The 72089-nt window shown below is 34.3% G+C and overlaps 5 protein-coding genes, 3 long non-coding RNA genes and 1 pseudogene across 11 annotated transcripts; 3 read left to right on the top strand and 6 right to left on the bottom strand.

The window, feature by feature from the left end:
• The first annotated feature begins 5351 nt into the window (after window positions 1-5351).
• On the top strand, window positions 5352-12174 carry LOC106397401 (calmodulin-like protein 11). Its single transcript, XM_013837987.3, has 3 exons — window positions 5352-5844; window positions 5964-6044; window positions 11824-12174. Exons 1-3 carry the CDS (start codon window positions 5596-5598, stop codon window positions 11959-11961), a joined length of 468 nt encoding a protein of 155 aa, XP_013693441.2. The 5' UTR covers window positions 5352-5595; the 3' UTR covers window positions 11962-12174.
• A 6582-nt stretch (window positions 12175-18756) lies between these two features.
• On the bottom strand, window positions 18757-21707 carry LOC106397856. Of its 2 annotated transcripts, XR_007324014.1 has the most exons (8): window positions 20964-21707; window positions 20401-20485; window positions 20233-20278; window positions 19784-19917; window positions 19636-19690; window positions 19414-19493; window positions 18938-19296; window positions 18757-18864 (listed from the first exon to the last, which is right to left on the bottom strand). It is a non-coding gene; the product is annotated as an uncharacterized LOC106397856 (long non-coding RNA). The 2 variants fall into 2 exon arrangements; XR_002658912.2 differs by having other exon boundaries at window positions 19636-19917; window positions 20964-21704.
• Window positions 21708-27984: 6277 nt separating this feature from the next.
• LOC106357710 lies at window positions 27985-29303 on the top strand. The gene is made up of 2 exons (XR_001272342.3): window positions 27985-28775; window positions 28859-29303. It is a non-coding gene; the product is annotated as an uncharacterized LOC106357710 (long non-coding RNA).
• A 258-nt stretch (window positions 29304-29561) lies between these two features.
• LOC111211676 (putative nuclease HARBI1) lies at window positions 29562-31802 on the bottom strand. The gene has a single exon (XM_022712937.2). The coding sequence runs from the start codon at window positions 31638-31640 to the stop codon at window positions 30474-30476; it is 1167 nt and encodes a 388-aa protein (XP_022568658.1). The 5' UTR covers window positions 31641-31802; the 3' UTR covers window positions 29562-30473.
• A 43-nt stretch (window positions 31803-31845) lies between these two features.
• On the bottom strand, window positions 31846-33576 carry LOC125587689 (annotated as a pseudogene).
• A 9075-nt stretch (window positions 33577-42651) lies between these two features.
• LOC106357711 (putative calcium-transporting ATPase 13, plasma membrane-type) lies at window positions 42652-47178 on the top strand. Its single transcript, XM_013797399.3, has one exon. It carries the CDS (start codon window positions 43019-43021, stop codon window positions 46094-46096), a length of 3078 nt encoding a protein of 1025 aa, XP_013652853.1. The 5' UTR covers window positions 42652-43018; the 3' UTR covers window positions 46097-47178.
• LOC106357712 (ATP sulfurylase 1, chloroplastic-like) lies at window positions 46974-49444 on the bottom strand. Of its 2 annotated transcripts, XM_013797400.3 has the most exons (5): window positions 48822-49444; window positions 47952-48357; window positions 47614-47874; window positions 47440-47526; window positions 46974-47363 (listed from the first exon to the last, which is right to left on the bottom strand). In XM_013797400.3, the coding sequence occupies exons 1-5, from the start codon at window positions 49319-49321 to the stop codon at window positions 47238-47240; spliced, it is 1380 nt and encodes a 459-aa protein (XP_013652854.1). In that variant the 5' UTR covers window positions 49322-49444; the 3' UTR covers window positions 46974-47237. The 2 variants fall into 2 exon arrangements, with proteins under 2 accessions (XP_013652854.1, XP_022568660.1); XM_022712939.2 differs by having other exon boundaries at window positions 46974-47526; window positions 48822-49418.
• Window positions 49445-56235: 6791 nt separating this feature from the next.
• LOC106356154 lies at window positions 56236-57779 on the bottom strand. Of its 2 annotated transcripts, XR_001271994.3 has the most exons (3): window positions 57214-57597; window positions 56782-57063; window positions 56236-56646 (listed from the first exon to the last, which is right to left on the bottom strand). It is a non-coding gene; the product is annotated as an uncharacterized LOC106356154 (long non-coding RNA). The 2 variants fall into 2 exon arrangements; XR_007324193.1 differs by having other exon boundaries at window positions 56782-57779.
• Window positions 57780-64589: 6810 nt separating this feature from the next.
• LOC106354980 lies at window positions 64590-65721 on the bottom strand. Its single transcript, XM_013795012.1, has 2 exons — window positions 65268-65721; window positions 64590-65215 (listed from the first exon to the last, which is right to left on the bottom strand). Exons 1-2 carry the CDS (start codon window positions 65719-65721, stop codon window positions 64590-64592), a joined length of 1080 nt encoding a protein of 359 aa, XP_013650466.1.
• Window positions 65722-72089: the final 6368 nt, after the last annotated feature.

Raw genomic sequence — 72089 nt, forward strand, 5'->3', positions numbered from 1 at the left:
ATGGTGTGTGAAAATAGGTCGTTATACTTAAGTGGTGTGCAATTACGACGAAACTAAAAGATTGTGTATATTTGTTACTATATGATAGTTCTGGTGTGGAAATAGGTCATCTTCCCTACTTTTTGTATTGTCTTATCTTATCTTATCACAATATGTATGCTAGTGAAAATTTTGTATGAATTATTTTTATTGTGTTTCAAATCAGCTTGAACTTTGTAGAAAAGTGTGAGAACTTTGGAATCACTTTCTTTGTATTATCTTATCTTGTCGTAATATATTTGCTAGTGAAAAATTATTTGAATTATTCTTATTGTGTTATTAAATCAACTGAATTTGTTGAGAAGTGTAAGAACTATATAATTACTTTTTGTATTCTGATCTTGTCACATTATATATGTTAGTCAAAATTTTATTTAAATTATTTTTATTGTGTTTTCAAATCAGCTGAAACTTTGTAGAGAAGTGTGAAAAATTTGGAATCATTTTTCTTTGTATTGTTTTATCTTGTCAAAATATGTTTGCTAGTGAAAAATTATTTGAATTATTCTTATTGTGTTATCAAATCAGCTGAATTTGTAGAGAAGTGTAAGAACTTTATAATTACTTTTTGTATTCTTAAATTATTTGTATTGTGTTATCATATCTGCTGACAATTGGTAAAAAAATATAAAAAATTTGGAATCACTTTTCTTTGTATTGTCTAATCATGCAAAAAATGTTGTTCATTACACTGACATATTATTTTCATTCAAGGAATATAAATCTATAAATAGCATCACATGACCTATTGTTTTCATTCGCAACACTATAACATTTCATAAAATTTTATACCTATCTACAAAATGCCACTCCGTACATGCGGATATAACCAAGAAGAAGATAGACTTATATGTCAAGTTTATATGCAAATTTCTCAAGATCCAATCACATGTGCTTATCAAACATCTGATCAGTTCTGATCTCGTTTGGTAGAAACCTACGAGAATGAGAAAAATGAAAATTGGAGTGAACGTTCAAGAAGATCCATCCAAGGTTGTGTTCAGACTAATGAAAAAGCAACAAAAAAAGTACATGCATGCATCAGACAATGCGAAAATAGGCGTCCAAGTGGTGCTTCAAATAATGATATTGTAAGTTATAATATATTACTTGTAATTTTTCATGTTTTATTTGAATAAATAATCATTAGCTTAAAATATTGTGCAGTTTAATCAGGCCAAAGAGATGCTGATGGAAGATCCAAAATGCAAATCAGGTTGGAAGTTTGATCATGTTTGGAATATTATTAAAAAAATTAAGAAATTTCAAGATCAAGGCTCTCATGCTAGACAAGTGAGAAATCCGTGTGGTTTTGGATATACATCTTCTGAATCTAAAAATCATACTCATGATTCTGCTACACAAGCATCTCCAAGTTTGTCTTCATTTTCTCTAAATTTAGATGACAGGGAAGATGTTACTGGTGGGGTTTCATCTCAGAGACCAATTGGAGTGAAAAAGGCTAAGTTAAAAAAAAATGTGATGATCAAACATCTATCGTCATCAATACCTTAGAAGAAGGAAACAAACGACTTTTGGAGCAACTAGAAAGACAACTACACAAGGGGAACACCACTTGGAGATTCAGAGTCGGAATTATGCCTTAAAAGAACTAAAGGAAGAGAACAAAATTTTATTTCGAGATTTAGCTTCCATTCAAGATTCAAATATTCGTGCATATGTCCAAACTGAACAAACACAGATGTTACAGAAAATGGATACACAACACCAAGATCAAGGAACTCCTCATGCATCTACCACATTCAATCAATATTTTAGTGATCTTGGTGGATCTAGAAATAATCTACCTGATTATTAAGTTATTTTAATCAATATTATATTAAGTTTGTCTTATGTTTAGAATTGTTACATGTTGGATTAAGTTTGTTGTTTTCTTAACTTTGTATTGGTTAATGGTATTTTTTTCTATTTTCTTTTCTTTTAATTATATTTTATAATTTATAAAATTATAAATTATAAATTATATTTTAATAACTAATTATTGGTAATTATATTTTAAGAAATTTAATCAGTATATACATATTAGATATAATGTTATAAAAGTTATGTTTAATGTTAATGTTTTGTTTATGCATAAAATAAAGATTGTCAAAAAGTAAATGACCATTATGTAAATAAAAAAAATCTTGACATCAAAATGAGGTTGTGAATAGTGTTCTCTCAGATTTGAAAGAATAATATTTTTATTTTATTTTTCCCCTCAAAATGAAATATGGATTTTCATCATTTTTTTATGTTTTCCTTCGTTTTGATGCACCATCGGAGATGTCCTTAGATTCAGTTTTTTGTTTCTTAATGATTGATTAAGATCCTTATGATGATTCCGGCAAGGTCAATTCAGCTTAGTCAACAAGATTTAAGCATGCATCGTCACTATGTAATGTAATGGTATTTGATTGGTTGCTTCTGAGTCTGGTCTTTAATTGTTTTTTCCCTAAAGTGGTCTTTATCTTCTTCTTCTTTTTTGTAATAAAGTGGTCTTTATCTACTCTACGTATACAATGAATTTATATATTACCATTTTGTTCTAAAATATAGATTATCACATTACCTTTGTAACACCTTTGAACCACACAGCTAACATGTCATAGATCAAATCCAATTCGTACACATATTTTTCTTACATAATCAATAAAGCAATACGTATTTTGTATAGGTTCGCACAGTTTCAATTCAGTTTTAATATATACCTGCTCACCAGATATATATACAGCGATACAATTTATAAACTAATTAGACATTAATGAATAAGCATACTAAAATATTAGTCATATCATGTAAGTAGAGTATTCTTTAAATAACCAATTTGTATTTTTGTTTTCCAAAATATGAAATATGAACCTAAGTAGCACGGAATTTTCATCAAATATCTGCTTTCCCTTCCGAAAACGGATTTGGAATAAGAAGCTTATGAAAACTTCGAATTTTTTTTTTCCAAAACACTTCTAAAATAATCTCTTTAAAAACACGGTGGAAAATTACATTTTCATTTTGAAACCGCACTCCCATTTAAAAAACCAATGTCATAAATAATTAAGAAATATAACGTTATGTTTTTATTTTAAATAAAATATAAAAATTACTAGTATTAAAATAGAGAGAATAAAAATATAAAAGTATTAAAACTAAAATTTTAAATTAAATTTGTGCACAATAGTTTTTTTTATAGAAGCTCTTGCATATATATTCAAATAATATATTTTATCAATTATTTGTGAGATATTAGATTAATAAGACAACATTTTTTTATAGATTTAGTTTGTTAGTATTTTGTAATTATAATATGAACTGAATGATTATACAATTATTAAAAATGAATAAGTGATTTTTTACTTTTTATTTGAAATATAATTTTTAGTCATAAGTCTTACGAATATTTTTAATATATATACGTTGCTATATGCTTTCTAACACGTATCCACTTTCCTAATGTTTTTTTTACTTTGTTTATGTTCTTTCATATAATTCCCCTTCTATGTGTACCATTCCATGTAACATAGGTAAATATATATTTTTATTCTTTCTATTTTAGTACTAGTAATGTTTGGTGGATCTATGACGTAAAGGATCGGTAGTAATTTGATTGGGCTGGAATGTGTTTTCTTGTTCAATATGGACGACTATGCTAAAGACAAAAGAAAAACATATTAAACACAAAAAAGGTAAGAAATTGATTAAAATAATTTAAGTTGGTTATTTTTTTTTAAATACATTTAATTAAAAATATTATAATATATAAATTTAGGATTTAGTTATTATTGTTTAGAATTTAGTCTTTAGGGTGTGAGGTTGAATTTATAAACTTCTATAAAAAATTATAAATATTTTCATAAATTTATAAATGATTTAAAAGAGTTAACTTAGTTCCCCCCTTAGTTTTTATCCTAAATTTGAAGTACTAATAAAATGATTACCTTTAACTGTAATTTTTTTTTTAAATGTATAAAACTTATGGTAAAACTGATTTTTTCCAAAGGAACACGACCCAAGTGATTGATCTATAATTTCATATTTTTTAATAATTATATATAAATTAAATATCAACCAAAAAAATCGGGAATAAGAACAGTACAACCGTCTCCGGTATGTGAAACATCGGCAATAGGCTGTAGGGAATCAGGCTTAAAACAAAGATAAAGTAAAAAATAAGAGAGTTAAAGGAATTAAGTGAGGGAAATAAGTCAAGTGAAGTAGAGCTTCAGTTCAGATGAACACAGGAGGTCAACCAATCCAGTAGTCGTGATTTTGCGTCGGCCATGTGTCCAAACCAGCCACCGTTCTGTAACCGTCATCGAGACCCCGTCGGAGGAGACCCGCGGCCACAATGCCGGATCTAAGAAGACTTGAACCCCGAAACCCTAACCACCGTATCTACCTTGTATGGTCGCCGATTCACAGATCCGATGAAACCGCGTACAATTCCACCGTCACCTCTGAGTCGAGAAGAGACCGCATCAGAGGAAGACTCATCTCGAGGAACCCGCCATCCCCAAAGATTGCTCCTCCATCACGAGACCACTCGTAGATCCCGCCGTCCTCAAACTGAGCGCATAAGCCAAAGTCCCCGACGAGACACCGGGACCACCAAGCTCCCATGGAGGCCACCACAACAGAGCATAACCAAATCGCAGAGAAGAGAAAGGGAGAGGACCTCCGAGAAACCACCGTGAATCGAAACTATTCCGACTTGTCGTTGTTGTCATCTGTTACGATCCAGCGTGTAAACTATTTAGGCCGAATCCCAAACCCAAACTAGCAAAGTGATGATAATTTAGTTCATAGGAAGAATCGAACCCATAATTGATGTGGATACACAACAAGCACCAAGATAGTGTCACTAGGCTACCACCACTTGGTTATATTATAAGTATTTTACTACACATATATCCCTTTTTTGTTACGAACATACTGTATACATTACGAACATATTGTATACATTCCATTTAGTGTTACGAATTACATAATTCAGACAACCATCTACGCTTTATGTTAGTCATTGTATTCTATGATTTGTTTTAGGACTGGACATATAATCCCTTAAATTTGCTTTGATGTTTCGATGGTTTACTCGTTTCTGGGAACTAAAGCGATTAATATAGTATGAAAAAACATATAACTCCAGAGAAAATTGACGTGATGCTAATCTTCATGTCAATAAAATTATGCATAAAACTTATATTTTTCTAATATGTGTGATTTTTAAACGCTAAAACAGAGTTTTAAAAAAGGTTTCACAATCAGTTCATTGTAGTTAACCTAAAAATATCCCACCTGACTCATTCGTATTTAAAACTTTTTAAGGAAATAAAATCTTGAATCATGGATTGGAATTCAAATTCCAAATAAATTATTTGAAATTTAAATAAAGACAAAAAAAAAGTGGAAAAGTGAACGAGTCCAAAGCAGGAAAGTCTAAAACAAAGACTTGTACAAATAGGAAATCAGAAGTGCAGAACGAGAGTTGAAGCACTTTGAAGCATTACATTTGCTCTTCTCTCTCTGCCTCATTCTCACTCTCAAAAGAACAGTTTTATTATGGATGAGACAAAACAACAACTGGAACTGACGCAAGAACAGATAATGGAGTTTAAAGAGGCCTTTTGTCTGTTCGACAAAGATGGGGATGGTTGCATCACTGCTGATGAACTTGCTACTGTGATCCGCTCGTTGGATCAGAATCCAACCGAACAAGAGCTTCGAGACATGATCAATGAGATCGACTCCGATGGTAACGGCACCATCGAATTCTCTGAGTTCCTCAACCTCATGGGCGGCAAAATCCAGGTTTACATTAATTATATGAAATTAGATCAGTAATCTTTTTCTTTTTGCTAAACTTAGATAATAATCATATTGAGGTTTTGGTATTTGTTTATTGACTTTTTTTTTTGACATTTTGGTAGGAAACTGATGCAGATGAGGAGCTGAAAGAAGCATTCAAAGTGTTTGACAAAGACCAAAATGGTTACATCTCTGCTAGTAAGGTTAGCATATAACTTATCACGCTTTCCTCTCTTAATCGAATTAATGTTTCCTATTTTTGTTAAGCATATCTATCGATCCTTATATATTTAATCGTAGTTAGATTTTCGTTGATCAAGTATTATAGAGTAAAGATCAATTCGATGTACTCCGTTGCGCATTGCAGAAGACTCTGTACTTGCGGTCTCATTATGTTTTATTAAATTCAATGATTGAAGACATCGATGATCCATATACAATTACGACTGATTGTTTTGGTATCTAATAATTCAATGTCTAAAGTAGGTTTTACTCCTATATAGGAGAAATCCAGCTATAAATCATGGTTAGGAACATAGGATCTTTTTGTTGGGAAAATTACCCAATATCGATGAGATGAAGATGGGATTAGACAACTAAAAGATTTAAGAAGAAGACTCTTTATAATTTTGGAAAGGGTTTACAAAGATTTTGTTTTGAGAACTCTCTCTTACAAATATTTTCTCTCTTTGTTTTCTTGATGTGGGATGATTACAAATGGTGCCAAGCACCCCTATTTATACAAGTGGAGGAGCATACTCCAACAAGTTCTAGATTTCTCTAAATTATTATTTATTTCAAAATATCTAACTCCATAACTTTCTCTCTTCTTCTACACACTTCTTCATCCTTCTCCATTTTTTTCTACATATCTCTTCTTCTTGGGCTCTTGGGTTATAACTTGATTAGTTATTATTCTTGGGCTAATGAGGGAAAACCCAACAAATCTCCCCCTTCCCGATTTAGCCCGAAACCGTTGTCATCCCCGTGCCTTTGCAGCAATCTTCAAACTTCTTGATCGGTAATACCTTAGTCATAAAGTCTGACCAGTTTTCATCGGTGTGTACCTTGTTGAGATGTAGAAGCTTCTCTTCAAGAACTTCTCGAATCCAATGATGCCGAATGTCGATGTGCTTCGAGCGAGAGTGAAATGTTGGATTCTTTGCTAGGTGAATAGCACTTTGGTTGTCACATAGCATGTTGTACTTTTCTTGTTTTACTCCTAACTCAAGCAAGAAATTCTTCATCCATAGCATCTCCTTGCATGCTTCCGTTGCTGCGATGTATTCTGCTTCCGTGGTGGATAAGGCAACACACTTGTGTAGTTTCGATTGCCAGGAAACAGCTCCCCCTGCAAAGGTAGTAACAAAGCCTGATGTTGATTTCCTTGAATCTTTATCACCAGCCCAATCTGTATCGGTGTAACCGTTCAGCTCCAATTTTTCATTGCCAAAACATAGACACTTCTTCGTTGTGCCTCGTAGATAGCGTAGGATCCACTTAACTGCTTTCCAATGCTCCTTTCCTGGATTCGCTAGAAAGCGACTCACAACTCCTACAGCATAGGCAATGTCGGGTCTGGTGCACACCATAACATTCATGAGACTGCCCACTGCTGATGCATATGGGGTAGTCTTCATTTCCTCTTTCTCCTTCTCACTTGTTGGACTTTGCTTCGAACTTAGCTTGAAATGTCCACCAAGTGGAGTGCTCACCGGCTTTGCTTTGTGCATGTTGAATCTCTCCAACACCCTTTCAACATATCGTTCTTGGGACAACCATAAAAGCTTCTTTGGCCTATCCCGAGTGATCTTCATTCCAAGAATCTGTCTCGCTTGCCCCAGATCTTTCATCGCAAAACATCTTCCCAAATCTTTCTTTAATGCGGCTATCTTGTTGCGATCTTGACCCACAATTAACATATCATCAACATAGAGCAATAATATGAGAAAGTCGCCGCTTTCGTACCTCTTTATGAAAACGCAATGATCATTCTTGGTTTTCTTGAAGTTATGATCCACCATGAAGGAGTCAAACTTCTTGTACCCTTGTCTTGGAGCTTGCTTGAGACCGTAAAGACTCTTCTTTAATCGGCACACCAAGTCTTCTTTTCCTGGAACTTTGAATCCTTCAGGTTGCTCCATATAGATCTCTTCCTCGAGTTCACCATGTAGAAAGGCCGTCTTGACATCGAGTTGTTCAATCTCAAAGTCTAGAACCAATGCTAGACCAAGAACCACTCGGATAGAGGACATCTTCACCACCGGAGAGAATATTTCTTCGAAATCTATGCCTTTCTTCTGGTTGAATCCTTTCACAACCAATCGAGCTTTGTATCTTGGATTTGAGCTTCCCTCTTCATACTTCAACCTGTACACCCACTTGTTCTTCAAGGCTCTCTTTCCTTTTGGTAGCTTCATCAGCTCATAAGTGTGATTATCATGCAAGGATTGCATTTCATCTTGCATAGCTTCAACCCACTCATCTTTATGAGTGTCTCCGATGGCCTCTTCATAGCTTTGAGGCTCCCCCTCATCTGTAAGATTAACGTACTCATCTCGATAATATCTTACGGATGGTCTTGTCTCTCTTCCAGACCTTCTTGGCTCATGTTCTTCCTCTGGCTCCACTTGAACTTCTTCGCTTTCATCACCATTTGGATCCATGATAGGATCCCCTTCTTCTTGATTAACGCCATCATCTTCAATCACTTGTTCATGGTCTTGGGGATTAAGAGAATCTTAATTTCTTACAACTCTTAGCTTTGGTCTCTTTGAATTGTTGATGTCTTCGATTGTTTGATCTTCGAAGAAAACAACATCTCTGCTCCGGATAATTTTTCTGTTAACCGGATCCCAAAGCCGATAGCCGAATTCATCTTTTGGTGATCCAAGATAGATGCACTCTTTAGTCTTGGAGTCTAACTTGGCTCGTTCATCCTTAGGGATATGGACGAATGCTCTGCAACCGAACACCTTCAAATGGTTGTAAGAGACCTTCTTACCCGACCAAACTTCCTCCGGGACATCGCCTTCCAAAGGAACTGATGGTGTAAGATTTATGACGTCCACTGCAGTCTTTATGGCTTCTCCCCAAAATGGCTTGGGTAGTTTAGCGTGAGAGAGCATGCACCGAACTCTTTCTGTGATCGTTCGATTCATTCTTTCAGCTAGCCCGTTCAGTTGTGGCGTCTTTGGTGGTGTCTTCTCCATCCTGATTCCATGAGCTTTGCAAAACGCTTCAAAGGGACCTCGATACTCTCCACCATTGTCAGATCGAACACACTTGAGTTTTTGACCCGTACTTCGCTCTGCTTGGGCTACAAATTCCTTGAAAGCATCAAGAACTTGATCTTTTGACTTCAAAAGGTATACCCATACCTTCCTTGAATGGTCATCAATAAAGGTGACGAAATATGATGCCCCTCCATTGGATTTCTCGGACATGGAGCATACGTCAGTATGCACAAGATCAAGAATATGCTTTCTTCTCATAGACGTAGATGATCTTCGGAAAGCGACCCTATGTTGTTTTCCGGCTAAGCAATCATGACATGGTGTGAGAGAAATACCTTTCATATCAGGAAGAAGTTTCTTGCGAGAAAGTATATTTAAACCTTTCTCACTCATATGCTCGAGTCTTCGGTGCCATATATCGATGTCATCACTTGCGACATTTACTCTTCCTTGCAAAGCTTGGCTTGAGTAACGTATAACGAGCCTTCTTTTCTTCCTCGAGCCATGATCAAACTTCCTTTGGTTAACTTCCATTTGCCACCACCAAAATGACTGTCCAAGCCGACATCATCGAGCTTTCCGGTTGATATGAGATTGAGTCGCATGTCGGGAACATGTCTCACATCCTTGAGAACTATCTTACATCCAGTGTTTGATGTAAGAATAACATCCCCCTTTCCAATGATCTTGCTTCTTCCTTGATTTCCCATTTGAACGTTACCAAAGTCACCACTTTGATAGGGTGTGAAGAAGCTTCCATGAGGGGTGACGTGAAAAGAAGCACCAGAATCAACGATCCATGAGCTATCATCAGAGCTAAGATTACATTCTCCAACAAGATATAAATCTTGGCTCTGGTCTTCAACAATGGTTGTTGTCTTGTCCTCATGCTTCTTTGTAGGATTGAACCGGTCTGGTTTGATATTACCGGCTTGTTTATATTTCTTGAGAAACCGACATTCTGACTTCATGTGACCCGACTTACCACAATAATAGCATGTAACTCTTGGACGTGACTTGGATCTTCCTCGAGATTGGTCTCGTCCTCTGCTTCCATTGTGACCACGAGTCTCTTCTCTACCCCTTCTATCAACAATGTTAGCTTCTGAATAAGAACTCGAACCTCGCTCCTTCCTGCGAACTTCTTCGTTTAGAAGGCTATCAGTGACGGTGTCCATGGTAAGCTTTCCCTCCGGTGCTGAATTGCTTAGAGTGACAACTACTGTGTCCCAACTCCCCGGTAGTGAACTAAGGAGTAAAAGGGCTTGCATTTCGTCTTCAACCTTCATATCAACTTTGTTAAGCTGATTTACAATCCCCTTGAAATTGTTCAAGTGCTCCATCATGCTCTGGCCATCCTTGTACTCCAACTTTACCAACCGTCGAACAAGAAGAGCTTTGTTTCGTGGTGTTTTCTTTTGAATCATGGATTCAAGTTTTGTCCATAATTCAAAAGCATTTGTGTAGGTAGAAACATGTTCAAAGAGAGATCGGTCAATGTACTTACGGATTACAGCAACCGCCTTTCGGTTTAGTATTTCCCATGTTTTGTCATCCTTTCCTTCCGGCTTCTCCTTCATGATGATGGGTTCATGCAAATCCTTACAATAAAGGTGATCTTCCATCATCGGTTTCCAATAAGAGAAGTTGTCCGTCGTGAGCTTGAACATGTCACCTTCAAAGGTAATGGTGGCCTCCATCTTGAATCTCACGGGTCTTGATGTTATGTTTGAGCCTAGCTATGATACCACTTGTTGGGAATATTACCCAATATCGATGAGATGAAGATGGGATTAGACAACTAAAAGATTTAAGAAGAAGACTCTTTATAATTTTGGAAAGGGTTTACAAAGATTTTGTTTTGAGAACTCTCTCTTACAAATGTTTTTTCTCTTTGTTTTCTTGATGTGGGATGATTACAAATGGTGCCAAGCACCCCTATTTATACAAGTGGAGGAGCACACTCCAACAAGTTCTAGATTTCTCTAAATTATTATTTATTTCAAAATATCTAACTTCATAACTTTCTCTCTTCTTCTACACAATTCTTCTTTTACACACTTCTTCATCTTTCTCCATTTTTCTCTACATATCTCTTCTTCTTGGGCTCTTGGGTTATAACTTGATTAGTTATTATTCTTGGGCTAATGAGGGAAAACCCAACACTTTTCAATTAATGACAATATCAAACAAGGCTTAGATGATATTTAGGTGTACAAGAGATCCTTTAGGTGTCTTATTCGACCTTTTTTTTGTTCACCTAGTGTCTTATTCGACTATTTTCCTCTTTTCTCTAAAATTTTGGAGTATTTGAAATCTAGAGAAGTAAATAACAACAAGATATGTCTGTCTTGTGTCGTAGAAAGGTAAATTGTTTGAGGGTTCGAGCTAGCTGGCTCTGTGACTTTTCTGGAGGATAACGAGGCCAAAAGAAACATATAAAAATTCTAACAAACAATTAGTAAATGAACCTATGATTCTATTGGTTTATTGGGCAGGCCACATGTCTTTCGCCTTGTGCAAATAATATTTTTACATATTCTTTTCAGACCCATCAAAATATTTTCTTTAATAACCATTAAATGTTACTTTCTCCAGAAAAATATTTTGGCTGCAACACGAATATAACTTATATTATATAAGTCGACAAAGAAACTCATGAAATTTAAGGTTTTAAAAATGAAATTTGTGTATTGTTTTACTCAAAACATCATTTAATATCATAGTTGTTGATATATAATTGCAGTTGAGGCACGTGATGATCAATCTTGGGGAGAAGCTCACAGATGAGGAGGTTGATCAAATGATTAAGGAGGCAGATTTGGATGGTGATGGTCAAGTCAATTATGATGAATTTGTGAGGATGATGATGACCAGCGGTTAAATGATAATCAATTTTATACCAAATAATGTATTATCGTTTATAAATCTTTTGATCATTTTCTCTTCTTCAGAAAATCATAGTGTACTTTCCAATTATATTAGCTTTTGCATATTCATTGGAAGTAATACTCATTTTTATTTATTTGGATTCCTAATATATATGGTGTATAGTACAGTTATTTATCTTCTGGAAAGGTCAGTAAGATTGAGTACACATGTCTGGCAATAATCATTATTCATTTTTAACATATGAAAAAGTGATAGGCACAAATCACACATCTAACTGTTATGATACTTAATCAGTTAATCGATAGTTAAGGTGTTATTTGTTTCCTAATGTTACTTTTGTAAAAATCGAGATACGGCGAAAATACAAGGCACAAAATAATTTCAATAACTCCTATATCTTTTATTAGAAATTCTTTACACAATTTCTTACAGACTTGTTTGATCTGAATTACACAACTCAATACGGATCGATTTCTAACACACCCAACTTGCTTGACTCAACACTTGTTGACAAGTTTACCAATTCACTCAGCTATAAAATCTCAAAACCCTTTGTGTTTCTCTCTGAGAATTACAACGTGAAATCTCTAACCCCAAACTAGGTAAAAGCTAATATATATATTAAATAATATTTTCCATTTATCTAATATGTTATTTCTTATATTCTAGCATCGCCAAATATTCTAATTTGTAATATAGTAACATTCTTTTAATGCTAATTTCGTTAACCAAACATATGGAAATATTTCAGATCATCGCATCTTGACTATTCCATTTTATTTTCTGAAGCGTGTGTCACACACCATTCTTCGTGTGTAACGCAAGTATGTGAACCAAAGCTCCACCACTGCAGCAACCTATCAAGCTCCAAATTCTTGAGCTTACATTCTCCCTTTTTTTCACTGAGTTTTACAACTCAAGCTCAATAACCTCTACGCACAACATGCATCATACATCCCACCAAAGTATTAACTTAAACTACCCCCTGAATCAAGTACAATCTCCTCCTGCTTGAGTGAAAAACTCTGTGAAAAACTTCATGATACTTGTTGGACCATCAAAACCCTCAATACCTTCTAGGCCATCGAACTGGTTCTTCAACTTCAGTATATTGATCAACCATTCGAGTGTATGACACATTGGTATGCTCGTGTGACACACCTTTCGTAAACTTGGGATACATATCCTTTTTAGCTATACATACATGTCCACACCTTCTAGGTTCCACATAACAAATGTTCATCCTCCAAGCTCGCTCAAACTGGTTTCCTCGAGAATAATAGAAATCAACCTTATGACCATGATTCCCACAAAACAAACAACCATTCCTCCTAGTTATTGCAGGCTTTGGAGAGTGCAGTCTTGTCTGAGCATTAGGTTCTTTTTTCACAGGTGCATATGTATGTATTTTCTCAGCTTTCGAGCTACTTTCAGGGTGAGATGGAGTACCTTTTACAAACTTGATAACATCGACTGGAATAGCTTGATTTTTTGGAGCAGAACCCTTCTATCCTAAGCCACCTTAGCTGATTCACATCCTTGTATAAGCTCAAATTGCTTTCCATCTACAGAACTGAAGATTGTATCCAGTGCTTTCGCATTAAACCTTGAAAATTTTTTCTCTGTTGCAGTCCAATTTGTCTTTATTTTAAGTGTCTTCAAGCCATCTTCTTGCATCACACACAGTTCTTCCCATCCAGATTGAACAACTGTCCAGATATCTTCATCAGCTCCACGTAAGTTTGCTCTCATTCTCACTTTCCAGTATCCATAATTCACATCATTCAGCAACGACATATTATGTGCCAAAATCGCCATATCCTCTTCTCAAGATCTCACCTTGGTTTAAATAACTCTTTTTCATTTAGATGTCCCGCTCTGATTCCAATTGTAAAAGTCGAGATACATCGAAAACACAAGGCACAAAGTAATTCCAATAACTCGTATATCTTTTATTAGAAATCCCTTACACAATCTCTTACAGACTTGTTTGATCCGAATTACACAACTCGACACATATCGATTTCTAACACACCCAACTTGCTTAACTCAACACTTGTTAATCAAGTCTATCAATTCACTCAGCTATGAAATTTCAAAACCCCTTGTGTTTCTCTCTGAGAATTACATCGTGAAATCTCTAACCCCAAACTAGGTAAAAGCTAAGATATATATTAAATAATATTTTCCTATTATCTAATATACTATTTCTTATATTCTATCATCACCAAATCTTCTAATTTGTAATGTAGTAACATTTTTTTAATGCTAATTTCGTCAACCAAACATACGAAAATATCTCACATCATCGCATCTTGACTATTCCTTTTTATTCTCCGAAGCATGTGTCACACACCATTCTTCGTGTGTAACGCAAGTATGTGAACAAAGCTCCACCACTGCAGCAACCTATCAAGCTCCAAGTTCTTGAGCTTACAATTTTTTATGTTCGTTTTATAGTTTATAAATTACTAGGCTAATGTCAATTAGTAACATGATTCATTAATCATACGTCTATCTGAGTGTCTGATCTATTAACTGGAAATCTAACCACCAAAATTGAGATAGTTAGAATCAGTTAACACCTTAAAGACTAATGGACTAGCGTCTCACGTTTGAGAATGGAAAATAAATCTTGTTCCTTTTCATTTTCAATTTGAAGTATTAAAACACTCGGATGATATTAAAAATTCATCAACTTCAGAAATTAGACTCGTCTTGTATAGAATGCCTCGTTGTGATGTTAGCTGGATGTGAAGTTTGTCCACACATTTAAGGTTCAAGCGCAGTTTCTGTTGCGGATGACACGGAAAACTAAAGCATATAAGTTATCATCAACTCCTATCAAGTGAAAAGAAATATTTTCAAAATGAATCTGTTTGGTGATATGTTGGCAGAATATTTTGACAAAAAAAAACTTACAAAATCAGAAAAAATGCACACAAATGTTCGAACGTTTTGCTTCGTAACAGCATTTATAAGAGTCTCTTGATCTCGCCATTTAAGCTCATTTACAAATTACAAATGAATTTGGTTAACTTATAAACTAATGGGCCGACAAGTATGGTATCCCTTCAAAATCAGTTTTAGTTCAAATTCATATTTCCTTTCTTTTTTTTAACGTCTGCAAATTGGGTTAGACCCAGTACAAAAGGGAAATGAAAACCAGAGAAACATTCATACGTTCAATATACTCTTTTGTTATTTTGTTCCAAAAAAAAAAAACATTTCCCTCATCAAACACCATATACAATGTACAATAGAAATTAGTTAAACCAGGGGTTGGCCCGCCCTACGGGCAGGTGAGTTTACAATAAAATTATTTTATATTTAAATATATTTAAATTTTATAAATATTTGAAAATGACTCTAAATTGAACATAATAAAAATAATTTGTTTTCTAAGATCATATTGTAAATTTTATTAAATTTTGTTAGTTTGAGTTAAAAGAACCACTAACGTCTTTTTTTTTAAAAGAACACAATTTAAAAAAAAATTTAAAAAAGTGCAGTGGTTTATATTTATTCTTTTGATTTTTTTTCACTTTGATATAGTTGAAGAAATCTAAGGTAAGAATAACTGATACTTTTTTTCTAAAAGTTTCACATTTTTTATAGCTTGAATTTTCATATTTTCAATTACGGTCATAATTGTATTTTTTTAATAGAATTTTCCTACTCAAGATGCCATTTGTGCTATTTACATAGGTTGTATGTTTTAAGACTGCTTGATTTATTTAAAATGTATGGGTTCTATTTGTTATCTCTGCTTTACAGAGTGTATGGTAATAATGTGAAGTGTTTTGTTTTTTCAAGTTGTAGTTTTGCTCCATGATAGATATTTGTTTGGGTTTAAGTTAAATTCTTGATTTTATTAGTGTATTCTGTAAACGTTTTCTTGATAAAATATAAATGTCTGAAAATATGAGATTGGTAAAACATAAACGAAGAATATGCAACTTTTTGTATATTTGTTGCCAACATAAACTCACAAAATTTGTTATTGCTGAAGTATTGAAAAATAGCTACGATCTAATGTTTTATTTTTCGGAAATAAAAGTGATTCAGCACGTATCAAATGGAATATATGAACTTCTTATTTACTTATACAAATTGCAGTGCTCGCATCTCTTGTTAATGTTGTTCGGATGGTCTCATTGATAGTAAAGCGATTGAAGTCATTTGAGTTTCTTAACTCATACTCTGTGCAATATTTTTTAATGAGACTACTACAACATTGATAGCGAAACTTGGAGTTTTTTCTTCTAAACGATTTTGTCTATGTAGGTTTTTCCTACATCTTTCTCATCTTTGCAAATTATTGTTGTACAAACCGTTTACTGATGTTATTATATTTGTATAGACTTTTATTTATTTTATGTGATACGCATGAATTATGTGTTCTAATTTTGTTAAATTTATCCTTTTCTAGGTGTATGCATTTTTAACTTTTTTAACTTTTATTTCTTTGTGATTTTTACGTTCTACATTATATGTAAATTTTTCTTTTAATTTGCAATAGTTCTTTTTGTTTAACCAATTTCAACTTCATTTTTTCTTACTATGGTTGATCTTAATTTATTAGTAGTACAAATGGAATTTTTTGTTTTAAAAGTTTCTGATTGTGGCGAAGTTTAGTTTTAGTATAGGGTTTATAACTTTTATAGTATGAAGCCAAAAAGACAAGGAAGGTAGTTTGGATATATTTTTCTTCTTCCTATTTGTAAACGTCATAGTATTGTTGTATATAAAACTTTAATTTTCTTAGTTGATAAAGATGAAATTTCCAATTGCTTTTAGAATTACCATTTATCAAAGTACAATTAAGATAAAAGAGTTTTATAGCATCACCTACCAAATGAAGAGAGAAAGGGCTATGTTTCGTGTAACATAGTAATTAATGTGATGAAGTTTAGAACTAAAGAAAGGTTAAATGGAGTTTATTAGAGTTTAGTAGAGAAAATAAAATTCATGTTTTACTGATAAATTTTATTAGATAAATTTCCAAATGTAGTAAATTTTATAATATTTCAAAAAAATTGATGATATGTCAATTTGTGGTTCTTCACTTGATGATGTGTTTTCATGAGCAAAAACAGAAATTCTAAATTATTAATAGAAATTTATTTTTTAGATTTTAGTACTTTAAAAAAAATAGGATTTGATTATATAATAATCACTGTTGTTTTTTTCTTTCAATTTTCATGTCAATATTTTTAAGACTGAGCTTGGTAACCACAAAAGAAAAAGAAAATATCATGATATTTCTTTCGTTTTTATTTCCATTGGTAGGTTTTGATGAAAAAAATCAAAAAAAAATATAGTAAATGAATCTTCTTTTTCTTAATCTTATAAATTTTTCTAGTAAAATTTTATTCGTTAATTAAAATTTTCACCAAATTCAAGTTCTATAATGTATTTCACGCCTCTTTGAACTGATTGAAGCCAAGGATGGAAGGATGAAACTTCCATTCTATGCAGCCTTGGGAAACTTCCATTTTTCACTCTTGTTAGCTTAGCTTCCATAGCTTCTGAGTTTGTTACATCTACTTTCTTCTCCATTTCACTTCTGAGACTCTGAGCCTCCATCTCCTTATCAATCAAACTCCCTCACTTCTATTAAATCCAAATTAAGCTTTTTCAAATTGCCCATGTTTCCGTTCTTTCTTCTTCTTCTCCGTTACCCCTTTGTGCAAAACCTCGGTTACATTTTCTTCAGCTAACTCGGTCTTTCTGTAAGAATTTTTTGATTTATGCATTTCTTTGTTCGTATGTGCTTCATATCTGCAATGTTCTGTATATTCTCATCTTGGTAGCTTGTCTTTGCTTCTCCAACCGCATATTGCATGTGGCTTATCTCTTGCCTCACAAGTTTCATTTTTCTTCCAGGCTGATGATATGTCTATTTTCTTTGCTCTTTCTTCCTCGAGCCAGCCAACACGTTTCTCTAAGTTTTTAGAGTTCTGTAGCATGGACTGAGTTTCAACAATCACAACTTTTTTATGTTTAGAACCACAGAAAAATAGAGATCTTAGCCACCTTGCCAATGTGATCGTGTGTAGAAGCTAACTTCAACTTCTCCCAAGTTTTCTGTCCAAGAGCAAATAAAATGGTTGAGAATTACAAAACTTTAAGATACAAACTTCGCTTGATACAATGTAGATAAACAAAAGCGTGTTACTGAGATTTAAAACGTATATATAATGGAGAGAAATAAGCTAGGGCATGGGTAAAGCAACTCCATGTGGTAGAAACATATGTAAAACCATGAGAACGAAACACAAATTACATAGTTGCATTTCAGAGTTCTCTAACGAAAACAAAAACTGTCGTGTCGCTACGATAGAGGGGAATCTCTTGCTTTTTAATTTGTGTTAAAGACTTAAAGAGTATCTTATAGAGGTTTTTGTTAAAATTATAAAACATCCATAAATTTACATAAAATAAAGTGGAATTTATATTTGGGGGAGAAATTTAAGAGCGTATGTATTTAGTCGTGAATGTTACTTTCTCTTTTAACATATAATAATTGTATAAGAAAATTAGTACATATTATTTTTTGAAAAAGGATCAAATCAATTTAATTTTGATCTATCACATTGTTCACTATTTTTAAATGTCAAGAGTTGAAGCATAGTTTATCTATTGTCACTGAAGGAAATTCAAAAAGATCATATTTAAAGATTTCTTCACAATACAGTTTATCATGATCTGCACCTTTGAGACACGATACAGAAACGTAAGTTTAATATTAAGAAACTTGTAGAAAAAAGCGTAACAGAATATATATGTTGAAGGCTTTGCATTAAAATGGATATCAATAAAAAAAGAAATACAGATTTCTTGAAAGGCCACACCAAAGAGAAATCTCTCACCACCTCCCGGTCAAAATAATCTGAAATGAAAACCTCTTTTACATAGAGCCTTATCTGGTGGCATACAATAGATGGGGCTAAACTCGAACTTACCCTACGTTAACAGTGCTGTTCGTTTCCAGAACGTGCTGCGTCAACGACAAACGATAAAAAATGTAAAGAAATTTTAATGACAGCTCAGCAACCAATTAAAATTAGAGAGTTAGAAAAGACAATCATTGGACGCTGCGTCACGTTTCGTATGAGGTGGGAGACGCTGTTATTTGCAGCGGCAATAAAATTACAGAAAAGAGGAGCAATGGAAGTCGCCGGCGGCAACTATACAACAACACACAGTTAAAATTTCTCTCATCTGTTTGTTAATTATTGGTTGCCGCTTATTGGTTGCCGCCGCTGACGCTGCGTCAGAGAAACGAACAGGCCTAACATCATTGTTTGTAAGAGTGTACGAACTTGTGCCCAAAAAAAAAAAAAAAAAAAGTAAGAGTGTACGAAAATATATCTTTAGTGAATGACGTGGGGTTACTATTTTTTGACAAAATATTCAACAGATGGTCCCTTGAACGCACCTCTGCTGTGAAGTGTGATGATCCCAATGGTCCAAATACTTTGAAAGTATTTTTGTAATGTTGTCACCACTCTAGAGTTCCTGAGCCAGAAAGTGTAAGCACAGTGTGTTCAATTTTTATTGCTTTAGAAAGTGTTCCAGGATTCTGAAAAATTCAGATTTCAATTAACTTTTGACTGAAGAATGTTTCCAATTCAGATTTCAAATATAAAGGTATATTTACCTTTTTAGTCCTTTTAAATACTTGTCATAAACAAAGAAACGAAGGGGAGCACCAGCTGATGAAGAAGAAGAAGTCAGCACCCGAAACATATTTTCGCATATAATAACATCAGCTATTATTGAACTGCTGGAGTAATCCGGGAAAAAACCTTCTAACCGATGGTTGGAGCCCAATCTACCCGCTTCCATGTTTGAAATAACACGATAAGATCAGATGTTGACTCACCAGATTGCAAACGCAGAAATCCCAAAGTGGCTTACAACAGAAGGGCAACCATCATGTCTGAAAGTTTAAAAGCCAAATGTTTATCACTAACATGACATGTGACTCCCACAGAGAGAAAATGTTCTCTGAAACAACAGTTATCTAGATAGTTCTGTGGAAACAATGAATGCTGCTTTACAGATGATGCCTAATAAAGAATACAACATTCTTCTACTTTGATTGCGTTCCTAAGTAATAGAATCGCGTATGCTTTCCTATATAGTTAAAAAAAGTTTCTCTATGGATTTGTTTCAAAGAGACAATGTTATTGAGAAACATTAAGGGTCAAGTATGATTCTTTTGCATCAGTTTTTTTAGTTGGATTCAACTCACCAGAAAACTCCAAAATGGACGTAAGAAGTTTTCGATCTAAACTCTCCTGTTTGAATACATGAGAACCGAAAAACCGAAACTCAGAAAGTGAGCCTATAAATTGATTAGGAAGGAATATCAGACAAAACATTAATAGAGATAAAAGAGAGAAGTAGAGTGGTGAGTTACCGAGAGACATTCTATTTACGTTTTTCACTCAGGAACACAGTCTTCTTTATCTCATTGTCCTTTCACGAATTTCTCCGAGTACCATCTGCAGAATAATAAATAAAGGATGCAACTTTATGGTTTTGGAGAGATTTATAGAGAAACCAAAAGATTTCTTATAAAAGGAAGTGCTTGAAACGAAAAAGGAGGATGTAACAATTAGTGGTCCAGAGACACTACAGTAGAGAATACCACATAACCCTTAAACCCCTTAAACATCATAGCTAATCTCTCAGAGAATAAATAAAAATCACACTTATTGAAGCAATTGGGGTAAACATTTCTCAATCAGCACAGGAGGAAGCATGTGAGTGAGCAGAATTCGAATACTTTTTCTTCATCATGCCCATGAATGATCGCTTTGCAAATTTATAAAGTTCAACTATAGTTCAAAAAATGATATCAATTGTAAGAATAACTGGAGGTGAATAAACTCAGGAGAAATGCATAACTGGATCCATTCGTGAATTCATTGTCAGAGGTAACTAAATAAATGGATCTTGTAGAAGGATAATGTTACTTACCGAACTGGATCCACAACTGGTGCTCTCTCTATTACTACCCGGGAAGATTTTTTGCTTCTCAACGAACCCAATCAAGCTTCTCCGTCTCTCCATTGCCCTCTCCAGATGTAATAGAAGACTGCAATAATAGAAGAAGATAGCGAGACGAAAAGATGAGCAGAGACTTGCCAACGTGTTCCTAAATATAGAAGCTGGAAGGATGAGGAAGTATTCGATATTTAATTGCAGAGGAGTGAAGAGCTGGAGTTATTTCGACGGTTGCAAATACGTGGTGGAAGAAGAGGAAGTGATACGTCGCCAGCAATATAGAAGAAAGAAGAGAACCCGTGTCCAAGATTAATCAAAATGACATGGATAATTGCTGCAACACGAGTGGCTGATTTTCTGATCCCACCTGGCATAGCTAAGAAGGCTTGTTATTCTACTTTTAATAGAGTTAGATTATTACTTAATAATAATAATAATAAATTTCATTAATGATAAGTTAGATTAGTTCTATTATATAATTTAATAAAATAATAAGATAATATATTTTTTAAAATATATAGTTTCATTTAATTCATAAATTTATAATAATTATATAATAAGTATATATAAAAATAAATATTATATTTTTATTGAAAATATAATAATCTTAATTTTTAATACTTCAAAGTTCAAGCCATTTTAGTGTCACACTATCATATTACATCTAACCAGACATTTACATTATCTGATATATATATTATATATACCAAATAATCTAATAAAAAGCCAAATTTATAAAATTTAATCAATAAATAAACCATGATAACAACCATTATTTTTATTTTAAATGAACAATATATGAAGATGTATTTTTTTTTTGTAAATTAATAATTCTACTAATTAATAAAATACTATTATATGTTTACTATATATAATATAAGTTACAGTATTATTAAATTATAATACATACATTATTAAACACTCCTATTTTACCCTAAAATAAAGTGAGAAATGAAGTAATGAACAAAAAATATAAAAAATTACTCTATATAATAATAATGTTTTTTTTTCATTACTCCATTTAAAAATAAAATATGAAATATGGTTGGAGATGTTCTTAAAAATAATAAAATTAATGTTTTAAAATTAATAAAAATGATGAAAAACTAATCTTTCTTTTTCTGTCACACTCAAAACTAATCTCTAACTTCTAAGAACTAAGCATTGAACTCAAGTAAAATCATGAATCCAAAAATTAATCATAAACCCGAAAGTTAAACTGTAACTCAAAATTTACAATATTTTTGAAAGATTTTGCCATTTTCTTCAATTGTCATTTACTTAAATGATAGTTAATGTTTCATCGCCATCACCACAAGTCTTTTACCTCATTTTCGACCAGTGATCTCCACATTTATGCGTTAATTTTGAGAATTTGATAAAATTTGTTTACTAGCCTTTCAATCATTACAATAGTTTTTCTCCATGTAATAATAGACTTACTAGGTGGTAACCCGCACCTTGTGCGGGGTGAAAATATAAAAAAAAATTGCATTTATATTTTACTTCATTATTTCAACTTTATATGTTGGTTACATTCTTATATTAGGTTTATATTATTTGAGTTGTGAATTTGTTATATATAACATATTATTGGGTCTTATCTAAAATAAAAATGGTGGTATTTTATATTGACATTTAAAATTAAAAAAGAAACTACAGGCTAATTAGATAATAACATTATTTGAAATATTGATTGTCCAAATTTAAGCCTTATAGTTCGGTAATGGGATAGAATATATTATTACTTTATGCACATAATCAGATCTTACCAAATTACAATCTTCTAAGTACGTATAATTCGAAATTAACATGCACACAAAATTTAACATTTAAATTAAATAGACCACCATATTTCATATATTCCATATTTTAAAAATAAAAATACTATTGATGTTTTAAAGATTACTTTGAAATTCGTGAGATTTATATTATAACGAAAGACATAATAAAAACTCAGTAAAAAACAATCTATTTTTTCAACCAAAAATCAATCTTACTTTATACCTTTCTTTTTGCATATATTTTGATTTCTATTGTCCATTAAAAAAACTTTACAGCTAAAGTTTATATGTTAACAGAATAGATACATAGGAGGTTAAAACACTCATTACTACGAACTTGGTTAAGGATTCAGAGTTATATAACACGAACAATTGCTCAAAATATCAGCAATATTCGAAAAGATTCAATTAGACTAATGTAACAATGAAGAATAATGAAGATCAGCTATATTTTCAATACATGAATCATAGTGATCATAGTCATACATCACGAAGAATAGTCACAAATATAATGAATGTATACTTTTTTTCAAATAACTTAAAAATATATGTAAAATGTTTTAGTGTTATTCGCAAGGATCTTTAACAGAATGTGTGTAAAATCTGCACAACAAAGCTTGAAATGCTTATGATATGATTCAGTTAGAACAGAGTAGACAATGGACCTTGATGTGTAGTTCATTAACATAAATTTTGATGGTACATTGCGCATTATACCACATACCATCAAGGTTAATAATTTTTAGTGATTTTGTTTAGTATTATAGATAAATGAATGGACATAAAAAATTATATTGACTAAGAAATCCATAATTGCATATAACCCTAAAATCACGCCAAAAAATCCATAATTGATCGCATATTTATTCAAAATTTTGACCATAGCGATTTAACATCTTATGTTACTATCACATATGGCACGATTGATCAATCAGTGCGAATATTATCCTCTAAAATTGGAAAGAGTACAATAGACTTCCCATAATTTAAATACCACAAACACGAAAGTCAATCATTCCGAAAATATTTGATTGACTCAAATTTCATGACCAACTTTCATTAATCTTTTGAATTGGAGGATTCAATATTTGACACCGAGATTTACTCCATTTAGGAAATATAGCTTAATCAAGATCCAATGACAACGTTTTTTTCCGATTCATTCAAATATATCATGGACTATATGTTTCATTTTCGAGTAATATCTTCATATTGTATCTAAGTGTTTATAATCAGAATAAAAATATGATTATATTGTTGATGTGATAGAGTATACACAACTATTATGCTAACATATTACTAATAATATATTACTAATAATAACTAACTAATATACAACAACACAGAGACAAATCGTACAACATAGTATATCATCTTGTTTCTGGTTTATTCAGCATAGTATATTATATAACATAAATTAGAAAAATTATATAATATGATGGCCAATGACATAATACTATCTCGAGTTGATAGGGATGTTAAAAATATCGATATAACTTAACAGGGCATATAAATTATATTATCCATATAGTTCACATTTTATACAATAGTGTCGTGACATGGATGTATAAAAAGTTTCAATATTCTAAATTTAGTGTACACGTTCATGAAATGAGACTATATGTTTTTGGCAAGATGCTTAGAATAAATGCTTAGAATCAAGATGCATAAAATGAAACATATATTATATGTTTTTGGCAATGGCATGACATGTAATTAGTCTAGGTCAAAGAGGGTTATTTAAAAAAGGTTGTGAGGTGGAATGTGGTGTTGACACCTAAGAAATGACAAAATTGTGAATCACACATATTGGATAAAGGTTTATTTATAAAAGTACTCCTCAAATAATAAGAAGGGGATTTATAATGTATCCAAATTGTCTTTCCGGTAGTTTACGGCCAAGGCATCTATGTCGGAAACCGTCGTTGCCTCCCCCATCGGATCTTGCACTCCATGGCAGGATAGTCGTCGTACGGTGCAGAGCCGGGCTTGGACATAGTCTTTCAAAGCATTTGAATGGGCCCCCACCTTAAATAGCTTCCACTTTTTTTTTTCATATCGTATAATTTTATATTTGAAATGTTAACCGTAAAAAATGGACCAAGAAACATTTTCTACGTAAAAAAACTGAACATAAAATGCTAGATGAGCCCATATAATAATAAATATTATAATTAGTAAAAGATTTTATATCTCAATTCATGAGAACTTTAATACATGACTCCTCAGTTTAATATTTGTAAGAACAACTGTTTTGTTCAAAAAAATCAGAGAAGCAGTTTTTTTATTATGAAGTAAAAGTAGTTTTAATTTAATTTTGTATAGGGTCCCGAAAGGTTCAGGTCCGGCTCTGGTCCGGTGCGGTTGGAAGTGCTTCTCTCTCCTTGTGGCGGATCGGGTGGAGCTCTGACACGGAGGCTCCCGAGTAAAATTCGATGCTCTGGTGACTCATCAACTTATGGCCCGTGCTCTCTATTAGAGGACGATAGGGATGTGGCAAGAACTTGAAATCTAGTCATCGGGCGGAGACTCGTCCTGATTCTCAAAGCACGTGCTGGTGTCGATGGTTCTACCTTTCGGGATGGTGGTTTCTCTAGGTATGCTTCTCGCCGGTCCGGGTGTCGTCTCTTCTCCGTCTTGAGTGTGGTGATGCATGTGGTATCTCAGACTTTTGTGGCTGTTTGTTTCTCAAGTATCTGCGGTGGTTAGGTTAGGTTCGGAGTTGGTGTGCGTTTCTCGTTATTGGTGTTTGACTATGAGGCTGCGGGACATTCTCTGTGGTGGCTACTATCAGAAGGCAATTGGCGACGGAATAACAACTGGACTTGAATACGCCAGCGCCGTGAAGTCTCGTCCTTCTGGCGATGTGCTTCTGTGTTCAACGGAGAAGGGAGCACGCTCCCGGTCTTCTTCCCCCAACTGTTCGTCTTTATTATTGTTTTGTCCGCTTGCAGATTTAGATCTAAGCAAATGTAACCTAGAAACCACCGTTTTCTGGTCATCGGACTCTGTAACGATTCCCGAATCTCCGTTTAGGAATGATTAATGAAATATTTTTAATTTAAAAAAAATCCGGTAGATAAATTACCTATTTTAAAATTGTTTAAATTCAGTATGTTCTTCGAAGTTTTTTTTTTTGGACAAGTGATTGAAAAGTGTCAAATCGTATAAATTGCTAACTTTAAAAAAAAAAAATTTGAAAAGGCATTTTAATTAGCATTCTCCAAACTATATACAAAAATAGTGATGTTGCACCAGAGAAAATTTCTACGGGTCCAAAAGACACGAACACTTTTATTAAGCTTTTATCTAGTTTATGTCTGTTTGTCAGTAGTTAGTTTTGTCTTCGCTAACACATTACCCAGAAACATAAGAATACAATTTATTCCTAGACAGACCAGTACAGGCAATCAGTATCCAATGTGGAGGAATTTTTGGTCATTTGTTATTGACTACTTACAAGTCAATATTCGAATTCTTAAAAATGAATAGTCTTTGGTCATTTGTTACTGACTAAAAATATCAACTATCGTCTTTATTTATTCGACTTGTGTCCCTTACATCGTTGAAAGTTGAAGTCCTATCATCTGAAATAAAAGAAATATTATAATAAAGGTATTCACCGAGTGGCTGGTAAACGATTGCAACACAGTAAGAAAAATAGTACTGGGTTTTGAGATTGGAGAAATGTAATGATGTATTGTTTGCCAAGCAAGTATATCCTTGTATATTAATTGAAAAACATTATTATTATTTTTGTAGCCACGTGTCATTAGGATGATTCTTTGAATCTTTATAAAAATAGGTTGGTCCTTCTAATTATATAATAATTTTTTATTAAATTAATTAACCATAAATTCAATGTAAATGTTCTTTATTATTTTCGTAAATAAAAGTTACGGAATTGCCTAATGTGAATAAAATATATATAAAAATTAATGATTTTGAATAATAACGATTTGATAAAAAATTTAGATTTCTATGTATATCTTATATTTTGAATTTTAAAAAATGACTATAAATTACTAAAACTTTTAAAAGTCTCAAATTCAAATTTTGAGATCCATGATTAAAATTTTTTTGTTGTGACAAAATACAAATGATTACAAAATCATATAAGTAAAAATTATAATTTAATTAATTATTAAAATTAAAAAATATATATATATATATATATATTGTTTTAAATTAAATTATATACCATATAAAATACATGAATATTTTAATTTCAAAATTTACTTTGAACAATTTCTTTTGATAAAAAATTTGAATAAACATTGACAACTTAATTTTTTTAAATTAAAAATTACTAAAACTATTAATCCCACAATGAAAAATTTATTATCAGTAATTTAAAAGTTTTGCTATAAAAGATACAAATGATAAAAAAAACATATGAGTAGAAAGCATCATTTAATAGACATAACTGTTAAAAAATATTATATATGTTAATATTGTTTAAATTTAATTATATATCCTATCAAATAGAAAAAAAATTGTTTGGATTAATAAAAAAGTTTTTATGTTCGCCCCAATTTAATTATATATGTAATGGTTACTGAATTTTTAATTATTCAATATATTTTTTATTTTATAATATATAAAAACATATAATAAATAAAATAATTTATATATATAATGTTCATTCCGCGCAAAGCGCGGATCTTAACCCAGTACTTTTTATTTGATAATCCAAAGTTGTACAAGGCAAGATACTCAGAGATAATAATCTTTGATGACAAAGCTAAAAATATCAATAATGATTAAGAAACCGATCTTTTTAGAGAACTTGTCAAAAATATCATATTCACAGTATAATTTTTCATATTTACACTAACCATTTTTACTAGACTAACGGTTTAGAGTGAAAGGGTGGGGTAAGGTTTTTGGAATGTGAAATTTAAGATTCTAATAAATATATAAATAAATACTTAAAATATTAAAAAATTAAAAAATAGTTTCAAAAATAATTTTTGATTTTCAATATTTTTTTTGAAAAAAATAATTCGTAAGAAATAAAATTAAAAAAAAAAATATAGAAAAATTTGAATTTGAAAAAGTATAATTCAAAAACATAAAATTATTTTTTAATAATTATATATTATATATATAAAATAAAGATATAAGAGTCTTTTGTTTTTTAATGAAAAATGTATTTTTCAAAATGTTTTTTTAATGGTTGTAAACATGAATAATGGTATTAAGAAAGTGGTAAACATGAAAAAAAAATTATCTTTTTACATCATTGGTCATGGACAAACTAGAAACTTTTAAGATAAATGATTACCGACTCACTTTCCACAACAATGCAGACAAAAAGGAGTATAATAAGAATAATCTTGTAAATTAATTGATTCAGCACAACAAGGCTTAATACAAGAGGGTTTAATATAAATGATACTTGTCAAAGATATTGCAATACTCCATTAATCATATGTTGTTCACCTGTGGCGAATATAGAAATCAATGAATAAATTTATCTGGCGGGGGGCAAAATTTTATAAAAAGAGTAATTGCAGTGCATATACAAGAAAAACTTGCATATTTGCGGTGATGGAATTCAGATTTTTTAAGTGACGTGTTCTTTTAATGTCCATAGCACCGCTATCATCTAATACTTCAACCAAATGTGTACTACATCTTCGAACCCTATATATCATTATTACGCGTGAAGAGATAGAACACGTTCATCACTTCAATCAATACACTATTATTTATAAAAATATCTATCTAATCTTTCTAAATCTCTTTGGTTTCTCCGTAGATATGATCCGCCTTCTCTCACAATCTCCCTGTTTTATCCGTCAGAACCCTTGCTAAGAAATTATCCCCAATCCATCTCATCTCTTTGATTTCTCCGACAGAACCCTTGTTCCGAAAAAATCTCCCGTCTATCGAATACGAGATCAACTCTCTGTCGAAATCCTTTCTCCAAAATAATATCACATCCGCCGGGTCCTATTCTTCATTCACACCATTCTTGATTGTCTCCATTACGATTGTAAGTCTCTCTTTGTTTTTCCTTTTCTGAATTTGTTTTCAGTATTAGGGCTAACACACGCCTCTTATACTGTTCAAGCTCAGGTCTTGATATCATCTAATCTCCTGTTGGCAAATATGGAGACCATTGAGTTAGCATCTCGGATTTTTGCTGCTGGAGAGGAACCAGTATAAAGGAAAGCGACGATATATCGTTGTCTCAAAGCACCATAGCTCTGTCCGGTTACGTCCAGTCCCTCCAGATGGTCATGACAAAAGTCGTACCTGCTCTCACTGAAGTTGTATGGCAAGACTCTGCAACCGATGTAGCTGGTGCTGAGGATGATGATTTTTCATATACCCCCCCTAGTAATGGTATCAAGCCAGCACACACAAGGACGTTGGATACTGCTAAAAGTGTGAGCCTTTTTCACACTTCTTGTTTATTATTTCCTGCTTTTCGACCATTCATGTTTATCCAACTATTGATGACATTGTAATGAAATTCTAAAAGATAGCCGGCTAAGCTAACTGAAGCATGTTATTTCTTCGTCTTGTTTTAGCTATAGCAACCGGATAATAACTTAGTTAGACATACATTTTACAAGATAGCCGTACGAATAGATTTCTGTAATGTTTTACCGGTGCGTCTCGCCTATTATCCGACCAATCGTCGATTAAAACACGTATTTATCTAATTATCCGGCTAATCAAAATGTCCTATTTTCAGTTGTATAGATACGTATGACTTCTATCATCCCGCATGAGGGTGACTTTGAGGTCGACGAAGCGTAGCTGTGTTTCTCTGAATAATTGATCGAAAGCACCCGAACAGGATACCTCCTGACATTTATCTTTATTCCATCAGACATTTATATACTTAGCCGTCAAATGTATAAGTTATCCTACAAACAGATATGTTGTGATGTCGTCAACATTGTGTAAAATAATCGGATTCATCATCATTTATCCGTTATAGGTCAAGTTAGCCTTCTATTCCAAATAAAAATTATGTGTCCAAGTGTCTTCATTTTTAAGAGTAATCTAACTAGGACCTACGTATGTTCACTAATTCTCGCACAACGAACCATAAGCTGCTAAATAATTTTCGATTTGACCTTCTTCATGTATTAACTTCTGATGAAACGGAAAGGCTGAAAAGATTTTCAGAGAGCCATTAAAGACGATTCAATTTTGGAAAGTGATAGCTAAGACTCCGAATGGTAACAGCGGGTTGGGCGGTGCGGGACAAGCTGATTGATTAGTGCGGTGCGGTTTAAGAGCGGTTTGTGTTAGAAAAACGCATACTGCAGGACAAGTGTGATTCATCTAATAAAAGCGGTTTAAGAAATATGTGAATGGTGACCAAAATAATAAAAAGTGCGGGACAAATGTTTGAATGGTGTTTAACTGTGGTTTGTATAAGAGAAACTTAATAAAATTAATTAAATTTGTTATTTAAAATAGAAAACGTAAAAGTTTATATCAAAATGCTTGAATGGTGTTTATAAACTAAATAGTACTGAATATATAAAATAAAATTCTATTTGACAATAAAGTATTTTACATTTTTTATAAAGTACAAATAAATTACAATAAGAAAATAAGTTTATTTTATTGATTTTCCCATAGCATATTTGCAATATTATCTCTTATTTGCGCCATATGTCCTCCATCTGTCACTTCAATTGTTTCCACATCATCTAAATCGGTATGAAAATCAGTCTCTGCTTGTGTATTGAAATCCTCCTGTTTCTGCCATAACTTCAGCAAAATCTGCATCTGAAAAGTTTGAAATTTTTATAAAATTATGCAATCCCATTGTAGCCATGACCACTCTCTGCTGTATGTTGATATTATATCTTGGAAAATCACAAAGAATCCTCCATTTTTTCTTCCAAACTCCAAAAGTTCTCTCGATAACTGAACGTAGAGACGCATGATATCGATTAAATAATTCTTCTTTATTCCGTGGAGCAAGACCATAGTTGAACTGTGACATATGATATCTGACAATGTTGTTTCGTGATAACTTATATGGAGCCAAAAATCCTTGCCTATTTGGATAACCCAAGTCAACGACATAATACTTTTCCATTGGAGGCAAAGGAAATTCAGGATCGCTTTCTTGTGCCATTGTGAGAACGGCTGTATCATGACAAGATCCCGGTGCTCCATTCCATATATATGTGAATAGCATATTCAGATCACAAATTGCCATAATATTCAACGATGCATTATCGTGTCGATTCCAGTACATTCCTTGTAATTCTGGTGGTACTTTTACACAAACATGAGTCCCATCCATAGCTCCAACAAATCCACTAAAAAATGGATAATATTTTGGATGTACTTGAAGTCTTTCAGGAATTCGGTATAGTTCTTGTCTTGTTGGAGTTCTGATATAATCGCATGCAAGTAATTCCGTCGCTTTAAGAACTTCTTTAAATTTTCTTTTCACAGTCTCTTGATTTCGTCCAAATCTCAACCCAACATCTCTCTGAACTTCATTGTGCCCGCATATACGCAAAAATATAGCCACACTTTCTTCAATGCTTACATTTGAAGTTGGTTTCAGACCATAATTCGTTTGTAGCATGTTACATAGTGTTCGGAAACATGGTAGTGACATTCGTAGGAGTTGAAGACAAGCAGCATCATCTTCTTGAAGTCGAGACCACATATTTCTCCACCCTAAACCTCCGTCTGTCCGGGCAGGTGCTCTATGAAAATATCGATCATAATAACTCAAAGTTGGTTGAATTATTAACTCCTCAAATTGCTCATTTTCTAAATTCCACAACTCAATTCTCTCTTCGTAAGATAGTGTCTGGATGTTTTGTGAACGCAACTGACAGATTCGAAATGCCTGCAAATTAATAAACATAAAATTAAATTTTATTAGATATATAAAAATAGTAATAATGCATTAACACACCAAAATAATATATAAATATTTTAGAACATTAGAATATGACAATCCATTAACACACGAAAGTAATATAAAAGTATTTTAAGACACATGAAAACCTATAACACACAATAAAAATAATAACATTATATCATAATATATAAACATGACAATCAGATTGCTACTCTTCATCTCCTGAACCACTTTGATTCTCTTCATTAGGTTCTTCTGTAGTTCTCCAAATATTGAATAGGCCTCCACGTCTCGGTCTTTGTGATGTGTTTCCTGGTTCAAAATAATTAGTGAAACCGATACTAGTTGATGGTGATTGGTGGACCTTTGGTGAAGAATCTATACTTGCACCTTCCGAATAATTTCGTTGAGTATTCAGTGGACTTCCACCTTGATTTCCAACTGTAAATCCGTAGTGAACATTTGTTGGTGTTGTTCCAGAAGAGCCGGTTTGCTGAACATTTGATGGTTGCTGACCATGATGAAAATTTTGTGGAATGTTCCATTGTTGAGGATATGGTGGCGTACTCCATTGTTGAGCATTTGGAGGTGCGTTCCAACTTGGACCATTTGGAGGTACACCCCATGGTTGAGCGTTTGGTGATGTCCCCCAATATTGAACATTTGGTGGTGTTCCCCAGTGTTGCATATTTGGTGGTGTTCCCCAGTGTTGCACATTTGGAGGTGTACCCCATTGTTGTGTAGTCGGTGGTGCACCCAAGTTTTGAAAATTGTTTCCCCTTGAACAATTACCCACTGAAGATGGACTACCAGATGATAAACCTCCAGAATGTGGACTCCCAAATAACTGTCCAGAGCCCAATTGTTTTGGCACATCTTCATTATTTCGTGATACACCAGTCATAGCTTCTAGTAGTTACAATTTATCTTCGTCATTGCTTCGAGCTATATCAATGAAATACTTTCGCCAAAAAAAACAGTTCTTTAAGTGCGTTAATGCAAGCCCAGTAAAATTTAGTGAATTTGGGAAGTTCCAAAGCAAGAAATATTTGTTCTGCTTTTTTGAATTCATCGTAATCATCCTTATCAAAAGCACCTGGGCATAGCTGTTGTAGACTTTGTCGTTGAAATTCTTTATATCCATTAATGGTGTCTTGTATTGTAGTCTCGAATGATTGTCTTCTTCGATGACCTCTTGAAGTACTTCCAACATTAGTTCCTGAGTTTCTAGCAGATGTTTGAGAAGTGCTCCCACGTCCTCCAGTTCTTTCTGAACGACCTCCACGTCTTGTACGTTCCTCACCTCTTCGAGAAGGAAGCCGAGTTGAATCTTGAGTATATTCGTGCGAAGGAAGTGTATCGGCATTGAGGTTAACACGATATATTTCTTCATTTTCTTGGGTTTGAGGAAGATTATGTTGAGGTATGTCATCACCATCATTGTCTGAAAAATCAAACAAGTCATCTTCCTCTATTCCTTCAGTCAATATTTGTTGTCTTCGTTGGCGTGACGACAGTTGAGGTTGCGAATAAACATCGTGTAGCACAAAACATCGAACCATCACATCCCAAAACGGTGGTGGTTTTCTTTTAAAAGATCTTGTTAGTTTGCATCCCTAATAAAATTTTAACATATATAATAATCATAAATGTGTTGGCTATATTTGTTATATTATTTAGTTAATACAACCATAAATATTATTACCGATTCACGGGCCTCCCACCATTCATCTGATGCATAAATCATCGACGATTCCGGATTAACCGTTATTTCAGTAGAAGTCATGAGAAACTTCCACTTCTTATATGCTTTTTTGAAATCATCAAGTTTGTTTTTGAAAAATGCATAATTTATATTCAAATTAAATGCACGGTCGAAATTGTCGACCATGTGCTCTCTACCAAGAACCGTAGGATCTTTAAGAGTATAATCGTTCATAGAACTTGCTTGATCATACAACTCAATCAATGTTTTTTCTTGTTCATAGGTCCACTTAAATCTCGACGCGTTCTACAAAGTAAAAAAAAAAATTATAATTTTGACTAATACTATATAATTAAAAAATATGCAATAAATATAAAATTAGATTTCTTACTCGTGAAGAAGTTTCGTTATGAACATTTGAATTTCTTTGTCCCACAGGATTTGTGTTTCCATGACGTCTTCCTGACATATCTGGATTTCAAAAATGATTCAAATATTATTAATAGAGTTTCATAATTAATCATATTTTTAATAAAAAAAGAATAAAAGAAAATATAATGTATATATATAATTAAAATATTCAAAACATATATTTATTAAGTTTGCAACACAAATTTTTTTTTCTTAAATCACCAACAGGACAAAATTTTTATTTAAAACATATGTCAAATACATACTAATATTCAATTTTATTACATGCAGCTTACGATTAACTCTTTAACTTATTTTGGTTGATCTAAAATTAATTACATTAATATATAACAAATAATTTATGTACAGAAATAAACTTTCAGTTAACTAACTTACGTATCATTATTAGTTTACGTACTTTTATTATTTCAGGTAACCAACTAATTTATGGAAAAAAAGTTTACGTACATTCACAAAAATTTTGGTTAACTAAATAGTAAAATATATATTTATTCTTTCAAAAGGGATCCTCGAACAGAAAAAATTATTCTTAAACATTATTCAAACACATAATCATTATTCAATTTTATTTTTTTGCATCTTATAATTAACAAAATAATATTTTACATGGTTACATTAAAGTTAACTTACTTACGTACTTTAGTTAGTTTAGGTACCTTTAATAGTTTCACTGAATAATTTATATGCTTTTAATGGCTTACATAATACAAATTATTTTTCGGGTAGAAAAAAAACATACCTTGTTCTTGTTTGAAAACAAAAAAAAACGTTTTTGGACCAGAAATGGAAAGAATGTATGATAATTGAAGTGAAGTGTGTGTAAACTGATAACGTACTTCTTCTATTTATAGACTAGATTTTTTTTTATTTTCTGTTGTATTTACAAAAAAAAAAATTAAAATGTCACAAACCACATAAACCACTCATTTTGTACGCAAAGTGCGGGACTGAGTGGATAGGGTGCGGTTAATATCTGATAACATCACATGCTATGCTATCTTATTTTTTTATTATTTTAATTTCAGAAAACACAAAACAAGAAAAGTAAAGTGAATGGTGTCACTTTCTCTTCCGTCCCTTTCTGTTTATGGGACCACAGTTATCACTGAAGGCCTTAAGTGTGTGTTTCCTTCACCCACTTATCACCTCTATATAGAACAAAACATATACAAACACATATCCAATAGCATGTATATCTATATTTCCCGTGTGATTATGGTGAAAAGTTTTCGTTTTTTCATGCAATATAACTGGTCAGAAGTTTTGGCTACTCTTAGAAGCACGAGCTACACAAATATAAGTAGGTTTGTGTGTGTATAGCTTTTCTAATGATTACATGCATGTAATCATTACACAAACATTTCCGCTTCGTACGTAGAAGAAAGAGAGAATAGGGTCAGCTCGGTCTTTTCGCGTGTGCAAGAGGTGGACTTCACAGTTGGACCTTCGATTTTTCCATCCATGCAAATATCTCCATCTTTCTCTATTTTCCATGCAAATGACTCTTATAAAATGTCCATACTTCGAATACTTTAGACAAGTAAAGTAAAGTTGGATACTGGGCAATTAGAAAGCTTTTAACAGTAGTCTCTAAAGAAAAATTTCTTCCCTAATAATAAACTAATGAAGAAAATAGAAAAATAAGAAAGAGAACACATATATATAGAAGAGAGAGAGAGAGTAGAAAAATTTCTACAAATGAAAAAATTTTACTGACTTTTGAGAAACTAAACTAACAGGCGACACTTAGCTGTAGGTCCAACCAGTTAAAAATAAATAAAATACAATAATTAATTAAAGAGAAATTTTCGTGTTTACTATTTTCTTTTACCATTATTCATGTTTACCACCACTAAAATACATTTTCAAAAATACATTCTTCATTAAGAGGAAAAAAATTTATATACCTTTGTTATATATATATATATATATATATATAATAAATAATTATTTAAATAATTAAAAATAAATAAAAAATAATATTTTTTTTATATTTTCGAATTATACTTTTTAAAAGTCAAACTTTTATAAAAAAAATCTTTTGAATTTTCATTTTCGAATATTTTTTTGATATTTCTTTTTGAAAATCAAAAATTATTTCTTTTCAAAAATCAAATTCAAACTTTTCTATAAATTTTTTTGTTTGATTTCTTTTCGAAATTTCTTTTTCAAAATTTCATTTTGAAAATCGAAAATTATGTTTGAAACTATTTTAAAAAAATTATAATTTTTAAGTATTTATTTATATATTTATTAGAATCCTAAATTTCATATTCCAAAAACTCTACCTCACCCCTCAACTCTAAACCCTAAGTTTAGATTAGTTAACCTTATGGGTATACCTAAGTTTAGATTAGTTAACCTTATGGGTATACGTGTATTTTACCCTTCATTAAAAGTGATGGTAAAAGTGATTAGTGTAAACATGAAAGTTGGTACTATGAATCTGGTATTTGTGGCAATTTCCCAACATAGATAGCAGTATAATATTGTTTACATAACTACTTTATAATAGAGAGTTGTATTTAATTTAAAATCCTACAAAAAGTTAGATTTAAGAGAACGTTTCTGTTTTAATTAGAGAAATTAAATATCATTATTTTAAATCTTTTAGAAACTCACCAAGTTTTTCCCCTGATAATGTTAATATTACTTGCTACTTAACTTAATTTGTTTGAGTAATTTGATTTATTATTTGTATTTGGTTTGTTTGAATCAAGTACTCATATATCAAGTATCGGAAACAAAAATAATACTTATAAACTATTTGACTCTGGTTTGTTATTTGCTAAAATTAATACTTGTCAATAAAATATCTAACTATTTGTAAATAATTGAAACTAAAATAAATTTAACAAATAACAAATACCTTTTAATGAGTAATAAATTGTTTTTAGCGGGTAATAAATATTTTGTAGTGAGTCATTAGTATTTTCTATAACAAGTAACGAGCAATAACAAAATAAGTAACAACCCAAGTATTAGAAAATATGACGAGACTTGATACTTAACTCAGACTTGCAAGTAATAATATTTATTGAATTTTTCTTAACTTAACAATACCAAATACTTAACTTTCGAGCCAACCATGAGCATGGAGTAAATAACGAACATAAGTCGAGTATCAAGTAATCATGCCTAGCTTCCTCTAAAGTCTCATGAGCTCTACCGAATGATGGATGTGTTAAATACAATTATGATGCAGGTTTCTATTATAAATCCACCAAGTTACAGTATGTATGTGATCAGCAAGCCATTTCTAAGTATTGCGGGTCTGCATTCTTAGAACGATCAGTCTTAATGAAGAAACCAATATGCTTTTATCAGCGATACAACGCGTTTGGAGGATAAGCTACATCAGTTTTTCTGAAAAAAATAATCAAGTTTTAGTGCAAATTTATGAGGAGGTTTACAAGACATCTTGATTCTAAACTTGATTAATGATATCGAAGATTAGTTGTTCAAATAATCTTGCGTATTTACATATTTAAACGTCACTTTAATGTTAAAAAAAACGTCAAGCTAATGAAGTGTAATATAGAAGATACTATGTTTTCCATGTAAAGGTAACTTTTCATTAGAATAAAGAGCGTAGCAAAATAAATCGTTAAACACAAAACATACAGATATTCAATTTTAAGTTGCCGGTAGTTGATCATCGTATCTAATAGAGTTAGATATTATGTGATGATCTGTTATCTAGTGTTAAAAAAAATGTGAAACTAAATTAATTTTCTCACAAATAAATGTTTCTGTTAGTGAATACGAATCGGTGAAAATTTTCTCTCTCTCTTCTCTCTGTTCCTTCACTACATCTTTCACATATAAAGACGATAGATGAAACTTTTTTGTCGCCGGTTCTTTTGCCCACGGTTTGGGCTTCTTCTTCGGCTTCAGTATCATCCGACCGGTTTTGTCTCCAGCGTCGCACATGTTCTATCAGTGGTCGGCCGGCTTTGACTCTAGAAAGCGGTGGCTCTATTAGTATCGTCTTTGCCGGCTTTTTGTTTCTGGAAGGTGGTAGATTCTTAAGCTTCGATCTCGCCGTCTCTCTCTCTCTCGGGGTTTTCCCGATCTCTCTTGATCTACGATTCATGGCTTCAGATAGATTACAACTATCTGAATCTCCGACGGTTTCTTCTCTCCCACTCGGTTGGGTTGTTGCATCTTCAAGCTTACAACTATCTATAAAGATGTATGTGGTGCATGCAAGTAATTTGGATGAAAAAGATTGATTGTAGGCGGTTAAGTTTCTTCGTCGATACCGTAGATCCGCCAGTTTTGACTTCTCGGCTCGAGCATCGGGTAGGCTGTTTTGGTTGAACGATTTGTTTCGGGTTTGTTTTCACCGTCGACGGTGATCCATCGTGTCTCCTTTCTGGCTCCAGAGGAGATGGCTGGCTTTCGTCAGGACGCGTATCCATTGATCGCTGGGCGATCCGTACAAGTGATGGAGTGATTCGGGTTTCTTCTACAACATATTTTCCCTTTGTATTTAAGGCCTAAAGTAGAGAAAATCTAATTAGGAAACATTTTGTAAGCTAATAACTCTATAAATTAATAAAAAATTAAAATCACAACATTATTAATATATAGAGTTTTTATTGTATGAGCTAAGGACTAAACGATTTTTTTATATAACTGATTGGGTTTTTCAGAAAATCCAATGCAAATATATAACCCCATTAAAATTATAAATTAAATATTTATATGTATATATATTTTATATAAGTATAAACCAACTATAATATTTTTTGTTTTACATTCACGATGGAATTATCATTATATTTTCTTAACATTTAATATATCTTGATGAGATTTTGTAAAATTATATCTAAAACACATTTAAATTCTATGAGATATATTTTATATACACCAAATGTTATAATAAAATTAATATAAATATTAAATTTCAAAATGTTATTTAATTTATATACATTAAAATCCTTTGCCAAAAACGTATATACACTATAATCAGATATTTTTATTATATTAGGAAAAATATATCTTAAAATAGAAAAATCTATATGGAAACATTTTGGAAGTTATAACTCTATAAATAATAAAATATTAAAGTTTTTACTGTTCATGGAGTCCTATTCTGCCATACTCTACCAATGGCAATTGAGTACCACATATTTCCACATTCTGACGAATCTTCATCGCTGACGCTTTCCCATGATGTCATACTTGGACACTCTTGAAAAAAAAAGCGATCTTGGCAGTGGGGTTTGTTTCTATGATGAAAAGTATTATATTGTACACGAGAAAAATTTATGAGAGCAATCTTGGCGGTGGAGTTCTCAAAAAATGAGTTTTTCGGTCACAAAATAATCTTATTTATTATGATTTATTAATTACTTAAATTTTATTTACTTTTAGAAGGTAAAATCAATTATAATTCAATCTTGGCGGTGGAGTTCTATATATTTTTTATCCATGTAAATTACAAACGATTCAAAACTAATAATCAAGTGAAAATATATTATTGAGTTATTACAATTTACTATGGTTAAAAATATTTATTTACATGCATAAAATTTCAAAATATTACTTATTATGTTCACTTATGCAACTTCGGACTAACATCACTGTTTTATTTGTTTCCTAAAATAACATATATCAAATTAGGCATAATTTTATTAAAATATATTATGAATACAAGACAATAAATCAAATTAAATGCAGCTAAGAAATTTAATCGGATTTAACTTTTTAAGAACACGAAACATTAATCTGTAGTTGAGATGAAAACAAGCAATCTCATCCGAAAAATGATTGATCAAATTATGTATAAGCAAAATCGGGTATTTCTTTTTTTTAACCCATTTTTCATACATATAAATTAAATAAAAACTTAATAAAAATATCATACAAATATTATAAATTATATATTTTTAAAATACTTATATTCGTGCATAAGCACGAGAGAATCAACTAGTATTCTAAAGGTATGAGAATTTCTTTCACTATCTCTCTCACTTTTTATTTATTTTTAATCTAGTCAACTATTACCATTATTCTAAAATAGATGATGTTTTGAAAAGCTTTTGATGTTTCAAAATATATAATATATTGATTTAATTTTAGTTTTATTGAAAACTCTATTACCAATAATGTTTTTATATTTGATAACAGGCTGATTAGTTTTAATTTTTATATTAATACTATTTTTTAGAAGAAAATGTATGTTTTAATTTTTTTGTTTCTTCAACTAAAATATCAACTATTTGGAACAGATGGAGTATATGATAAGTCCTTGATGGAGTTGCTCTGATATTGCTAGCTAAGTAGTTCTTTGGACATTTTATCCGAGATCTGAAAAACAAAACTGAATCAAACTGAAAAAGGTAAAACTAAAATCAGATTATAATGAACAAATAAGTTCTTGTGTTTATATTTGAAATACTAAAATCAACCCCGAATAGATATTCAAATATCTGAAATACAATATATATATATATATCTAACAATATTAATTGTATGTAATTAAAAAATAACTATATATCCAAAAGTAAAATTTATAAAACAAAAGTTTGTTTGTAAATATGTATTAATATAATAATATTGAATCATCCACAAAAAAAAATTATCTAACTATTTTATCAGAATTATATGAAAGTATTTGAGTTACCCAATATTTCAATATGAAATAATGGTGGATGAGACTCAAGACTTAAGACATTACTCCCCGTGGAATGATCCATTTCCCTAAGTCAGTCTTTTAACTAAAATAGGCAAAACATTGTTCTTGTTTGCATATCATGTGAAATTTCTCTACGCTTGGACGATGAACTTCGTCAGGAAGTAACTACCGCGTCCGACTTTACAACAATTCTACGTCAAGAAAAATACAAAAATCTAAAACGTACAATTTTGGTTAATAATATCTATTATGGGTAGACCGGGAGCTTGTGGTCAAGTGGTAAGGAGAAAGATTTGGATGTCACCACATTTCAGGTTCGATCCACCTGTCACTTTACACAGATATGGGCTACTGCATTTCGGTCCATTTGAATACCCGGGTGAGGATCTATCCGTGGGTTGCACCTCCCCCGAAGATTAGGTACGTGTCTTTAATAGATCCGGGTTTAATCTTTTATTCTTCAAAAAGAAATATCTATTATGGGTCTAGGAAATAAGATATAGTTTGATGAAGAAAAATGTGAAACACACATTTCAAAAAATGTTTACGGTAGACTTATACAGGCTCGAACGACAGCTAAAACATTATTATTAAGTCCCAAGAAAAAGCCACGACAACATATTTTTGTCTACTTAGTTCTTTTGATACACATGTGACACCTAGAGTAGTTGTGTGGAAGCCACTATAGACATCATTTGAACATATACGTGGTTCTTAATATTATTAAGTATGTGATCAACATATGAATGAAATGAGAAGCCGACAAGCAGAGCTCAAACTAGGATCGCAGTCAATACAATTTAGGATGAATTCGAAGTCGACACGGTTCAAACACTCCAAAAGGATGGGAAGATAATTAATTTATATTATTATCAATTACTCACTAATCAAAGAATGTGAATGGGTACATGTACGGTACAAGTAGGCATGTCGATATACCAATACGCGGACTTGCCCTCAATTATTTTCTATTGAAACTAATGTTAGATACTAAACCTAAACAAAGACCATACGCAGTTACGCAATATTGAACTGCATATCCTATATTGTGAAACCATGCGTATTGAGTACTAAATCAAAATGTTGTCAAGTTGACCATAACGGCTAAATAAAACATGTCAGGTCCATACTAGCCTCGTTCGTAGTAGATACACGTGTTGTTCCTGAGAAAACTCGAAACGGTTAATGTGGACATGCTTCTCAGTAGGCACGGCATTCGAGGTCCCAATCAGATTTCGGTTTTGTTCAATCGGATCTCAGTTTTTCGGGTTTATCAAAACCAGACTCATTCAGGTTATTTGAAAATTCGGTTCAGGATCGGTTTGGGTTATGTTAGGTTCAGGTCGGGGTTAGTAAATCTTCAAAAAACCGGTACAATCCGATGTACTTTCGGGTTTGAGTCCCAATCGGTTCTTCGGTTTAAAAATATTTGATTTGTATCTACTTTTTTAACCAAAATATAAGTAAAATTTGTTTTTCGGCTTTAAAATACCTAATTTGTACATATTTTGTAACCAAAACATAAGTAAAATCGATTCAAAAATAAGAAAAGAACATCAGACGTGATCATTCAAAATCAAACGAAAGGTAAACATAGTTATTGATAAAATAAAAACCAATAAATAAAAACATAAAACGAAAACCAAGTTCTCATGAAATGAGAAACATTATTCAATGAAAACAAAATCAAAATCTAAAAGCTTCAAGCTCAACCGCCACCTTCAACTATCAACCTTCATGTAATAAATAATTATTTTAAACATTATTCAATGAAAAAAAAAACCAAAATCTAAAAACTTCAAGCTTTAACCGCCACCTTCAACTATCAACCTTCATGTAATAGATAATTATTTTAGATGTTCAATAATATCTTTGTGTATTTTGGATACATATTAGAAATTGAGATCATGTTTGGTATAAGTTATTTTTTTTGGGATTTTGAATGTTTCGGATTCTATCGGGTATCCATTTAGGTTCGGATTCGGTTCAGATAATACCCATGACCCAAAATACCATAAAACAAGATCCATTCAGTATTTATGTCGGGTTCGAATCGGTTCAGATTAATTTTTATCGGATTGAATTCGGTTCGGGTTTTCAGGTTCGCTTTATTTGCAGAGCCCTACTTCTCATAAACTTTACGATCTACACTTGGATCAAATCATATTTGTTCTATTAGTAAATAATTTAATTTTATATGGTTTGGTTTACTGCTTCATAATGTTGACCATTGATTTAAATTTATTTAAATTTTATCTTATTTCTATTTTTTTAATTTATATACTATAATAATTATTTGAATTAACTTTTACTGTTCCATTTAATGTACAGTTTAATACTTGACTTATGGAACGAGTTATAAGGAAACAGTTTTTGTACGAAGGTGATTTTCGTTGGTATTACTAGGAAACTTCGTGGATGATGAAAAACCGACTCTTTAACTCTTTATAAATGCAATGCAGATTGCATTGACATCGTTACATCAGCTTTCATTTTGCCTTGATATTCAATCAATCGCTGCCACAGAGAAATTTATAGCTTCTGGTTATTTTTCTTGTTTTCGGTTTAGCAACTCCAGTTTTAACAATATCAGAATCAATGGCAACACAAGTTTCTGACCATGCAAAGAAGGGCAATAGTGTGGGAGTCAAGTTTCTCCTGGAACTCCCCAAAACCCTAAGCACATCAAGCAAGAAATGGCATCAAGCATTCATCAAGATTTACAGCTCAAGAACTATCCTCAACTGCGCCAAACACACCATCCGAAAACCAGGTTTGTTTCCACGCTCCATTTCCTACACCGCCGTTGATATTGACCATCATCAAGGAGACTTCACGATCGATAAAGAAACTCAAGGAGACTTCACGATCGATAAAGAAACCCTAAACGATCTCGTGAAGAACAAGAACCAAGAGAAACTCGAGTCTCTTGGTGGTACTGATGGCTTAGTCTCAGCTCTCAAGACTAACACGCGTCTAGGGATCAACGAAGAAGCCGATGAGATTCAACGTAGGCGTTCAATGTTCGGTTCCAACACTTACACCAGACCACCATCGAAGAGTCTCATCAATTTTGTGGTGAAAGCTTTCAAAGATCTCACGATTCTCATCCTTCTCGGCTGCGCAACGCTCTCACTCGGGTTTGGGATCAAAGAGCACGGACTGAAAGAAGGATGGTACGATGGAGGAAGCATATTCGTAGCGGTTTTCTTGGTGGTAGCCGTCTCTGCGGTCAGCAACTTCAGACAGAGCAGACAGTTCGACAAACTCTCCAAAGTAAGTAGCAACATCAAGATAGATGTCGTAAGAAACGGACGTCGCCAAGAGATCTCGATTTTTGATATCGTCGTTGGAGATATCGTTTGTTTAAACATCGGAGACCAAGTTCCAGCGGATGGAGTGTTCGTTGAAGGACATTCGCTGCATGTAGACGAATCAAGCATGACCGGAGAGAGCGACCAAATCGAGGTAAACCTAAACGGAAACACATTCTTGTTCTCCGGTACTAAAATCGCTGATGGGTTTGGTAAAATGGTGGTTACTTCCGTTGGGATGAACACAGCTTGGGGACAAATGATGAGTCACATCTCCCGCGACACAACCGAACAAACTCCGTTGCAAACCCGTCTAAACAAGCTCACTTCGTCTATAGGTAAGGTCGGTTTACTCGTAGCTTTCTTGGTTCTTCTTGTTCTTTTAGTCCGTTATTTCACTGGAAGCACGAAAGACGAGAGCGGCAACCGCGAGTATAATGGTAAGAAGACGAAAAGCGATGAAATCGTGAACGCGGTTGTCGAAATGGTTGCGGCTGCGGTTACGATTATAGTGGTTGCGATACCTGAAGGGTTACCATTAGCTGTGACATTAACATTAGCGTATTCGATGAAGAGAATGATGAAAGATCAAGCTATGGTGAGGAAGCTATCTGCTTGTGAGACAATGGGGTCTGCTACCACTATCTGTACCGATAAAACCGGGACTTTGACGCTTAACCAAATGAAGGTAACCGAGTTCTGGTCCGGTTTAGAATCAAGAAACGCTTCTTCTTCTCTGTCTCGGACAGTTCTTGAATTGTTTCACCAAGGAGTTGCAATGAACACTACAGGAAGTGTGTTTAAGGCTGACTCTAACTCATCTGAGTACGAATTCTCCGGTTCTCCGACGGAGAAAGCGATATTAAGCTGGGCGGTTGAGGAGCTGAAGATGGATATGGAGGAAGTGTTGAGAGAACACGAGGTTCTTCACTTTGAAGCTTTTAACTCAGAGAAAAAGAGAAGTGGTGTACTGATCAAGAAGAGAGGAGAGATCACAGTTCACTGGAAAGGAGCTGCTGAGAAGATTCTAGCTATGTGTTGTACGTTCTACGATGGCTATGGAGTCGCGAAAGAGATTCAAGAAGACGATAAGGTTAAGTTCGAGAAGATCATTCAATCAATGGCAGCTAAGTCCCTCCGCTGCATCGCCTTTGCGTATTCAGAACGTAACGATAACAACGAGACGAAGAAGCTAAAAGAAGAGAATCTCACCTTACTTGGAATCATCGGAATCAAAGATCCGTGTCGACCAGGAGTCAAAAAAGCCGTGGAGGATTGTAAACTCGCTGGAGTAAACATCAAAATGATCACGGGAGATAATATTTTCACGGCGAGAGCAATCGCTGTAGAGTGTGGGATCTTAATACCTGAAGACGAGACGAACGAAGACGCCGTGTTAGATGGAGAAGCGTTTCGAAGCTACACTCAGCAACAACGATTAGAGAAAGTCGAAAGGATCAAAGTGATGGCGAGATCCTCACCGTTCGATAAGCTCTTGATGGTGAAATGCCTCAAAGAGCTAGGTCACGTCGTGGCGGTTACAGGCGACGGAACAAACGACGCACCGGCGTTGAAAGAAGCTGATATCGGACTCTCGATGGGGATCCAAGGCACGGAGGTGGCGAAAGAGAGCTCCGACATCGTGATCCTCGACGATAACTTCGCCTCCGTCGCGACCGTTTTGAAATGGGGGAGATGCGTTTACAACAACATCCAGAAGTTCATCCAGTTCCAGCTCACCGTCAACGTGGCGGCTCTCGTGATCAATTTCGTCGCGGCTGTTTCCGCCGGCGAAGTTCCGTTGACGGCGGTTCAGTTGCTTTGGGTGAATCTGATCATGGACACGCTCGGCGCGTTGGCTTTAGCTACAGAGAAGCCGAGTAACGATCTTATGAAGAATAAACCGGTCGGTCGAACCGGGCCTTTGATTACGAACGTCATGTGGAGGAATCTGTTGGCTCAAGCGGTTTACCAGATCGCTGTGTTGTTGGTGTTTCAGTTTCGAGGGAAGGAGGTTTTTGATGTGACGGAGAGAGTGAAGAACACTTTGATATTCAATACGTTTGTGTTGTGTCAAGTGTTTAATGAGTTTAACGCGAGGAGTCTTGAGAAGAAGAATGTGTTTGAAGGGCTACACAAGAACAGGCTCTTCGTTGGGATTATTGTGGTGACTGTGGTTTTGCAAGTTGTGATGGTTGAGTTCCTCAAGAGATTTGCTGATACTGAGATGTTGAATTGGGGTCAGTGGGGAGTTTGCGTGGCGATAGGGGCTGCGTCGTGGCCGATTGGATGGTTGGTGAAGTGTGTTCCGGTACCGGAGAAGCACTTCTTTAGCTACTTGAAATGGAAGAAGAGATCATGAGAAGCTCTTTTATGTAGAAATGGATTTGATTTGTGCATGGGATTTGAAGTAACTATTTGTTTCTTTTCTCCTAGTATTATTTGAATAACATTGAATTCTTTACATATTGTTTATATATATAGTGATAAATTTAGATTAAAATCTTTTTACAAGGGGTTAACATTTGAATCTGTGGCATGTTCTGATACATGAACATGGACTCTCTTCTGGAATGTAGTTAACCGGGCATATTCAAGTTGGATAGGTAAAAGTTTTCACAAGAAGACACAGACTTTTGCATCACACCATGAACCATCTTACCTTTGAAGATCTTGAAGGTGGTGTTTTAACAACGGGGAAGACATTTTTTTCGCCAGGTGTTTTCCTTGATTCTGCACTCACCGATTTCCTCTAGACTTTTCAATGTCACGAAATAGCCAAGACCTTGGTAAAAGCATCTATTAGGCAGATGAGAATAGCCTTATGGCTCATCATGAGCCCGTTTGGATTCACCTCATCAGCTGGAATCAAGATTTGACTTTGATGAACATTTTTCAGCTTCTAACTGGGAAAGATTCAGTTACAAATCACGAGAGTTGTTGCACTATTGTCACATGACTAGGAAGGGAAAAAGAAAAAGAGATCATTGGGCAAATAAAAGGGCAAATTAACATCTCAAAGGTGGTTTATTTCTAAGAGAATCTGAGTCAGATGTCGTAATCACATTTTGATTCAAGATTGTGCATTCTACAGTAGCAAGTTACCAGTTGTACCTCTTTACATAAAATATTTACCAAAATGATCAACTTCAGGTTTTCTTTCAGACATTTCAGCAAAGAGTTTGCATTCATGTAAACATGCAAGTGCTACTCCACAACTTTGAAAAGTTGCATAGAAATAGCAAAACTGCTTCTTGTTTGTTTTCATATAAACACAATCGTTTCATATGGTACAAGTTTTCACCAGACGGTGGTTTGATCAAATATTACAGCTTTCCTAAAGGAAAAACAGTCTTTTATGTAATTTATTTTGAAAAAAAAAGGTCCGGCCAGATTGTTTATATATAGGCTTCTCCTATACAACTGTTGCCTCAAGGTCCACAACACAAAGCAGATACAGTTTGAAACGAATCATAGACAGTTTCTTTGTCTCTGTCTTTGTCTTAGGCCGGAACCGGTAGTTTACCTGCTTGAGTCAAGCTGTCATAGTAATCAACAAGAACTTGCCATCCACCTGGGCACATGAATCCATCTGGAGGGTTTTCTTTGTTCTTGGCCAATGTGCGCATCTGAGAGAATGATTTTATAAGTAAACCATGAAAAATGTAACAATGTAAGGTTAGTGTTGGGAAGTAGTGAATTTACCTTAGTGCCGGAGATGAACAAGAAATCTTGAGGCCTCGAGGGATCAAAGAAAGCCATTTTGCCTTGTGTCTTGTCATATGCAGCAACCTGACATAGAAACCAATAAATCAGATCTCCCAACACTCCCAAAAAATACAAAAAAGTGTGGAACTTTTGAATTGGGTTTTCATGTACCCTGAAAGGAAGGATATTGAGTCTTTCAAGTCCAGGGGCCATGCTTAGTACTTTCTTTCCATGATCAGCATCGTAGAGATCACGTTTTTCAACTGGGTGACCCATCCCGGCTGGATCACGACCCACAATGTAAAAGTTTGCACCGGCATTGATTCTCGCCTTTGCGTGCCACTGCACTTCGGTTGGACCAGCATAATGCATAGGAGACGGGAATATCGAAACTACTGTAGTCTCTGGATCAAGAACACCGTCCTCTAGCACCTGTATTTAGAATTATAACACATTTAGCATTTCAACAAAACAGCAAATGTTGTTTCTCTCAACACAGTCAATAATACCTTCTCGTGCTGCTTCATCCTCCAACTTAGAGGAACATCATCAGCCTTTGTGTACCCTCCTAACGGATGAAGCAAAAGAATAGGGTTTTTGTATCCCATCTCAAGAAGTCTCCTCCGAGTATCGGTCATAAGAAGTGCATGACCGTTGTGAACTGGGTTCCTAAGCTGGAAAGCAAAGACAGCATCCGCGCCACGCTTCTCCAGCTCCTTGCGAAGCTCAGCAGGGGAAAGCCTAAAACGGTCAAGCCCATCATTGTACTTGACTGGCTCAAGAACCTCAAGGTCACCCCCAATCAGCCAGTTTCCAGCGTTAGTAATGGCTTCTTCTACGTAAGGCAAGCCTGGAGCCGTCGTACCCCAAGTTCTTGCTATTCTCTCTTCCTTGGGATGTTTGTAAATCTCAATGCTGATCAAACAAACAAAAAAGCAAGATTCAGGAACGAATATATAACTTCAATCATTAAATCTATAAAATCGACTAAACTCAGTACAAGAAAATAGGATTTGAAGAGACATGAGATCCAAAATGTATGTACTGACAAAAGAACTGTATAACCTAAGGGTAATCAATCATATGTAACTTTTGAGCTTACAGTATTCAGCTTTAGTGTCTCTATCAAATGAGTGACAGATAAAGGGGCGTATCAGATCTATAAAGCCTACTTCAATCATGAATCTATAACTCAGTAGAGACATAAGATCCAAAACGTATCTACTGACAAAAGAACTGTATAACCTAAGTTTGATTCGTCAAACTTATGCAACTTTTGAGCTAACAGTGGTGCATTTCAGCAATTCACAGATCTATATTGTTTGGAACTGAACTTTACTAAACAACTTGCTCATAGATAAGTTATGACTGAGGCTTACTCGCTGAGGATAGCGACGGGGTTACCATCGGAACCAACAAGCGCGACGCGTTTGGACTCGCCGATACTAGCCTTCTGCTCGTCGTCAATAGCGAGGACGATAGGCACAGACATGTTGACGACGGATCCGTCGTCAAGACGAAGCGAGTTGAAATGAAGAGTTTGGAGGAACTCGGATTCTCTCATGAAGCCTCCGAGCGGACTTGCCCAGCCTTCGCTCAGCACGTGCATCCACTGCACGTCGATCGACGTGAGCTCCACGCGGGGCAGCTCCGCCGCCTCGTGCTTCTTCTCCCGCCGTCGTGGCTCAGACACCACGAGCTCCACGAGCTTCCCGCCGTCGGGAGAGATGAGTCCGGCGCGGATTACTCCGCCGCGACGGTGCGATTTCGAGGGGAAAGAAACGGTTGCAGCGGAGAAGGGGAGATCGGAGGATGGAGATTTGGAGAGAGGCTGAGAGAGGAAAGGGGATTTGCTGAGGACGGCAGACATGGAAGCCATCGAAGGTTCTCTCTCTCTCTCAGGCTTTCGAGTTGAGATTTGAGAGAAAATGTTTGTTACCAAATTCAATTGGAAATGAAATTTGGTTCTTGTGGAGCTTTTTATAGACTTGAGAGTAAACAAGGACCGTTTATGTACCTGGACTGTAATTATATTAATTAGTATTATAATCAATATTAAAAGAGAAACACTTTAGATACCCAATTTTTTTTTGTCATAAATATGGCCCAAAATGTTTTATTAAATAAGTAAATATACATTTATACCCTGAAAATTAATTAATGAACTTTAGGATTTAGAGTTAAAAGTTGGCATTTTCGGGTGGGGTTTAAAATTTAAAATATTAAATTTTTTAAAGCTAGTTTCAAAAAGCATTTTCTAATTTTTTTAAAAAATGAAGAAAATAAAAACAAATTTGAAAAAAAAATTCAAAATTTTTTTTAATAAAAAATTAAAATTTGAAAACATATAATTCAAAATTATTATTTTTATATATATAAAGCAAGAGATAGAAAAATCTTTTGGCTCTTTAATGAAATCTATCTTAGTGATTTTTTTAATGTTTTTTTTTGTGAGAAATTTTTTAAAAAAAAAATCTGCTTGGAAGAATTGCCAATATTAAAATTCAAAATATTAGATAAACGCCATATACATGTATAAATTTATTTATTTTTTCTTACGAAAATAAACTAAGTCGTATATTCATATAATTATATCATGTGATAAAATCTTGCAAGACTCCAAAAATTTTGGTTTTGCTCATTAATTGATTGTCACAATAAAAACTTAGAAATTTTATTACATATTCATTAATGTGTTCTATATCAAAAATTGTGATTCAGATTTCGAACATATAACTTAGTTATCTAAACATTTATACATATTAACAGAAAATATTACAAAAAATATTTGATATAATGTAGATACTAAATAGAACCACTGACACCAAATTTCATACATTGTTAAGTATAAGTACCTTTGAAGTCATCAACCGTGAATCCATAAAATCTCTAAATAATAAGTTTTATAATTGAAAAATTGTAAATCAATACTAAAATAATTATCTTTTTTTGTAGAAAGGGTTTTCAATTTTTTTTATCAGTATTCATTTTTAGTAAACCAAACATAACATGAGAAAAGAAAAACACATTTGTTCCGTAATTTCCAAGTGTGTCCACATGGTAGATAATGCGATTCTTTCATATTCCTATTCCAAGGGAAAGTCCAAAAAAAACATCCACATAACTGACACAGTAGATGTATTTTAAGGCTAATTACAGTATTAATACTTTTTGTTGTTTATGAAATAAATAAAATTTAATTAAAGGTTAGGAAAGGTGAGGTCAGTGTGTGGACCGATGCTACTGTTGAATATATCCAAGAATACGGTCAGGTTCGACCATCAATTTGCTTATGACAAAAACCACTTGCTAATAGAATATTTACACCACTCGGACTGCCACCTCACATCACGAATATTTGTTTCCCTTTGTAAAACTTTTTCATTTTTAAAAATCGAATGAATGGAAATCATGAAATAAAATATATCGACCGCAGAAATTAAACTATGCATGGTCCATTTGTTCACGTTGGTGAATTTTATTTCTTGAGGTTTCATTGTTCATGAATGATTGACGATTTATGGAATATGGAACCTTATATATGTAGTTTATAAACTCACAATCATGTCATCACTGTATTGATTATGAAACTACATACTTCAAGAACTTTTATAATCTATTCGACATTAAAACAGTTCTTCAGTTTCAGAATTGGCTTTCTATCCGTAAACCACATTATGTACAGTGATGACATGTTTGTAAGTTACAACATGCAATGAATGAGAAAATCACTACAGTACAGCTTTCTTCAAAAACCTGTGTTTCTCCGTCGCTTCATCCTTGTGTACATCGACAACAAAATAAAACGTGTTCCACTAAACTGATTTTCATACTACTTCTACATCATTGTAAACGTTTATTTTTATTTTTTGTTTCCTTGTTTTCAAAAAGTTTAATGACACTGCGGGTAACTTTGATTTAGTGACTAAAACTCTTACATTATCAATAAGGATTCAAAATTTACAAGTGCAAATCCTGTTGAGAAGGATTTATTTAAATAAGAAAATAATTTAACATATTTTGAACCTCATCCTAAGAAAATATAGGACCTACAGAATAAAGTCTAGTCGTTAGAAAAATTGTGTAGGCAGCAGATTGGATCAATATTGAATAACTGGGTCACAGGAAACAGAATAGACGCAGTACATGTTCATCCCGTTCATCTTATAAAAAAGATTTAAATTTGGCCGACTGATTGATTACTGATTATAAAGCTCATCAGTTTTTTTTTTTTTTTTTTTTTTTTTTTTTTTTAAAGCTCATCAGTTTTGACCAGACTAATCTTTGAATCGAAGCTGCCCCGAAATTGTGTAATTTTCTTCATATGTCAACTTTCTTATAGACAATGAGGCGCACGTGGATGCATTTGACTAATTGATTTATTCGTAAAACTAAAGGTAGCTAAAGAGTTGGATAATGTAACGGTTGATCAGTTTCTTGGTGGCTGGGATCCCCACATTCAACATGTGTTAAATAAAACATTCTTGATCGACCTACCTGATTTTCTCTCACAATTATCAGCCCCTGATTAAATAAATACTCTTCTCTTTCTGTTTCACGAAAAATATTGTTTTGACGCATTTTTCTCATCACACAAATATATGATCATTTTAAATATCAATACAACTTATATTATTTTCAACTTAATATTAACTACAAAATGTATGAATCTTATAAATAATTTTATTTATCTTAAATATTATTAACTAAATATGTGTAATATAGGGCTCAGCAAATAAACCAAATCTGAAACCCCGAACCTAATCCGTTCTGATAAAAATGAATTCGAACCGAACCGAACCCGCCATAAATACCGAATAGATCTTGTTTTATGGTATTTCGGATTATGAATATTAACCGAACCGAACCTAAATGGATATCCGAGAGAATCTAAAACATTCAGAATCCTAAAAAAGAACTTGTACCAAACATGATCTCAATTCCTAATATGCAACCAAAATACAATAAGATATTATTGAATATTTAAAATAATTATCTATTACACAAAGGTTGATGGTTCTATTACATGAAGTTTGATGGTTGAAGGTGGCGGTTGAAGCTTGAAATTTTTAGATTTTGGTTTTGTTTTCATTCAATAGTGTTTCTCATTTCATGAGAACTTTGTTTTCGTTTTACCTTTCGTTTGATTTTGAATGAAAACGTTTGATTTTCCTATCTTATTTTTGAATTGATTTTAGTTATGTTTCAGTTACAAAATAGATACAAATCATGTTCTATAAAACCGAAGAACCGATTTTTCTTATGTTTTTGTTACAAAGTAGGTACAAATCAGGTACTTTTAAATCGAAGAACCGATTGGGACCCACCCAAAGGTACATTAGGTTGTACTGGTTCTTTGAAGATTTATTAACCCCGACCGGAATCCGATAGAACCCAAACCGGTTCCAAACCGAACTTTCATGTAACCCGAATAGAGCTGATTTTGATAAACTCGAAAAACCAAAATCCGATTAGACCAAAGCAAAACCCGATTGGGATCCTGGATGCCCATGCCTAATGTAATCAATACATTTCTTAATTACTATTTTTTCATTAAAATAGTAATATAGTAATAAAAAGAGCGAATTGCATGAAAATTAGTCAATAACTATGAAATTTGCATAATTTGCATATATGGAAAATGATGAGAAGTCATGTTGAGGCCCAAATCGTAAAGGAGTAAAAAGACACACTTAACTTTATTGCTATTTGCACAAAAAACCCTAATATTTATTTATTTATCGAATATATTTATTTATATCTTTTATCTTTCTTTCTCGGATGATTATGTTCATCAGACCTACAGAAATCGCCGTCACCACCGAAAAAAAAAAAAAAATTCATTTTTGCTCAGCATGTACTCATCCTTTATTTTCCCAAATCATTTCAATTTTTTTTTGTCTGGTTAACTTTCTTTCGTTTTTTGTGTTATCTTTATCTTTATAAAACTGAAACCATATTTGATTCGATGAAAACGAGAAACAAGGAAGTAAAGGGATAGAGGAGCTGGAAAACCAAAAAGTTTGATGATAGTAATGGTATGATAAATTGTTTTGTTGTGTTGGTTAAGTGAGTTGGTGTGGAATTAACTCATGATGAGTTGACTCAATTTATTAGAAATTTTTGAAGTTCGTATATTTTAGATTGTTATCCCTAGAAACATTACAACATTGTTTTGTACCCACGTGTCACCATAAGAATGAAATTCAAAATTCTTAGAGAAATATGTTGGTCTATCTTAACTTATATTATACTTTTTATTAAACTAACTATTAATTTGATAAAATAATATTCTCGCACTTTCCTTAAATAAAAGTTTCGGAATTACCTAATATCGTTAAGGTATATATGAGAATTAATGATTATGAATAATAAATATTTGATAATAATGCTTGTATCTTAATTCTTTTTGTTTAATTTTATATTATTAAAAGATATTAAACAACCATATTAACCATATAATATAAATTTTTTTTTCTTATATGTTATATTTTGAATTTTTTAAACGACTATAAATTACTAAAAACGTTAAATGTCTCACACTAAAATTTTGTGATCAATGGTTTAACTTTTTTTTTTGGTAATAACAAGATACAAATGATCATAAATTGTATGAATCTGAAGTCTCATCTACTAGACATTCATAACATGGAAAAATATTTTAAATATGATAATTTCTAAATTTGTATTGAAAAAGTATTGAAAACTTAATATTTAAATTTTGCATTAAAAAAATCGTACATTAGAAATTTTGTGTTTATCACATGAGTATGAATTCTCAATAAGAAATATTTATATTAAATAAATTATATATCTATGTTCATATCATTGAAATTTAGTTATATACCATATAAAATAAATAAAATGATTGTTTTGATTTATTTACTAAAAAAATATCATAAATAAACAAGATGTATTGTTTCGATTTATTTGTTTAAACTAATTTAATTATATACATAATATAATACGTAAATGAATACAAATAAAAAATAATAGATAAAAAAATATTTTTATATATAACATTCATCCCGCGCAATTGCGTGGATCTTAAGGTAGTATGTTATAAAAAAATTAACCATCTATTTGTAACCGGTTAAAATTATATTTTATTGGCTAAACATAATATTACCTTTCCAATAATTCACAACAACAAATCTCCAACTACACATAGTAGTTACACCAAAAAAAAAAAAACTACACATAGTAAAACAAAATAGGGGAAATTGTTTTTTTTAGGTCAGAAAAAATAGTAATCATGTCCCATTAGACTAATTTCTATTTTGTACTATTTTTGCCCCTAATACCCTTTACTATTTTTGAAAATAAACTAAATAAATAGTTTTACAAACAAAAAAAAATTAGAAAAAATAGTAACTACTGATGAAATAACTATATGAACTTAGTGGTATTTTTTTCTAGTTCTAAAAATGTTTAAATCATAATTTCATATTCTATTCTACATAAAGTAGAATTCGCATTCTACGAAGTAGAAAATGGAATCCACTTTTTTCTTAAATCTACTATGTTTAGAATACATGATCTACGTGAATAATAGTATTCTAAAAATATTTAGAATACACATTTCGCGCTTAACCTATCGCTCTAAAATCTGTAGAAATCAGAATCTACAGATTACTATAAATCTAAAATTTGTAGAAATCAAAATCTACACATTACTATAAATCTAAAAACATGTAGAAACCAAGTTCTACATATTAACTGTAAATCTAAAACATTGAATACACGTTTTCACCTAAATATAACGGTAACATGCTTCGTTGTAATGTCGATGTAATGATTACGACGTATTTCTCATTCCACGTACATTCGTCGTAAACTTACATGGAGTTTACGACGAAATCAGTTCGTCGTAAATTTACATGGCGTTTACGACGAAAGTTAGATTCCTCGTAATTTCGTTGTAAAGACCATGTAAATTTACGACGAAATATTTTCGTCGTAAATGTTCGTTGTTATGTGCACGTTTTCTTGTAGTGGTTCTACAGATTTAATGTGTTCTACGGATAAGAATAAACAGTTCCAAAAAATATGGGAACAAAATATTTGGAAAATTCAGTTTCTATCTATGAAAAAATCGATTTAAAAAAAAAAAAAATAATAAAATAAAAATCGTTATAAGCCTTCTTCTCACGCCATCTTCTGTATTCATGTTCACAAAATTTTCACATTATTTCTATCATGATTCATATCTATGCTTCATGTGGAGTTTGAGAATTGGTTGTAGCTTCAAGTTGGAATTTTAATGTTGATGAAAAGAAAAGAGAAATGTTACTTTCTTTGGAATTGAAGTCCTCTCTCGAAGAGTTACAGAAAATCATTATAAAGGATTTTGGTTTTGAAGAAACGGAGGCCGATTTGGAGTTGAGTTATCTACCTATTGGATTTATCAATTCATCAGAATTTAGTGTATTCGAGCAGTTAGAGTAGCCGCAGCCTCCATATATTCGACCTACAATTTTCTTGCATCAGAGGAGAACGTAGCCTGTACCTGAACTCCTGTAAACTTCTGACGAGTTTCTTATTCTAGTTTTTTAGTTGCCAACTTGTCCTCCGTTACTTTTGTGTGTTAGCTTTCATACCAAAGTTTTTCTTTGTATGTGCATCTGTAACACTAGGAGCATTGCTCATTAGCCTTGTCTTTTCTTCTTTTTTAAATTTATTTTCTCTGCAATTTTGTTCTACAATATGAACCCTAGTATGTTGAATTTGTCAACACCTTAACACCTGAAAGTTATAGACATGACTTGTGTTGAATAGTAATGTATGGAATCATGATCTGAATATGTTTTCATTATTTTCAGCAATTTTGTTCTGTTTGGATAGTAAAACAAAACTGAGAGCAGAGTAACTATGTATTTCATCATATGATTCGGATTGTTCAAGCTATTAGTAGCCTGGCTTTTGCCCAAAACCTAATTTCTTCAAAGATATGCCATGGAGCAACTACTACAATAATTTACAATATGTAACTGTGATCTATGATCTGTAGATAGGTTTCTGTTCCTTACATAGAGAACGTACTATCAGAAAGTAGTCTCTTCACAAGGAAGGTCTGCTTAGAGCCAGCTGGAGATCATCTTGCTTGGTGTTGCCTTGGCTGATGGATCTTCTGTGGCTTTGGCCAGTGAACGATACCGAAGCTTAACGCTCTCTGCATTGTCTAGTGTTTTCACCAAAACATACCTGCAAAAAAAAATGACACCCAAGTTAATGGAAACATTTATACAAAAGTTTTTGCTAGAGGATGATGTCTGATTGGTTAATAAGAAAGTTTGCAGCAAGGAGTTGATATCTTTTGTGAATCACTGAAATGTATACCATAAAGTCATAATCCAGGAATCATAGACTTCACCAGCCGTTCAAACATTGAGTAGTCCCAACAGCTTCCCATCCTACAAGTGCAGCAAGCTTTCTAAGCGAACACAGCGAAAAAAACAGATTCCATAAGCACAAGAAAAGATAATAGAATAGCAAAGAGTAAAAGAAGAGACTGTGATGAAAGACATAAAACTCTGGATCATTTGTTTAACTTGTTCTATTTCTCCAGTTCCAAAAGTGTGTCCGCAAGGCAAAATCATAGCATCAGACATCAAAGCCCCTCTAAGATTATGCAAATAGACAGAATAAAATTAATAGATTAAACACAAGAATTATCGATAGCAATAGATTAAACTCTGTACCACTAATAGCTGTTTGTCTAAAGATTACTACAGTCACAAACAAATTTACTTTTCACTTCAAAGAACATACGTTATAGGATCAGACAAGATGGTCCTCAAAGACTCGATCGAATTGCTCAAAGAAGAAGACGGAGTGTCTCTTCTACCGCTCACATCACACCATTCTCTGCAGCGACCAGTGATGATTCCTCATCCCTAGAAACAAAACCTGCTTCCATTGCCTTAAACTGCTGCGAGTAATAAGCTGCATTTTCTTGTTCAACCGCTATCCACAAAGATGAAGCCGGAGCACACACCGTGAGAGGAAACCGAAGAAGAAGAGTTGAAGGGCACTACTTACGCCGGAGAAGATGAGCACTCGTCGGGGGAGAGCTTGAGTCTTTGTCGCCACCGAGAGAGTTAGGGAGAGAGAGGCGGACACAACGATGGCGTGAGGGGGGGAGGGGGGGGGGGGGAGGGGATTTTTATTTGTTTTATTTTTTGTTTATTTTAATTATAATTAGTTTATTAGATTATACTTCCTCTGTTCTTAAAAGATCCAGATAATTTTTTTGTTTCAAAAAGATACATATTTTATATTTTCAATGTAATTTTTGTCAACTAATAATAAAAAATTGTGAAGTTCAAGAACATTAATTGCATTTCTTAAACTTTTATTGGTTTAAAAATATAGGAAATATAAAATTACAAAAAACTATGCATTTATATCTAAGTTTTAATATGTTTTATTAAAAAGTGTGAAAACTCTAAAACATGTATCTTTTAGAAACGGAAGGAGTACTATTTATAATATATATATATATATTTTTTGTAATTGTAATTTCGAATTTATAAATGAATTTTTAAGGGTATTATTGGTATTTTGAAATTATTTAGCCTATTGAGACAATTAGTAGATCAAATTAGTCTAATGGAACATGATTACCATTTTTTTGCTCCAAAAAAACAAATTTTCCAACAAAATAATCATCAACTGATCAAAAAGTCGGTAAATATAAAATAATAACATCTGACATATTAATTATCCAGATAGTTATATATATTAGATGAATAAGTATTTTAAAAGTAAATGATATAACATGTATTGTTACAATCCACCATATCCGGTTCAACGATGTATGTAATGTATACCAATTATTCTGTTATCTTTAATGGTTGTTAGTTATTTAAGTTATTGGTCGGCTAACTTAAATAATTATCTTTACATTATTGTTGTTAGCTGATTTTTTCCATCAGTAGTCGCATCACCATAATATTCAAATCTTAAAATTATTCTTAAATTTAATAAATTAGGTAGTGTATACCAATTATCTGCATATTATTATTGTTAGCTGGATTTTTTCATCAGTAGTCGGTTATCACTTAATCCTTCATATATCTTTATGTGAAAATACTTTTGACTCGTTCGCTGCCACCGACGGGATCAGATACGAGTCATGGAGCTTGAGGATCCCATAGCATATGGAGGAAAGCTATATCTCCACCTTGGATCTGTAATCTTAAATGAGTGTGTTTTTCGGTCGTCTTGCTTTATTTTTCTGGTCAATCGAAGACACTATCTCCCAGGCGCGACTGTAGAGATCCAATCACGCTTTTGTAGGAAACTGAGAGCTACTCCACGCTGAGCTCATCCGCTGGAGTAGCGCCTGTCACGAGCTGCTCCATGAACTAAACCCAGTGCCGGTCCGGTTGTATTTGGCGCCTAAAGCGCATTGAAAAAATGCTGCCCCAAACCATAATTTCTTTGCTATAGTTTAAATGTATCCAAAACTTAATAAAAGTATACAACTTTTGATGTCAAAAAATCTGTATCCAAAATAATGCAAAATGTTATTAAAATTTTTGTTCTAAAAATAAAGCAAATCAAAACATTAGTAAATTCCTAATTCTATTTCCTGGTAGCATTTTGTACAATTTAAAAACATTAAAATATAAGTTAGAAAACATAGAAACATTACATAGATAAAAGAAAAAGTGAATAGCCAAGCTTTATATTTTGATCAAATCTTGTCTGCATCAATTTCAGTTTGCAAAATCTTCTAATTTTTTCATAGAGTTTCATAGTTATAATTTTTTGTTTGTTTGAATTTCGGAAAATTCCAAAGAAGATGATAAGAATTCACGGAAGAAAAATAGAAAATAAAATAAATTAAGAAGACTTACATGAAGATTGGGGAAGCCACCTATTCCAAGAGATACGATGAACAATGGAACATACTGTTTTTGTGGCAACGATCGAACAGAGAAAAGTTAAAATAGATGCTAAAAACTGAGAAGAGGAAACGTCAGCAGTTAGGGTTAGGAAAATAATTAGTTTTTGTTTAATTTGTGTGTTTCTATATTTTATAATTTATTTTAGTATAACATATACATAAGGATAAGGAAGTTAAATTTGTTAGAAATGAAATCACAATCTACGATAAATCTGTTTACGTCATTGTCAAAAAAGAAAAAAAATTATTTAAAAAGAAGTGAAGAGAGCTTCGAACCCGCGCTCGAAGAATATGAAAACACACACGCAACCACTTCACCAAAAGGAACTAATTGTATTTTGCTGCTCTTAAATGTGTGATATATTGTTGGCGCCTAAAGCCCTTGCTTTACGGGCTTTAGCCCAGGGCCGGCCCTGACTAGACCATCTCCTCCGCTCCGCCTGTTCGCCATGTACACATGCGGGTATTTGAGAATTTTTTTGTAAGAAAATGAAAAAGAAAACAAGACCAAAATCAAAAGTCTTAAGTATTTTTTCTACAAAACAAATAGGATTTTTCTGTACGTAATTTTCAGATGATGTTTAGGTGAATAAGAGAGGTTGTCTGAAGTTTTTTTATTTTTCTGTTTTGTTCGGTTGGAAGAGAGAAGACATATATAAAATATTGATATATTTTTGCAGAAATATTATGAGAGAGAAATGATATAACATTATAAACATATATTAATGTATTCTGCACGAAATAGAGTCTAGGTATACATTGTCAAGTCAAAAGGGTATTATAGTATGCAAATTAAAAAAATTTCTTTGTATAAGGAGTGCAATTACTCTGCCACTTTGGTTCTTTCCTTCTTTGGATAGGAAGTTTTTCTAAGTCCCCAAACAAGTTTCCGTGACTTGTTTCTATCCGTTAGTTGAAGATCGGAGCACTCTTCTACAATGGCCGCTATCATCGGGACATCTACTTCGGTTCTTTCAACGAGGCTATTGGCTTAAGTGTTTGTTTTTCATGTCTTAATCTTCTCATGTCTCTGTAGTTTGATTATGTTTTTCTACATCGTCTGGCTCCGAAAAGATTACGATCTTTGTCGGCTTATGGCTCTGGAAGGAGTGTGTTCCTTGCCGGTTTAGTTTGTGTAAAGACTGCAGTTTATCTGTTTAAATATTAATATACAGATGACAAAAAAACGGAGTGAAATTACTCTAATAAAAATAATAATTAAAAAATATATTTCAATTTTTTTTAATTTATGTGAAAATGTTAAAGTGACACTATTTACAATACGGATAAAGTAGTAAACAAGAAATATGTTACTCAGTTAATGCATATATACACATATAATCCTAAAATCTAATGTTCAAATTTCATCACAATAATAATCATTGTAAAATACATTGAATAAACTAAGGTTGTATTATAATTTCCAAATTTATTTTTCAGAACATAAAATTATCAACCAGAAGATTTAATATTCCAACGACAATGAAAAGCTAAAGTTTTGCGAAACAGAAACAATAACTTCATATCATTCAACAACAAGAAGTAATACACTTAATAAGAAGAACCTCCAACATCGCCTGTGTTCCTACCAACCATAAGCAAACTCGCAGTCGCTCAACTTCAGTTCAGTCCGCTTCACAGGCAGAAGATAAATCAGAAATATTAGCTTGGTGAAAATACCAAGTCAAGCTAATGCAGCTTTCAACTCTTCAAGACTAGAAATGTAATGATCCAACTTCAGGTCCAAGGAGTGCAGTTTGTCAAGGACCAGCCCAATCGAAATAGCCCAAGGTAAATTCTATAAAACTCACCCTCTCCACTTGATTTCTTTAATGGATTACATTTTATATGAAAACAAACATATAAAGTTAATCATGAATAAGATTTAAGTATAAGTTATTAAACATAATGTTTAACTAACTATATAAATCTAAATTTAAACTCAAATATCCAAAGTGACTCATTTGCTAAATTTCTATATTTAGTCAAACTAAAAGCTTTGTAAGCTTTGTATATCATTCATTTTGGACTTCCATTTTTCATTCAACACAACTCCGGTTTGACCAATAAATACACTAACTCATAATGTTCACGGTGAAGATTACATCGTGCCCAAATTCTGGTCTTTCCAACAGACGTCTCCGTCGAAAACCCATCGGAAAAATGGTCCACACCACTTTGTCAAAAACGATTTCCAACAGTAATAACACTTTCAGTATTTCCTAAACCTTTTAGATAAACATAACAATTAGGTTTAGGATAGCTTGTGTTTCAAGCTAGCTTCCAAGCTTAAACCAACATTATCCCCCTTAAGATTAATTTCATCTTTACACACGACTTGCATTCCAATAAGACTCCTCATGTCTTTGAATCGAACTCGGCTAAGGGACTTCGTAAGTATATCAGCTCTTTGCTCATTTCCTGGAACGTGTTCCACTTCAACTTGATCGTTTTCCATGCACTCTCGTATAAGGTGAAACCTCATGTGGATGTGTTTACTCCGGCCATGGAATACATGATTCTTAGTAAGCGCGATCGCAGACTTGTTATCAACTCGTATAACCACTTTCTTGCAGCCATCACCTACGACCTCACTTAAAAGCTCCTGGAGCCAAATGGCTTGCTTCACAGCTTCTGTAGCTGCCATAAATTCTGCTTCAGAGGGTGATAACGCCACAATCTCTTGTTTTTGACAACACCAGGTTATAGGACTATCACCAAGATAAAAATTATGTCCGGTTGTACTCGTGCCATCATCATCGTCAACGTTAGAGCTATCACTGAAGCCTACCAATTCTTGCTTTGTTGCTCGTGTAAACCGTAAACCAAGAGAAGTAGTACCACACAAGTACCTTAATACTTGTTTCAAAGCCGCACCGTGAGACTCTTTAGGCTGTTGCATGTATCTACTTAGCCACCGACACTGAACGAAAGATCAGGCCGTGTGTGTAATAAATAGCGAAGACACCCAATGCTCCTTCTATACTCCCTCTCGTCGATGTCTCTTTCACGTGGTGACTTAGAAAGTTTGGCTTTCATGTCCATAGGTATGTGAGTATGGTTGCAATTATGCATACCGGCGTCCTCGAGGATATTCTTAGCATACCTATCATGTGACAATACAATGCCTTCATCAGTTTGACGCACTTCAATACCCGGTTAGTATGTTAGTCGGCCAAGGTCGCTCATCTCAAATTTCCGAGCCATCTCCTACTTAAAGTCCTTGATCGAGCTCAAATATGAACCTGTCACAAGAAAATCATCAACATATACGCAAATGATAAGCAAATCCTTCTTCTCCTCCTTTTTATAAAGCGATGGCTCTTTAGAGCAGTGGGTGAAGCGAAGTCCTTTCAAGATCGCATTGAGTTTGACATTCCACGCTCTAGGCACCTATCTCAAACCGTAGAGGGCCTTATGTAGCTTATAAAGTTTCTCTTCCTTTCCTTTGATCATGAATCCTTCGGGCTGAGTGACATAAACTTCTTCTTTTAACTCTCTGTGCAAGAATGCAGTTTTCACATCAAGATGGTGAATCTCCCAACTTCTTGATGCTGCAAGTACAATAACCATTCTGATCGTTTCAACACGAGCTACTGGAGCAAAAATTTCGTCATAATCAATACCATGTCGCTGGACGTATCCTTTTGCCACTAGCCATGCTTTGTATTTGCTGATGCTTCTGTCTGCGTTTCTCTTGATTTTGAATACCCACTTTAATCTAGTAGGCTTGAAACCTTTTGGAAGATCCACAAGGATCCAAGTGTTATTCTTCTCAATTGATTTTAGCTTTTCTCCACATGCATCAACCCAAACCTTTTGATCTTTAGCCTCAGTGTAATCCCATGGTTCGTTGTTAATCACCATAACAACCTTTCAAATTCTATGTCAGCTAAGAGGATGTAGTCGTCTAAGTACGATGGCTTCGTGGTTACCCTGTACGATCTTCTCAACTCGATATGTTCTTCTTCATCATTGCCGTTTTCTTCTTCTTCCATAACTTCTTCTTCACCATTTTCATTCTCAGAATAATCATCAGTACCCTTCAATGTTATTAGTTCTAGTTCGAACGGACCCTGCTCTGTTTCTTTTGCTCCAACTATATCGTTCCAGCTCCATTGCTTTTCTTCATCAAAGTAAATGTCACGGCTTACCATTATTTTGTTGCTTGACGGATCAAACAATTGATAAGCTTTTGAGCCGGGCTCAGTTCCTAAATGCACCAAGGCTCTTGAACGATCGTCGAGTTTCTTTCTACCTGCGCTCTCTGATCTTGTGTAACATACGCACCCGAAGACTTTGAGATGCGAGATGTTTGGTTTGTTATTTCGCAAAGACTCGTATGGTGTTTGACCGAGCAGAGATCTTGTCGCAATTCTGTTCAATAGATAGGTAGCATGCCTAACCGCTTCTCCCCCACAACCTTTTTGGTACGCTCATATGTTTCAACAAGCTTCTGGTCATCTCAAGCAAAGTGCGATTTCGTCGTTCGACAACCCCGTTTTGCTACGGAGAGTATGGAGCTGTCATGTGTCTGTTGATCCCATGCGCATCACAATAACCACCAAACTCATGCGACATAAACTCTCCTCCTCAGTCTTATCGAAACGTTTTCATTGTTGCCCTAGTTCTTGTTCTGCAAGTCTTTTGAATGTTTTGAATTTGCTAAAGGCCTCGCTCTTCTCTTTAAGTAATACGGTCCACATGTATCGAGAGAAATCATCGACTAACACAAACACATAGCGCTTATGTCATGGCGTGGGAGCAGTGATAGGCCCACATAGATCTCCATGGACAAGTTCAAGAGGATGTGTTTCTCTATATGAGGTAACTTGTTGGAATGGCTTCCTTGTTTGCTTACAAAGCAAGAAAGATACACAAGTTTCCTTTACGATTGCTATATCAGGTACGCCAATAACCATCTCCTTGCTAATCATTGTCCTCATTGTCTCCGTATTGATATTTCCTAGCCTGGCGTGCCATCTCGACGATTCAGTAGGTGACGTGATTTGCAAACATTCTATGACATCAGCTTGCAAGCTCACTTTATACAGGCGATTCTTTGACCTTGATGTCTTGATCATTAGGTATCATGTACGGTCAAAGAGAATCTATAGATCGTCTTTCATTCTTACCTCGCACCCCGTTTCGGTGGCTTGTCCTAGACTCACAATGTTGCTGCGTAGTCCAGGTATATAATAGATATTACTGAGTGTTTTCTTCTTGCCTCCCTTTAGTACAAACCTGATTGAACCTTTTCCTTTGATGTCGATGTATCGTCACCAAAGCGGACCTTTCCTGTAACGTCTTCATCAAGTTTGTAGAAGAACAATCGATTTCTGCTCATGTGATTGCTTGCTCCATTGTCTAGATACCACAAGTTCTCCATGTTTTGTTCAGTCTCAAAGATGGTTGGTCTCACCTTTTGTTCATTAAGATACACCACTTCATGCATCATTAGCTTATCCGCTTCTTGTGTATCTTTATCCTTCTTCTCAACTGTTTCTTGTAACTTAAGCAACTTATCAGGGAACTCAGATGCATAATGACCGAGCTTGTCACAACCGAAGCATGTTATGTGACTTTTATCTCTGTTTTGACCCTGTTTCCAAGCATCTTTCCGAGTATGGAATCCTCCAAAACGTCCTTGGCCTCTACATCCTCTCCAGTTGCCTCGTCCACCACGTCCTCTTCCTCTATTATTCCCATAACTCTCTTGCTGAGTTTCAATATTAGCATACATCAGCTTCCCGTGATCGTCATTCTGTTCTTCCTCTTCTTCGCTTATTCTCTCTTCATATGCCTTCAATCTTCCAACTATATCTTCAAAGCTAGTTGTATTAAGATCCAAAACTTGTTCTAGAGATGCAACCATATGAGAGTACTTCTTTCTTGGTAAACTTTTCAAAACTTCTTGACAAGTTTTGGTTCACGTCCTCTCCTAGAGAGGCTGATTTTGATGAGATTTCGGTTAACTTTCCGATGAATGTATCAATGCTATCTTCTTCCCTCATCTTAAGTTTGTCGAAATTTACCATTAGTGTTTGTAAGCGTACTTCTCGTACCCTCTCAGCCCCGACATGTCTAATTTGAATTGCGTCCCAAAAGGCTTTGGCTGTATCGAGATTTCCTACTTGCAACGTTAATGCCTCGAGTATGGATTGAAAGATCAAAGCAATAGCCATATTTTCTTTCTCTTCATGTTTGTTTCCAGGGTCAATTGTTTCCCAAACTTTATTAACTTTGAGGGCGATTCTCATCCTCATAGCCCAAACAATGTAGTTGGAAGAACTGAGCATCGGGAACTTGATGGACGAGGGTCCGGTTTCTTTGTTGCTTGTCTCGGTTTCGTCTTTTACGTCCATGATGGTCGTCTTCTTGGTTTTATCTTTCGCTTACAGGTTTTGGTTTCGCTTACAGGTTTGCTCCGATACCAATATAGAAATCAAGGAATCGAATTCTCAAATCACTTTCGTATTGCTTTAGTAAAATAATTCAAAAACTAAAGTTTAATCACTAAACAATTCGTTAGTGATTCAACAACATATGCTTCAATATATATAAGACTAGATAACTCTTAGTCCTATTAGTAATAACACTTTCAATATTTCCTAAACCAACATATGATGATTCCTTCACAAGTTTCCTAGCATCATCGAAGTGACCTAAGCTGCAACCAAATCATAGACTCAAATGTTAGATATAATTTCTCTTTTCAATAAAAAACAGTGTAGAAGCAAAATCAGTTTTACCTAAACAGAAACAAGGCTAAACCGTTGACGAGCCTCTCTATAATTTGGATCCAGCCTCTCTCGACAATGCAGCTGCTCGATTGTTGTGATAGGTCGAATTCTTGAGAGCCATATTGCTCGATCATAGAATTCCAAGCCTCACTGAAACGACGTTCGTAGAACGTACTGTCTCCACATAATTTGGTTGTTTTTTTTTTTTAATTGTTTGTTTTTTTCTTGAATGGAATACGTTGGCTTGGCAGGAGAAAAGATCCTACTTAACCAACCAAAATGGCTGGAAGGGGCAAAGCGAGTGTTATCGGGAACACTATCAAGATCTGGTACGAGTTCACTGGAAATTCATGACGATTCTAGGCAAGTCCAATGAAACATGAATTTTTTTACGTCTAGAGACATTTTCTCACATTCCAATTACACTATAGAACACATAGTGCTTGAAACACATTTTCTCTTATCAAAAAGATTCTTATGACCCTAGACCTTATTCATTGTCCCATTGTCATTTTTTTGTTCAAAAAAAAAATTTCATTGTCTTTAACGTTTCTAATATAAGAGATGTTTTTCTTCTCATCAATCTATCTCCTTTTCTTATTTCACTTTATGTTTTCATTTAGTTTATTTTCAAATTCTAAAATGTATTAATAAAAATATTTGTCATAATAAATTATATATAAAATTCTCTATCTTTTAAGATCTATTTTCATATATATATATATTAACGTGTAATCAAAATTAAGTATGGATGTGGACACTAAACGTGGATAGTAGAGTTATACATTAGTTGTGGATATGGACATTTTAACATGGAGGTCATTGGCTGATACCTTTAAGAGCTTGTTCTTCGCCATAGTCTCCGGGAAGGAGAAACCCACATAACCACATTTCCACCGTTACTCCTGCCGTCACCGGCGGTGCCGATACCACCACCACGATCGAGCGGTTCTAACTGGCTAAAGGTCTCATCTTCCGAACTGTTGTACACCGATCTGCTGAAGACTTACCCCGTGACGACATCGAATCCAACGCAATTAGCTTTTGATCTCCAATAAGACAACTCTGATCGAGCTCCAATGGATAAGACAACTCTGATCGAGCTGTATTATCGAAGATCGAGAGCTAGTAGCGTTGGATTGGATGTGGTCACGAGGGAAGTCTCCACCAGATCGGTGTACATCGGATCGAAAGATGAGACCTTTGGCGAGTTAGAACCAAAACTCGATCCGGTGACGGTGGGAGTCTCGGTGGAAACGTGGGTTTCTCCTTCCCGGAGACTATGGCGAAGAACAATCTCTTAAAGGTATCATCCAACGACCTTTGTGTTAAGATGTCCATGTCCTAGTGCATAGCTTTACTATCCACGTTTTGGTATCCACGTCCAGAGTACTCGGAATCGATCGACACTCACATTGCGTCATCGATCGATTCCAATGAGTCACCGACGACCGATGAACACTATCCCACGTCGCTCGACGGGAAGCATCCGGTAGACCACTTCACATTACCAGATCAGTTTTATCCAGACTTTGCCTTTCAACAACCCAACAAAAAAGGACGTGATGACTATTCCATAGGCAGTTGGGCAGACAGTGGATTCCATGAAAGTTTTGCAGTAGAGACTGTAATTCCTTCATCCAATGAGGATCCTACTGAGGAGTATGATGAGGATTACTGGAAGGAAAGATCTATAGAGATTGCTATGCAGGATGAACGATATTCAAGACATTCCTTCAACAACACGTCTCCACCATCGATCGACAAAGCCTACTCAGCATCGGTTGATACCCACCCTCATCAAGCAAAACGATCTTATGCATCGATCAATACCACACCAGGTACATCGATCGATATTAGAGCCGCCGCCTTTGAAAAGGAAAAAGGAAATATTCCAATTCGAAGTAGGTTTACCAATACCTATATAAGGAGTTTTGCACCCCAGATTACTTCTCACGATACCATAGCAGAAAAGATGAATGCTCCCACAAACAAATCAGAAGGAACATCACAGAAGAGCATTCGATCCAAAAACCCTAATTCAGCAGACAAACGTCTACCATCGATCGATACTCCAATATCAACATCGATCGATTCTCATTCTAAACCTAAACTTTCTTTATTTACTAAGAAGAATATGAGTATTGATTACGGTTTTCTAACTCCTGATGAATTTGGTATTTTCAGGGACCCAGATGGCCATGCAAGAGCTATGGATGGGAGAATTCTACAAGTATCCAGGGAGGACATATCAAATATTCTTCAGTTGGCCAATGGACCAGACTACTTGTTTTTGCAGCAACGCAACATTCCAGACAACATCCCAGCTGTTCCAGACGAACATCCAAGGGCCGACGCAACAGAAATTGGTTCACACCAATCGTGCCAACCAGTAGGCCAAACATCGGTCGACAAAGATGCTCTTACATCGTTCGACAGGGCACCTTCACCATCGATCGACTGACGTTACGAATGTGGACGTCGCGCTTATGACATCTATGGAGGCAGAAAGTTCAGATGGGAACAGAAGGACGAATATGGTGTCTACAGAGATGAGTCTGGATATGCAAGGAGCGTAGCTGGTGAGATGATCCCTGTTACCAAGGACAACATCAGAAAAATTCTGGAGAGAGCATACCTATTTGAGGAGAGACACATATGTCTTCCAGAACATGCCACTTCTTTCACACCTACAAAACTGGCACCAGAGATCTACACCAAGGATGAGATTAATGAGATGGTGACTGGTATTTGTGGAGCTCAGGAAAAACTAGGAGATTAACACAAGACATTGGTAGATGACACTTAGCAACCTTTGAACAGAGGTTACAATGAGCTTTTCAGAAGTATGACAGAGATGAGGACAGAGATTGAGAGTATGCAGCACATTCTTGAGAAAGAAGCAACGACATCACCATCGATCAACGCCAACAACGCAACATCGATCGACGTCAGGCCACAGACATCCCAGATTCTTGCAGAACCGGAAAGTTTGGCAGAGAAAAAGGATGAATGGGGGATCGCATACATCAACACGAAGATTAACGACGTATACAACCCTCTCAACAACAACGTGGACTGGTTAAGCACGAGAATTGATCTGCTACAGAAAGATTTGGACACCGTTCGCAAGAAGGACCAACAACCAGCCACAACGATCGATATCTGCACCATCACATCGATCGACAGCAAGTTCGCGCAGCCATGGAAGATAGGTTACAAACATACGATGATATGCACGACCGTTTCACCTCACCTATCATGCGATACTTGGACACCTTGTCTACACAGATGATGAATGTCCAAAGAGACATTGGCACGCTTAATGATCAACATGATTTTCAGGAAGAATGTTCAACATCGATCGATAGGTTCCACAGGGCATCGCTCGACGTCAAAAAACCTACAGAACATCTTCCCTACACAACAACAGAAGTTGATCAGATCACATCAAAGCTTTACACAGCTATAGACACCATGGAGGACCGGTTTGAGAAGCGGTGTGATGACATCTACTTTCCATTCGACGTCAGACTCAGTGGACTGGATAGCCATGCAGAGTGGTTACAGAAGGAAGTCAAAGCCATTCTGAGAAAATTTGCATCTCAACACCAGATATCAGCATCGATCGACAGAGAACGCTCCAAATCGATCGACAGTAAGGCACCAGCATCGACCGATAAACACTTGTCGCATCGATCGATACCACGTCTACACCAGACACTGAGCAGCTGATACAAAACAAAATGGAGTCAATGCATGAGGAACTGAACGAGCTATCAGCATACGCCTACGACAAGATAGGATGGCATCAGTTCAGCATTGAAAACAACCAAGAAAGGCTACAGAACATCTCAAATGCAATACAGAAGATGGATGATGTTGGGGTCAAAATCGGCCACGACGGAATCAATGTCTGAAAGTCCGTAAAAATCGGCATGCACGTTTTTACGAAAAATAAATCTTTGGAAAAGATTTATTCTTACGAAGAGCCCAGCGGAAGAAACAAGAGACATAGGAGAAAAGCCCGAAAAAGTTCGCACGGTCGCTACGTAGCGACTGAGCTCGAGCCAAGCTCGGTCGCCACGTAGCGACATAGCACACGTCCCGCTCGGTCGCTACGTAGCGACCGAGCACACGTCTCGCTCGGTCGCTACGTAGCGACCGAGCACACGTCCCGCTCGGTCGCTACGTAGTGACCGAGAGTCCATCCCGCTCGGTCGCTACGTAGTGATCGAGCGTCCGTCCCGCTCGGTCGCTAGCTCGGTCGCTAGGTAGAGACCGAGCTCGAGCCAAACTCGGTCGCTACGTAGCGACCGAGCGTCCATCTCGCTTGGTCGCTACGTAGCGACCGAGCGTCCGTCCCGCTCCGTAGCGACCGAGCGTCCGTCCCGCTCGGTCGCTACGTAGCGACCGAGCTCGAGCCAAGCTCGGTCGCTACGTAGCGACCAAGCTCTTCTGAAACGTCGATACGACACGAATCCATGCATTCTCGTCTACCCTTCGATGCTGTCTCCCGAAGACCGTAGCGAACCCATTTCATGTTTTTCGCCATTCGAAGTCATCAATCAAACTTTACGATAAAAACCGCGGAAAGTTCGTTTTTATCGAAAGAAGTCATAATAAACGCTTCAAGTCGAAAGACGGCCCAAAGGGACCTAAGGCATGACTCGAAGCCTACCTTACGATTTCTTACCAGCAGCCCATAAACCGTGGGACGGTTTACACTTGGTTCGCAAGGAAAGATAAATGTCAAGTTTCCGCAGATAAATACGAAATTTTGAAGATAATTACGAAGATCGGGAAAAATGGAATATCTCCATTTTTAGGCTATGACGGCTTAAGGGCAGAAGGGGAAAAGCGTAAAACGACCTAGGAGCGAGTATAAAAGGAGTCCTAGTCGAGAGGCATGAGGGACAACGTTTTAGACTCAGAACTCTCGGCACTTAGAAACTCTGAGGCATTATTCTCGACATGCTCTGTTTCCATGACTGGCACCCGATTACCAGACGAACGTGCACAAGCAGTTCGATCTCTTGGTTCACTCTTGAACTACGTTCGGCTTGATCCTCGAAAGGGGTACGTAGGCAGCCTTTCATAAGGTTCAGTCTGAAATCAATCAAAAACCTTTTCTGCATTTTCTTCGTCTTTTGTTATCGAGCTGCGAGTCAACAAGGTTTGAGCTTTTAGGCCGCTAGAACTAGGTAACTCGCTGACAGCCTTTGCGGCCAAAGATTTTATGATCTCTTGTAATGATCGGAACGCTCTCACGCGAACTCGAAATAAGATCTACCATTTTCTATAAACTCGTTTGTTATCTTTTCATGATTTCCCCATATATTTGGTCACTTGCCGTTGGCTCTCGCATAGATCCGAGACCTCTGGGAAATTAGGGTTTTCCTAGTTTCCTAATTTAAACGTAAATCGACAGTGCGAATATCGGTTCCCACAGTTTGGCGCTAGAAGGAGGGGGGTACGGATTACTCTAACTCATAGCCGCAAAACGCTTGATCAAAACAATGTCTGGAAATACGAAAGAGAAAATCGCAGTTCGCAACAACGCTGGTAAAAAAACTCCAGCCGCCACTGCGCTTATTGCCAACGCCTATGCAAACGCCTCGGTTCTTGAGAAAATCGAAAACCTTTCTGCGACTTTTCGCCACAGGAAGTGCAATGAAACGAGCTCGAGATTTCTCTTTTTAAACATAAAGGGAAACGATAAATCTTATCAAACCCCGTAAGTTTGGCTCATTACCGAACAAAAGAAATCTCAATGCGTAAGGGTTTTACCAAAACACGTTTTCCGAAAACATTTCGGAAGGGTAAAACTTGTTCTCCCAAAAACCGCACAAAACCCCTAGGTTAATCTCGGAAAAAGGAAGCGCAACAAATCGATTACACAGCTCGGTCGCTACGTAGCGACCGAGCAAGCACACGGCTCGGTTGCTACGTAGCGACCAAGCTCAAGGCAAGCTCGGTCGCTACGTAGC

The sequence above is a fragment of the Brassica napus genome, chromosome C5 (genome assembly GCF_020379485.1).
Source record: "Brassica napus cultivar Da-Ae chromosome C5, Da-Ae, whole genome shotgun sequence".
Taxonomy (NCBI): domain Eukaryota; kingdom Viridiplantae; phylum Streptophyta; class Magnoliopsida; order Brassicales; family Brassicaceae; genus Brassica; species Brassica napus.

Excerpts from the sequence above, each read along its gene's own strand:
- LOC106357712 (XM_022712939.2), bottom strand. The coding sequence starts at position 49,321 with ATGGCTTCCATGTCTGCCGTCCTCAGCAAATCCCCTTTCCTCTCTCAG. Across the intron at positions 47,875-47,951 it reads GGATGAAGCAGCACGAGAAG|GTGCTAGAGGACGGTGTTCT; the intron begins GTATTATTGACT and ends TTCTAAATACAG. Across the intron at positions 47,527-47,613 it reads TCAATATCCTTCCTTTCAGG|GTTGCTGCATATGACAAGAC; the intron begins GTACATGAAAAC and ends TTTCTATGTCAG.
- LOC106397401 (XM_013837987.3), top strand. The coding sequence starts at position 5,596 with ATGGATGAGACAAAACAACAACTGGAACTGACGCAAGAACAGATAATG. Across the intron at positions 5,845-5,963 it reads TCATGGGCGGCAAAATCCAG|GAAACTGATGCAGATGAGGA; the intron begins GTTTACATTAAT and ends ACATTTTGGTAG. Across the intron at positions 6,045-11,823 it reads GTTACATCTCTGCTAGTAAG|TTGAGGCACGTGATGATCAA; the intron begins GTTAGCATATAA and ends ATATAATTGCAG.
- LOC106354980 (XM_013795012.1), bottom strand. The coding sequence starts at position 65,721 with ATGGACGTAAAAGACGAAACCGAGACAAGCAACAAAGAAACCGGACCC. Across the intron at positions 65,216-65,267 it reads GAACCAAAACTTGTCAAGAA|AACAAGTTTTGGATCTTAAT; the intron begins GTTTTGAAAAGT and ends TTGCATCTCTAG.
- LOC106357711 (XM_013797399.3), top strand. The coding sequence starts at position 43,019 with ATGGCAACACAAGTTTCTGACCATGCAAAGAAGGGCAATAGTGTGGGA.
- LOC111211676 (XM_022712937.2), bottom strand. The coding sequence starts at position 31,640 with ATGTTTATTAATTTGCAGGCATTTCGAATCTGTCAGTTGCGTTCACAA.